The sequence below is a fragment of the Vulpes lagopus genome, chromosome 1 (genome assembly GCF_018345385.1).
Source record: "Vulpes lagopus strain Blue_001 chromosome 1, ASM1834538v1, whole genome shotgun sequence".
Lineage (NCBI taxonomy): Eukaryota > Metazoa > Chordata > Mammalia > Carnivora > Canidae > Vulpes > Vulpes lagopus.
In genome coordinates, this window is record NC_054824.1 from 73,440,361 (window position 1) to 73,510,796 (window position 70,436).

A 70,436-nucleotide genomic window follows, 5' to 3' on the forward strand; every position below is an offset into this window, starting at 1 on the left:
AAGCAGCCTCCACTCCCAGCACGAAGCCCACACGGGCTCAGTCTCACACTCCTGAGATCACATCTTGAGCCAAAATTAAGAATTGGGCGCTTCGCCTCCTGAGCCACGCAGGCATCCCTGCGATGGTACTTTTATATCCATGATCTCATTTGGTCTTCAGCAGACTTCTAAGATGGGTAGACACTACTACTCCCATCTTACAGATGAGAAAATGAGGACACAGAGAGAGGAACTGACTGAGAACCACGCTGTCAGTGGTATTAGTGATCACGTGGTCACTAACTTCCCTTTTTTAGATGGAAAACCACCTGGAGAGAAGAGACTGGTCTCTTAGTAATTGGAGCAGAACTGACGTGCCAAAGCCACTTTTTGGGCAATCGTTTTAAGGAAACTACCTAAAATCCAGAACATAATCTATGCAATCCAGGACCCAAGTTTGAATGTTTTTGGGGAAAGAAGAACATCTTCCCTCCACCCTTGGGGTCAGGCTTGGACCAGAGCCCTTCACATGTGGTCAAAAGACCATTTTGAACCCATAATTATTCCATTTAAAGCAACAGAAAAGACACAGAGCCTAAGAGATGGGGTTGTAAGTAGGAAGATGGGGCATTCCGTCCAGCCAGGGAGCGGGGCAGAGAGAACAGATACAGGTGGAGTCTCGGGATCCTCGGCCACGACGGGGAATTCTCAGTCCCTTCCCTGCACCTATACCTCTGTTTGCTGGGAGCCGTCCTAGGCTTTGGTGGGAGAGGTCCTTGGCTCTGCCCATGCCCACTGCCTTGCCCCATTGACTCCCTGGTGCCACCCTCTGCAGACCAGAGAGGCTTTCCCATCAGCCAGGACATGGTGCCAGGCACTGAAGAATAGGAGGCTTGCTCCAGGGCCCGGCCCTCCAGGAGCTTGTGACCTTGAGAGGGAGGGAAAGGCAGAGGGACACAGACCCGGCCACGATTTCCCATACTAGGTTCCTCCACCGAGTTCTCCAACACCATGGAAATGTGGAGACACAGGGGCTGGAGGAAGAGGATGATGCTGATGAGCCCAGAGTGAGGAGTGGGATTTGTGACGGGAAAGAAGGCACGTTAGGCTGTATGAAGGTCCGGGGGCACGGAGAGCAAGTGTTTTGGGGTGTGTGTGAGGATGGAGAGGTGGGTAGAGGGCAGGTCACGGAGAGCTTGTATATCCAACAATGTTTAACTTTCCACTGAAAACCATGGGTTTGCAGGACTTAGAGGATGGGCAGCATAGGGCCGCACAGGAGTGAGGAGGGTCTGCAGGCAGAGAGAGCAAGGAGGAGACTGTCCCTGTGGTCCAGGCAGGAGGTGAAGGCCTGGGTTGAAGGGGGGGGGGAAGCTGGTGATGGGGGAAGGACACATTCTAGAATGATCTAGGAGACAGTCAGGGAAGAGGAGGTGTCCAGAGTGCAGGAGTGCCCTGGGGCCTGCCCATACCGGCTGAGCAGACTGACAGTCCCCTCCCCACCTACACTCAGGGGTGCCAGGGTGGGAGCTTTGAACCGGCTATGGGAGAAGTGGTGACCCCACAGAAATCAAGAAAGACCGCAAATCAAGACCTTTCCTCCCCAGACCGCTGGTTGTCTCGCATTTCCCAACCCACCGTTGCCGAGACCCCTGCAGCTCCTGTGGCTGTGACTGGCTCAGAGTGGTGTCAGGGGCCTTGGAGATGGGCCTTGGCCAAGGGATAGGCTTGGGCAGGAGGAGGGTAAGGGAGGGCGCTTTCGGGGAACCCTACACTGTGAGCAAAGGCCCCCCTGTCTGGATACCTCAGGCGGAGGAGGGAGCTGAAGGGGTGCTCGGCGACCAGTTGTGGGCGACCGCCAGCCGAATCCTGGATTAGATCTTACGAGCTGACGGGCCGCATGCATCACTGAGATATTCCTGAAATACAGTGTATGATGCAGGTTTGTCACGAACTGGCTTATTAGCGCCTGACGTTCATCTTCACGGCACTCCCTGACTCCAGACGTAATGGCTCAGGAGTTACCCTTAGGGTGACTCAGAAGGGTGCCTGGGGGGCTCAGTTGGGCGTCTTCCCTCAGCTCAGGTCATGATCCCAGGGTCCTGGGATCAAGCCCCGCATCGGGCTCCCTGCTCAGCGGGGACCCTGCTCCTCCCCTGTCTCTGCTGCTCCCCCCCCCCAAGATCTTTCTCTCTCCCTCCCAAATAAATAAATAAAATCTTTAAGAACAACGACAAAAAAAAAGAATAACTTAGACATTTTCTAGATTATTATTTAGCAGGGGAGGAAATGGAGTCCAAGAGAGTATTTCAAAGACTTAAGCCCACGAGGACTCCAAGCACTTGGTTCTGCCCTTTGGCGGGTAGGGATTCGGGTGGAGGGGCCTCCTCGTCGGTAGGTGGAACTGTGCCTCCAGCCTGGTTTGCCGTACTGGCTCGTCATGAGGACCAAGCCATGGAGATCCGGGGTACGGGTGCTGGGGGTGGTGACTGTCCCTATGCCCCCTGTGGTTAAAGGAAAAAAGCAAGCAAGATAGAGAAGGGTAAAGCCCTGCTGAGTGAAGGCTGAGTGAAGGCTGCTCAGCAGGGCACAGGGACCGGGCCTCCCGGGGACGGGCGGGGCTGGGGGCAGCTGCGGGTGCTGGGGTGGGTCTCCGCTGCAGCGAGGCCGACTCCAAGCCCAGCTCCGCTGCCCACCAGTGGGCCGGGTACTGCATCCCTGCGTGCCGCGCGGCCTCCCGTCACCCGGGGAATGACCAAAAGTACCCATTTCGCAGGGCTGACGACGTGACCATTACGTGAGCTAACTCGGGTGAGGCCTGTAGGACAGTGGCTTCTGACATTAGTCACTGCTTGACATAGATACTGGCTCTGGCTACTTGGCCACAAAGTCTAGAAACGGAGATAATATCTCATCGTGCGCTGTCTCTAACATCCATCAGTATGGTTACGATACACGTGAGCCCATCGATTACCTGTTTGTCTGCGTTTCCCGACTTGCCGGTCAACCTGTGTCCCGCCCTTTGGTCCTGACTGTCCAGGCGGCCGCCCTGACCCGCTGGGGGACCCGGGACAAGATCCTAATCCCTCCGTGAAGAGGACAAGGCCTTCATTATACTTATTAATACGGGCCCCGCCTCCGGGCTTGCCCAGATGGGTTGTTAGTGCTGCTCTCAGGTGTGTTGCTCACCCACGCCGGCCTGTTATTACACAAGCACACGGCGTACGAGGGATGGCCCCGGCTATTAAGCTGGTTTCGCCAACCACAGTGACCAGGCACGTACTGGCATAAAGATACGCCTTCCCTCGGAGGAGGCTTGTTCCCAGACAGCACGCGGAAAGGGTTCTGAGCCACCTGGGAGGGGGCCGTGGGAAAGGAATGTTCCAGAGATGGAAGGTCCGGAGTCGCAGACATGTACCCCGTGTTAACAAGGTTGAACATACAAAACCCCGAGCCTGCAAACCGGAAGCTATGGTGGTGCTTGATGGATGCTATAAAACGGCTCTTGGCAAATAATTCATCCGTTTCTGTAAATACCCAGCTCTCTGGTTTGTTTAAATTTTTTTTTTTTTAATTTTAAGAATTTGAGTCGCATCGTTCTGGAGAACATCTATCACCTGGGAGGGCTTTCCTAGGACGGCTTAGCTCTTGAAACACTAAGCCGTGGGGTGTTACTGGATTTTACGTTAAAAAAGGTCTCCATGAGCTCAGGAAGCACTAGATTAAACACAATTAAGCAGGTTTCCTTCTTGCAGGACTTCTCAGAACCTTTAATATGGTAACAGGGCTTCTGAATTTCTATAAGGTGCTGAAATCTATAGTTTTTCCCCACATTTATTTGTCACCTTTTTAAAAAAAATTGTTATTTATGCATGAGAGACACACAGAGAGAGGCAGAGACACAGGCAGAGGGAGCAGCAGGCTCCGTGCAGGGAGCCCCACGTGGGACTCGATCCCGGGTCTCCAGGATCACACGCTGGGCCGAAGGCGGCGCTAACCGCTGAGCCACCCCGGCGTCCCGTACCCTGGGATAATCTACGTCAGGGCCGCTCACAGCGTGATCCAAGTGGGGTTTGTGGGCCGGTGCTATTTCCCAACCTGTGTTATGACCAGTCCCGTGTGAGGGAAGTTCAGAAACTGAGCATTTAGGAACTCCTGAGGAAATCGACACTACCGGGACATCGGGGGGTGTTTCATTCTTGGTAATTTACATTTCTTTAATTTACCCAGGTATTGATCTACAGCAGATTTTAACAACAACGACGAAAATAAAAGCAAACCTGACCTGATCCTCCAGCACAGACGTATGAGGAATAGTCGTTTATCAGATATTCCAACGGGGCTGCTGAGTACGTAGGCAGTAAACTGTACGACTCTCGGAAGCGCCACTCAGGGATGACAGGGATGGTTCCCTGCGGCCTGAGTTGCACAGTGCACAACCTGCCTAGCAGCCCTTTGATCCTGATACCCTTCCGACAAAGTCCATTTTGTCTTGCTTAAATTAGCGAGAGTCTTTTTATTGCTGTCGTTGTCGCCTTCAACCTAAGGAAATTTAAATAGCACACGTTCTGTCCCAGTGGCCTCCCTCCAGCGGTCACTGTGTATAAAGGGACCTGGTTCTTCAGTCTGACTTTCCCGCCATACGATTCACCCACTTTGCTGTCTCGGTGGGTCTTAGGGAAGGAAGCAGCTTAATACGTGCCGCTCTGGAGGATGCCAGGTGCTCTTCTCCGCCAAACCCTCCGGGATTCATTTTATTTTATTTTTTAAAAGATTTTATTTATTTATTCATGAGAGCCACAGAGAGAGGCAGAGACACAGGCAGAGGGAGAAGCAGGCCCCATGCAGGGAGCCCAACGTGGGACTCGATCCCGGCACCCGGGGTCACGCCATGAGCCGAAGGCGGCACTAACCGCTGAGCCACCCGGACTGCCCTAATATGTATTTTAAAATCATCTTCCATATATTATTTAGCCATTTAGTTTTTATTTTATATGAATTTTGTTATTGTAATCTATTAACATTATATCAGTTTTATTAAGTTTACAGTAGGATTCCAGTAAGATTACGTGAAAAATATGTGAAAATACCACGGATTGCTTATGGATGTGTACGCGCGGTAAAGGGCCAAGTCACGCATGTGAAGAACAAACACCAAGTCTGACCAGGGGTTTCCCTTGGGATCAGATGGAGGGAAGAGGGAAGGGGGTGTGCGACATGGAGGCTTCAAAGCTATTTGTGGGGTTTTGCTTTAAAAAAGTACATCTGCGTGTGGATGAGAACTAATCGCTGATTGTCAAATAAAGGTGTAAAACTAAAAAAAAAAAAAAAAGTACATCTGCAGGGTGCCCGGGGCTCGGGCTGACGCAGGGCCTGCCCGGGCCGGCCCCTGTGAGGGGCCGCTTGCCCTCCTCCGCCGCCGCGCCCCTGCCTGTGCTCCCTCTCGGTCAAATAAATAAATAAGATCTTTAAAAAAATTTAAAGAATAAATCTGAAGCAAATATGGAAGACGATGTTAGGGTCTGACAGAGCCTGGCGGCGGGTGCAAGTCACCCTGTTCTCTGCACTTCCCTGCATTTTGGGTGTATTTCATTAAAAAGAAGTGACGCACATAAAGCAGGGCACCAACGGGGCTGCCAGACGCGGGCGAGGTCACTGGGGAAGCCTGGCCGGGAGCGACGATCTCCCGAATTCCTAGAAGGCTGCGCATCGCCGGCCCCAGGGCCTCCCGGACCCTCTGAGCCGATGTCACCACGGTAAATTGGAGCAAATCGGAGGAGCCTGCGGTTCAGGCCGTGAGTGTGTGAGTCTGTTCAGCTTAATTAGGAGAAAAAAATGAATTGATTACACGTTAAGTGCTACCTGTTCCCTGCTCCTAACAGACACGGAACTAGCAAACTGGCTAAAAATGCAGCTTAAAATCTGAATGACACACAAGCGTGAAACCGGGCTTTGTCATCTCTCTGTCTTAGAAACGTGGAAAAGGCCGATCTAATCAGCCAGGTTGTTGTCTTGTGCCCTGGGCAGGTGCTCCCCTTCCTAGTCCCGGAGAGGGGTTGATGAGCCAACCAGATTTCCAGGGCGGCTGGGATGAAGCGTCTCCACTGCCTGGCCCCAGGCGACGAGACAACAGCCACAAGGAGTCCGCGGGGTGCACCGGCTTCAGCAGCGGCGCCCCGACTCCTGTTGCCCTGGGGCCCGGGGACAGGACCTGCCGGCGTGGGTGCAGATGTGGTCAGTCGGGACGCGGTCGCACTCGGGCGGGCGGCTCCAGGGCCGGGCGGTGTCCTCGCAGCAGGGTCCCGGGAAGGCACAGAGAGGGCGGGCAGGCGACGTGGGGCGGGGGTGCAGGGGTCCCCCCAGAGCCCCGGGCCGCAGGGCCCGCTCGCCCCTGCTCCAGACTCCAGCCTGTGAGACAACGCGTTTGTTGGTTTAAGCGCCCTGTCTCGGGTACACAGCAGCCCTACAAAGGCAGGAAGGGCACTTGGGGTGGACTTTGGGCTAACACTCATCCTACCTTTTTTTGAGACCTTCGGGTTGAGGAATTGATGTGGGTGGGGTGGGCGTCTCCTCTAGCATCGAGGGAGGGGACCCGAACAGAACAGGCGATGTCCACGAAGGCTTTTCCCCTGTTACCCGGTTGCCATATTAACTGATAACTCTAGACCAAAAAAATACCACATTTCTGCGGGAAAAACAAGGCCCTTCCTAGAGAACAGAGCTGATGGGATCCAACGGTATTGGGAGGCCTGCTTCGGACACCGACAGGTATTTACCGAGTGGCAAGGAAGGAGGGAGGAAGGGTCAGACGCGGTGTTTCACCTGCGCCCACGAGAAGCACCTGCGAGCTCTCAGCACCCAGAGGCCGGCATCTCACCCCACAGATTCCGATGTATGGAGTCTGGGGTGCTGCCGGGCATCAGGGTTTTTGAAAGGCTCCCTGGGTGATTCTCATGCGCCGTTAGGGTTGAGACGCACTAGTAGAAGTGCCTGCAGATTCTAGGTGTTCGGTTTACTGCATGATGACCGTAAATTGAGGAAAATTAGTAAAAGCATTAAAATATATATGAAAGGGAGAAAACAAATTAAACAAAAAGGTGACATCCAGGATGTGATCAAACTCTGTAGTAACGTCCCCAAATATTCAAACAATGCAACAGCTGTCTTGGAAAGAATGGCCCCAAAAGAGCAGCTCTGAGGTTAGTGGAGTGAGTTTGAACCATTTTGTCTGTTGGAGCCTCAGCATAACGGCTGGCATGAAGAAGCTTCAAGAAACAAAACAAAACAAAAAATAAAAAATAAAATAAATAAAAAAAAGAAGCTTCAAGAAACACTGGCCTTATTTATTTATTTAATAAATCTTATTTAATAAATCTTATTTATCTTATAAGGTATCTTATTTATTTATTTATTTATTTATTATTTATTATATTATTATTTTTAATTTTTTTCCATGAGGTCTCTTTAAGGAAAAGAGAAAGCCATGGTTCAGATTTCCCTTTGGTGCCTTCTTTTCTTCTCCAAAGAAATCTGGATCATCCTACTTATCCTCCAAAGCCTTCTTAATTCCTAAGAAGGCAAACCCAATTCCTTTTTTTTTTTAAACCCAATTCTTTAAATTGAAAAGTTAATCTCCATGTGTTCAAGATCCTGTATCCATTTTAAATGGGTTAACTGGTGATTCAGGAGAGGTGGATGCTCTTACGTGGTACGTGAGCCCTTTGTGAACATGGAGTAATCCATACCCGTAGCACACGGAGGTCCGCTTTAAGGGACTGTAAAGTTTCACACTTTAATTAATTATAGGGGGCTATTGTTGGATAGCTTTGTTTTTATTTTATTTTTTAAAGATTTTATTTATTTATTCATGAGAGACACAGAGAGAGAGAGGCAGAGACACAGGCAGAGGGAGAAGCAGGCTCCATGCAGGAGCCCAATGTGGGATTCGATCCCAGGTCTCCAGGATCACGGCCTGGGCAGAAGGCGGCGCTAAACCAGTGGGCCACTGGGGCTGCCCAAACTTTTATTAAAAAAAATTTTTTTTTACTTGAGTACAGTTCGCACACATTAGTTCCAGGTATAACATGGTGATTCAACTTTTCTATACATTATATTATTATGTTTGCCACAAAGGTAGCTACCGTCCGTCACCCTACAATGCTGACCCGATACCACTGGTTCTATTCCCTGTGCTGTGCCTTTCGTCCCTGTGATCTATTCGGTCTGTCCCTGGAAGCCTGGACCCCCCCTTCACCCATCTTCCCCTCCCTTCTGACAACCATCAGTTTGTCCTCTGTATTTATGGGTCTATTTCTGCTTTTTGTTTGCTTCCTTGTTTGTTTCTCCGGTTCCACATATGAGCACACGAGTGAAATCATATGTTTTTTGTTATTGCTTTAAAACTTTATTTATTTATTTGGCAGAGAGCAAGAGAGAGAGAGTGAGCAAAAGCAGAGGGAGAGGGAGAAGCAGGTTCCCCATTGAACAGGGAGCCTGATGTGGGGCTGGATCCCAGGACCCTGAGACCACAACCTGAGCCGAAGGCAGGTGCTTAACCGACTGAGCCACCCAGGCGCCCGTTAGACCCTTTTTTTGACAAACAAGTATTTCTGGGGTAGCCATTAGGCCCTATACTCACATAGAAAGGGCTGTTCTCTAATAAATTTAAGCATTTAAATTGACTAAGGTCTCCATAATCCTTCCCACCTAAGGTTAGAACCTTTTTTTGACAAACAAGTATTTCTGGGGTAGCCATTAGGCCCTATACTCACATAGAAAGGGCTGTTCCTGTTCTAAACAGCTAGCTACCTGCCCATGCTGGAAATTACGTGTGTGGTACAGAGCCTGGCGACTTTCAGCTCGGAGTCCCACCCGAGAGGTTCTCTAATAAATTTAAGCATTTAAATTGACTAAGGTCTGCATAGTCCTTCTCACCTAAGGCTGAGTGATTACTCTCCACTACCAGGTAAGCTTTTTTCATCCTTAGTAAAGGAGTTTGTTGTTTGTGGGGTGTTTAAGTACATAGCGCGAGAGGCCGCACTTGGGAACACCAGCCAGGGTCCAGCATCCACGTTCAGGCTCGTGCTGGGCACTCCCTTGGAAAGCTGCCCACGACCTTACCTGTCTACACTTACTTCCCGCCATTCAGCCGTGTGGCACGGACAGATTGGCCGTATTGTACGAAAGAAGAGTCAGGACGACCGTTCTTTTTTTTTTTTTTATGATTTTATTTATTTGAGCACTGGGTGTTATTCTATATGTTAGCAAATTTAACACCAATAAAAAATAAACTCATAAAAAACAAGTAATAAAAAAATTTATTTATATTTATTTATTCCTGAGAGACACAGGAAGAGGGAGAAGCAGGCTCCATGCAGGGAGCCCGATGTGGGACTCCATCCGGGGACCCCAGGATCACGCCCTGGGCTGAAGGCAGGCGCTAAACCGCTGAGCCACCCAGCGATCCCGAGGACGACCATTCCGACCGGGGGACCTGGAGGGTGGAGCTGCCATGTGGAGATGAGGGCGACGGGGCGAGGCGCAGGTCTGAGGGACTGAGCAGGAGCTACTACCCGGGGAAGACGTCCGTAGTCGTGGGATTTACGCGTCTGGACATCAGAGGAGGAACGTGGGCCGCAGATATAACTATGGGCGTCAGCAGCTTAGGGACGGAATTTAAAAGCGTGGAGATGAATGAGATCACCAGGATGAGTGTGGATAGAGAAGGGGGCCGAAGACTGAGCTTTGGCGTGACTTTGAGACAAAGAAGTCCAGGAAGGAGGAGGATCCGGCGGAGGTCGAGGAAGAGCAGGGTGTAAGGCAAGAGCAGAGCCAGCGGAGTGCCCTAGTAGCCAAGGCGGGAGAGCCTTGGGGGAGACAAGGCGGGGACTGGGCGCGGGCTACCGGGTGCGGCCTCGGAGGTCACTCTTTTGATGGAGTTGGGGGGTGAAGGCTCATCTGGGCGTGTTTCATAGGGAAGGGGAGGCTGGGAGGTGGAAGGGTCACGCACAGACTGTGTTTTGCCGCACAGAGAAAGAGGGGAAGTGGGAGCCGGAGGGGAAGTGGACGCTGAGTCCACCTTTTCTTTTTAAGATTGGGGAAATAATTGCACGTTCGTGTGCTAGCCTGGAAAACACACGTGCGTGCAGGGACGTGGCGGAAGGGGCCTTTGGAAGATCTCAGCTGCTTAAAGACCCTTCAGGGACTCCGCACGGTGCCCTAGGTTAGAGTCCATGAGGCTCGGCCTAGCGCACAAGGACTCAAACTCTCTGACCGCAGGGTTTAACCCTCGATCCCTCTTCTCAATCCCCCTCCCCCGTCTGCATCTACATACACGGTTTTCTCTGCCTGGGGGGCTCCTCAAGACCCGGATCGGGGGGCGCCTGGGTGGCCCAGTCGGTTGAGCATCTGCCTCCAGCTCAGGGCATGATCCTGGAGTCCCGGGATCGAGCCCCACGTTGGGCTCCCCGCCCCACAGGGCGCCTGTTTCTCCCTCTGCCGCTCCCCTTCTTGTACGCTCTCTCTCTCACTCTCAAATAACTAAATAAAATCGTCAAAAAACCGCCACCAATGGAAACGTCACCTCCTCCGTGTCTCTGGTTCCCGCATTCATCGGCCCAATCTACACGGTAGCCTCGCATCGCGTTGTAATTTTTTGTTCACTCACCTGTCTTCCCTCAAAGCTGTGAGCTCGTCGGTGCCAGACGCCTTGTCTCCTCGTTCATCGCATGCCCGGCTGCCTGAACCCACTTCTCTTCCCTGGACGGTGTGTCACACAGAGGAGGAAGTAAAAGTTGGGGACCTTGGGGACCAGCGATGATTCTGTGCACACTTTCACCTAGACTCTTCATTGAGCTACAGCATATGTGCGAGGGTGTGTGTGCGCGCAGGCCCCGCGTGCACGGCTGTATGTGTTTTCAAAGCAAACACAGCTGCGTCGGTCACGAGTGCCCCCCGGCGCCCCGGGCTCCCACTGCTGCCCTGCGGCTAATACCCAAGAGTAACTGGTCTCGCCTCTAACACCGCGGGCGACTTTGCCCAAGTTTGGACGTCGCGAAAATGGCCACACACAGTGGGTCCGCGCGCGTGTGCGGCTTCTGTCGCTTGCACCGCATTTCTGGGCCCCCTTCCCTTTGCTGGTGTGCAGGGGCGTGTGCTCGCCGCCTTTGCTGTGGAGCGTCCCATTGTGTGAAGAGCCCCCACTTGTTACCATCCCGCTGTGGCTCGGCATTTAGCTTCTTTTTGGCGTCTGTCTCTTAGAAATAGCCCGGTGACGCCTTCTTGCACACACAGGTGTACGCTTTGCTGCCGGATGTACGTCCGAGAGCCGGGTGCTGGGTCATATATTTAACTGCTACATATATATATATGGTTTTTCAATATTTTATTTATTTATTCATGAGAGACGCACAGAGAGGGGCAGAGAACCAGGCAGAGGGAGAAGCAGGCTCCCTATGGGGAGCCCGACGCGGGAGTCGATCCCAGGACTCCAGGATCACGCCCTGGGCCGAAGGCAGGCGCCCAACTGCTGAGCCACCCCGGCGTCCTGTGCTCCATATATTTTGATCTTGTTATTGTCACTCAACCAGCCCGGGAGCATCATTCTGGACCCTGACGCCATGCGCTCCAAGTCTCTGAGCTCTAAGGCTTCTGGGATTATCCGTCCGACCCCTTCACTTTCATAGTTGCGGCCTGACGCCAGGGCTGGGGACGCAACTTGTGCGAAGCCGCGTGGCCTGTGAGTGGGTTCGGGCCCCAGGGCTCATTCCGGCTCACGTCGGCCAATACCTCTTTGTAGTCACACGAGGGGACCGTCCTCTCCGGCCCGGGAGTGATCACAGGCCGCTCCAGTTGGCCTAGTGAGCACTCTTGTTCACTAAGCCCGCACAGCTGCTGCGCACACTGCGGCACACACGCGCTCCGGGCGTCACGTGCCCCCCTGATGTGTCACCTCTGGGCTTGCAGCCGTGCTTCACGGCGGCCGGTGCCAGCTGTGTGTTTCGGATGGGAGGAGCGTACCCCGCTCAGGGGCCCAGGGGTGATGGAGCTGGGTTCGACCTTGGCCTGTAACTGCCTGGCAGACGCAGGGGGGGCCCCTCATGCAGTTACCGCGGCTCTGGCTCAGGTCTGGCTCCGCTGGGGCCCTGAGCTCCTCCCAGGTATAGAGAGTCCATGTGACGCCATCGCAGGCCTCGCGACCGAAGGACGAAGGACGAAGGACGGGCCCTCGACCCGGCGCCCGCAACGCACCTGAGCTCTGAGTGCGGCTGCTCACAGGCAGCCCCTGATGGAAGTAACTTGGTAACTTGGTAAGTTACTTCGCACAAGTAAGCCCTGATGGAGAAACTTGGGTTGTACTGGAGATTTCTAGTGTTTTTTTTTTTTTTTAGATTTTGTTTATTGATTACAGAGAGAGAGCGAGAGAGCGAGCACAGTGGGAGGAGCAGAGAGAGAATCTCAAGCAGACTCCATGCCAAGGGCAGAGCCCAATCCTGAGACCTTGAGATCACGACCCGAGCCGAAATCAAGAGTCGGACGCTTAACCGGCTGCGCCACCGAGGCGCCCCTCTCCTGGGGTTTTCTGTCTCAAGGTGAGCTGTCACAGCAGCCAAGAACATCCAGTCTTTTAAAACTCCCTTTGATTCTTGCCAATACCAGAAATGTTAGAGGTAGGAAAATAAAAATCCATTGGTAGGAAAAATGCTGATTAAACCATTTTGCAAAGCCACATCCAAAGAGAATAAGCCTGGGAAAAAAAACACTAGATTTTTTTTTTTTTTTTGGTTTGTTGTGATTGTTCTGTGCTTCTTTTTTTCCTCTAAAAATCTCACTTTACCACAAGGGACATGAATATCAAGCAACTTGGTAATGGCGTAACCTCAGATGCCAACCGAGAGCCAGGACACTACTTGGCTGCATGACCGGGTGTGTGTTACTTAACCTGGCTGTATCTCGGTGTCCACGCGTGTCAAAGCTACTCGAACACTGCCAAGAACAATTCAGATTTGGGAGATGAATGTTGTCAGTGTTTGGTTTGTGTTCGGAGGGGACCAGCTGTCACAACATCTTGGATTATTGTCATCCCCATGGCAATTCTGTACAAATTTTGCAACAGAGATTTTCTTTTTTTTTTTTTTTAAGATTTTATTTATTTATGAGACACACAGAGAGAGGCAGAGACCCAGGCAGAGGGAGAAGCAGGCTCCATGCAGGGAGCCCAACACGGGACTCGATCCCGGGACCCTGGGATGATGCCCTGAGCCGGAGGCAGACGCTCAACCGCTGAGGCAGCCAGGCGTCCCCGCAACAGAGATTTTCAACTGCGAAGCTATTCTCTGTTTCCCCTAGTGTACCGTGGGGGTGTTAGGAATTTCAGTAACTGCTCTGATTAAAATCTCAATGGCTATCACTTTCATAGGAATGTCTAAATATCTTCACTCCGTTCAACAAGGGATGGAGAACAACATCACTTTGGGATGTATTTTAATTTTCTTTTGTGTTCATGCTTTCTATACAAGCTACCTGGAGCAAATTAATTAAGCCAGGAGAGCTTTTTATGAGCCTAATTAGATGGAACTCATCTTCAAATGCCTGAGGATCATCCAAGGAGGGGGCTGATCCTTTGAAGTATGAATTACGACAAGGCAGGAGCTGCGTTCGGTGGTTTGGTGGTTGCCCTCGAGTGTGCTCACAACCTGCGGCCGGGCCACGGAGCTGTGATCTTGTTCTCAAGCTTGTTCGATGTGCACCCGTGCAAGAAAGGTGCCCTTGCAGTGACGACGAGGCGGCTTCACGGGACGTGAAAAGCTCATTGTCCATATGGTACGTTGCTCTGCACCGTGCAGACGTCTCAGGTAGGGGTCCCTCCAAGGAGACGCGTTAAGCAAGAACACTGTGAGCATGTCAGGCTCCCGGATTCTGGCTCCCAACCTCGGGCATCAGCCCCAGCCCCATAGGTGAGGTCCCTTGCACTCTGCTGGGCTTCTTGGACAGTAGTTGCGACAAGCAGTCAATGCACATGCAGCCAATTCTTGACCAAGAGACTGATCCATGGGCACATGCAACATGTATGGGAAAGTGCCTAGTTCAAGGGCCTCCGAATTGTTTTTTTTTTTTTCCTGGGGGGGGGCTTCCGAATTGTTCAGAGAAAACGACTTGTCCAGAGAGTGGCTGCAATCAGGTTCCCATCCCATCCTCTTGAACTACTCTATTTTCTCATGTTGCACTTAAATGATGTTTAGGAAGAAAGTGCCCAGATAGGAGGCACGGGCTGGTACTGCGGAAGCGCAGCAGGAATAATTATTACTCTGTGTTCTGAGCATGAGAGGATTAGACATTCTAATTCTGGAGATCTAAGAACGGAAGTCAGAAGGAATGAAGTTTAAGTGGGGAAGGAACACATCCTATAGGGCAGAAAGCAGAGCCCAAGGCTCATGGGCCGAGACGTCCTCCTTTCTCCTCGACATGGCAGCAAGCGTTGTGAGCGGTCGATTTGAAAACCTTGCCTATGCTGGGCTGTCCGCCCGGAGACTGTGCATTAGGCCCTGGCACAGGCTACCAGGAGCTCTTGCCACTTCCCGGCTGTTTCAAGAGGAAATAGGAAGTTACCAGTTTAAGTGATGGAACCGAAAATTCAGCTACAGGTGATGAAGTGTGCCCTTGGCTCTGGTTGTGGAAGTCACTGTCAAGCACAAGTGTTCAGACAGCACATGGGGCGGGGGGCGGGGGGCGCGTTTCATCAGGGGTTTTCATGGTCACCTCCTCTTTGACCACCTGGCTGCTGTGCCCAGTGTCTGTCTCGAGCTGGGACGCGGCCTCCCCAAGACCCACGCGCTCGGAGGCTCAGCCCAGGGGGGCCCGGAGAGACCAGATGGCCCGGAGCCCTTGATATCGCTCCAGGGACTCGGGATCCCAAACGGGAGGACACTTGCCTCAGGTCACAGCGCTGATGGGAAGGTGGTGAGGCCAAAGCGCAGGTCTCCGACCTCCGGACAGCACTCCCACGCTCTTGCCGTTTTGCAGTGGGGCCTTCTAACCCCCCCGGCTGCCTAGAAAATGAAACCCATTCACTTAATTTGTTAAATCATTCACATTCGTTTATTGCCAGGCTCCTGTTAGATACTGGGAGATGGGATATGAGGGCAAACGGAGGCTATCATGGGCCTGGAGACCTGATCTAGTCTGGGTCACAGAAAAGCAGGGCAGGGGAAGGAGACGGAGGGGAATGGTGCCAGACGGGGGTGGGGGCGGAAGGGTCCCAACAGAGGGAGTAGCTGGGTGAAGGCCCTGAGACAGCGAGGAGTTTGACGCACTTGAGAGCTGGAGGAGAGCCGGTGTGGCGGGAGCGCAGGGTGCTGGGCCGGAGCGCAGGGTGCTGGGCTGGAGGGCAGGGTGCTGGGCCAGAGCTTAGGGTGCTGGGCCGGAGCTTAGGGTGCTGGGCCGGAGGGCAGGGTGCTGGGCTGGAGCTTAGGGTGCTGGGCCGGAGCTTAGGGTGCTGGGCCAGAGTGCAGGGTGCTGGGGAGGCCGCGTCCCAGCTCGAGGATCCACCTGCGGGAGCGCAGGAAGACTGCGGCCTTGGTGAAGGGTGATGAAGGGCAGGGAGTGCGGATCTCCAGCAGGCATCGGCCAGGAGCAGATCTAATGAAAGATCAAATAGGATAAACTCAGAGAGGGAGACAAACCCCAGAGACTCTTAACTCTAGGGAACGGCCTGAGGGTAGCTGGAGGGCGAGGGTGGGGGGTTGGTGTGTAACTGGGTGATGGGGACTGGGGAGAGCACGTGATGAGATGGCTCGGGGTGCTATGCGCTACCGATGGTTGCTATTTTCCGCCCTGGAATTAATAATATACTATATGTTGACTAACTTGAATTTAGATAAAACCAAATAATAATAATGTTAATAATGATGATGATAATAGTAATGATAATAGGTCTGTCTGTCCACTGTGGATGTGAGGCTTCCCAGGTTATTGGGCTCTGGAAGAGCCAACCAGCAGCTCGGGCCAGGGCAGGGGTGGGGTGCAGAGGAGCCTTCAGAGAATCTCGGGACGCCCCCTCTCTGTCCCTGCTGGCCTGACAGTCCCGCCCCCGCAGAAGCAGCTGGCGCGGTGGCCCGGCCCGGGACCTCGGGAGCCACGACCGCAAGGTGTGCAGAAGCTGCGCCTCCTGCCTCTACTACTCAAGGACGCCCCGGGGCCTCGACCCTCCTGCACCATCACCACGTATGTCACCTGTGGCTCCCAAGGTCTTTTCCAAAGACGCTCCAGCCAGGAGGGGAGGGACAGATGGCTTGGCCTGCCATTAAGCGACTTGGACGTGTCTGGTCTGACCATGATTGCAAACCTTGAGGCAACCCGGTGGATGCAAGGTTACTCGTGGCGGGTGTTCCACCTCCGTGGACAGGACTCAAGGACACGACTGGCGTAGGGAAATGGTCACGGTTCCTCCTGCTGCTGCCACCTTGGAGCAGCTCGGAATAGAAGTTGTTACTGCCCATTCCAGTCTTTAAGATAATTCTGCTTTTTCTATTTTTATTTTTATTTATTTTTAAAGATTTTATTGATTTATTCCTGAGAGACACAGAGACACACACACAGAGAGAGGCGGAGACACGGGCAGAGGGAGACGCAGGCTCCAAGCAGGAAGCCCGACGCGGGACTTGATCCCGGGACCCCGGGGTCACGCCCTGGGCTGAAGGCAGACGCCCAACTGCTGAGCCACTCGGGTGCCCCTAATATAATTTTCCTAATCAATTAGCAGGTGTTTATACGTGTTTCCTATAATAATACCAGAACTGGGAGCTATTGAGCCTCCAGTGCCTGCCGGGACGGCTCTAAGCTCTTCACGTGCAACTATGGGCAACTTCACAGATGATGAGACTGACGTTCAGAGAGGTACCCCGGCCGCGGAGCCAGTGCTCCAACCCACCGCAGCCTGCTGCCTTTCTAGTATCTTCTCTGTGTGCCCAGCAATTCGTGGGATGCTGTGGAGACAAATGCATCATCGGGCATTTTCCAAATAGTATTTATCCGACTTGGGAAGCTTGTAGCATTAGCAAGGCTGAGGTTTTCCCTTGTGTTCTCTCCTGCTGCCTCTGATCTCCCCCATTGGCTCCAGCTGTCGCCGTCTCTTGCAACAGCCCCCATTGCTCCTTGGAACTCCCTACTTTTCCCCAACACATCTCTCCCCGGGTTCCACCTTATACGTGGGAGAGGGAGAGCGAGCGAGCAAGCTAGCGCCTCCGATCTCAGCCGGTGGGGGTGTCGTGGCCTGAAGGGAAAGGGTGGGGAAGGCCCAGGATGGGATGGCCCCGATGGCCCCGTTGGGTTGGCCTCAGGAGGGGGCACCCTTCCAGGTTTGGGCTGTGCTATGCTCGGGAAACGAGGTAAATGGGGGAGGCAGGGGGACGTCCGCCCTGTCTGGTGCCCATCACGGGGCGCAGATTCCCTGCCCGGAGCACGGCCCTTGGTTGGACGCAAGGACACGGGTGGGGAAGGCGCAGGCCGTGCCTACAGCAATCCAGAGGGAGCGCATGCAAAGCGGGCGTGCGTGTGCGTGTGCGGGGTGCTGCCCACGTCCTGCTCTAACTCGGAGCCCCCGCACTGAGCTGTCGCTCCAAGCCAGTGGCGTTGGCTCCGGGACGGGCTTCCCGTGTTTTCGATTTGGGGCAGCGATCACCTTGGTGCGGGGGGCCCACCCCTCAGCAGTGCACCCGTCCACCTGCCGCCGCGGGAATACGGAGCCGGGCGGCTCTGGCTCCAGGGGCCTCTGTGCTCCAAGTGAGGGGCAGGGGACCCGTGTGACGGAGTTGGGGGCTTCCAGGCGTTTCCTCCTCCAACTCCAGGATCCGTGGGTGAAGGGTGGAAGGGACGGGCAGACGGCAGACAGAATCCGACGGAGAGTCTGGGAACCCCGAGTGTCCCCTCCTGACTGTCCACGGGTCCTGCCGGCAGGGGGACGAGGCTGGTTCCCCGGTTGCCTCGATGCAGGCAGGGCCCTGCGGACACCAGGTGGGACAGGTTCCTGGACACGGGGCCCGGCCGTTCCCGGAAGGCGCCACGTCCCGGTCTCGTTCACCTCTGGGCTCCGCAGCTGCTGCAGAGCCTGCCCGCACCGTGTTATGGCCTCCAAGGCCCACGCCTTCGGTCCCGTCCACTCCCCGGCGCTCCGGACGTGCGCTCCCGGCGGCCTCCCTGTCCCCGTGACGCTACCGGCCCATTCCTACCTTGCACCCTCTGCAGCCTCGGCTTGGGACTCTTCCCCCAGATCTGTACACGCCGGCCTCCTGTCGTCGTCGGGGTCCCAGCTGCAGCGTCGTTACCTTCCTGGCAGTCCCAGCCGGGGACCCCCTTCCTCCTCGCCCCAACGGCCTGGCCGCTCCCTATCCCGGGACTCTGCCCCGCTCTCCTGCCCACCTGCCGTCCTGCCCCGATCTATCGGAGGTTTATTCCGTCTCTCCCTCCGGACTACGTGCCTGATGCAAGCAGGGACGTGGCCCTCGCTCGCCGTTCCTTTCCCGGGGTCCACGTCGGGCTCAGGCTGCGTGGAAGGTACGTGTTTGACAAGCGTTTGCCAAATCCACCGATGAGCCAGGCAGCCGAACGGGCAGTGCTGCGGTGCAAACCAGGGGGCCTGGGCGATGGGCAACACTTGCTTTGGGGCCCTTGCACCCGACACGGGGGCCACGGTCCTGCAATAGCCCCCTGACCTCCTTGAGCCTCAGTTTTCTCATCATTAAAATGGGGACACCACCACCTTCCCCCCGTGCCTCCCCGCACTGAGGTGAATAAGGGTGCGCGGCTCCTCCAAGGCCCGAAGCCCGCTCCTGCCGCTGTGCCCAGGGGGCCTGGGTCTCCAGCTGGAACGCAGGGCAGCCGCCCGGCGTGGTCACCTCCCTGGCGTTTCCCATCAGGCGGCCGCTGTTCCCGAGCCCTATTAGATGCCCCGAGCTCCTGGGGCTGAGCTCTGCACGGGGCAGGGCCTGGCCCCTGATTTAATTGGAGCGCAGTTAGCGAGACGTGGTGGCCGGCCCTTGGTTAGGGGAAAGTCTCATGAGCTGAAATGGAGCAAAGCTGAAAAAAAAAATCCATTAATCGTAATCGTATTCGCACTTCCACTGTCAGCCGCGCCGGTTGTTGGTTTAGGATCGGCTGCCTTTAATTCACCGTAGTCGTTATTTCTGTCGGGGAGAGAGAAAGAACCTGAATGTCATAAGAATGTATGTGCGACGATCGCCGTGGGAGGGGACCCGTGGCCACGCTTGGCAGACGCTTTTCAGAACAAGCGATTCTCAGCATGTTAGAATTTCTACGAATTCTTTTTTTTTCTCATTAATAAAACAAGATATGGATGTTTTTATTTATTTATTTATTTATTTATTTATTTATTTATTTATTTTAAAAATTTATTTATTTCTTATTGGTGTTCAATTTGCCAACATATGAATTTCTACTAATTCTCTTTTTTTCTCATTAATAAAACAAGATACAGATGTTTTTATTTTATTTATTTATTTTTAAATTTTATTTATTTCTTTTTGGTGTTCAATTCACCAACATATGAATTTCTGCTAATTCTCTTTTTTCTCATTAATGAAACAAGATATGGATGTTTATACTTCATTTATTTATTTTTTTAAAAAATTTATTTTTTATTGGTGTTCAATTCACCAACATATGAATTTCTACTAATTCTCTTTTTTTCTCATTAATAAAGCAAGATACGGATGTTTTTATTTTATTTATTTATTTATTTATTTATTTATTTATTTATTTATTTATAAAATTTATTTCTTATTGGTGTTCAATTTGCCAACATACGAATTTCTACTAATTCTAAGAAAGAAGCAGCCCTTACTCTAGAGCAGTAAAGAAGACCCGGGAACTATGGTCGCCAAGACCCTTTTTTTGTTGTTTTTTTTTTTTTGACCCTTTGTTTTTGGTCTAAGTGTTACTCAAACACACCAGGAGCCTGAATCCTTTGGGAGCTGGGACTTGAACAGTCCAGAGGCGGGCAGAACAGGGCTCAGGCTTTCTGGCTGGGACGCGAACGGTGTCTTCTGGGTGCGGGGAGGAGGCCGGGCTGCCTCGAGGAGGGTTTGCACTGAGCAGGAGCAGGTCTCCGGGAGCCGACAGCAGAGGCTTTGAGTGCCAAGGTGAGGAGCATTGTGGTAGATTATATTTTTCTTTTTTCCTTTTAGATTTTTTTTTTTTAGATTATATTTTTTAATGTTTGCCGCCGCGGCAGCATGTCCTTCTGGCATGCTCTCCTTAAAACGTGACCTTGATACGCATCCCGTGGGGCGGTGGGGTCCACATCCCCTCCCTCCGAGCCTGGACAAGGCTTTGCCGCTGCCTCGACGCCTGGAGCGTGCGGGATGGGAGGTCATGTGCATTCTGGGGCTAGCTCGTACAGATTCCATGCATTTCCATTTTTCTTTCTTGGGATACTTCCTCTTAGGGCCCAGTCACCATGCTCTGAAGAGGCCCAAAGTATCCTGAGGTGAGGGACCACACAAAGGAGCCCTTTTAAAAAAAATTTTATTATTTATTTATTTTTTACACGAAGGAGCCATTTACAGGTGTTCCAGCAACCACCCAACGGAAGGCCCCACTGCTGGCCAGCCTCAGCCATGACGTCCCTGTGAAGACTCCCCTGGATCCTCTGGCCGCCCGCTGCCGAGTCACCCCCGTCTTCACGTCTTCCCAGGTCAGTCCCCAGAGATCATCCCCAGCAATCATCTTTGCTCTTCCAGCCGTGATGTTGAGTTTTCTTGAATAAACGTGAGGCTGACCTCCCTCTATACAGATGGCGAGATCGGGGACTCAGCGAGACTGGTTGGTCCAAGGCCTGGGACAAGTAAGTGGCGCCTCCTGCACCCCAGCCGCCCGTGCAGCACCCTCTAATCCCCCCTCGTATTTGTCTCGGCCCCACCCCTGCCCTTCCCTGATAGCCAAGGAACCTGCTGGGGTCTCGATGTCTTGTTCAAAGTCTCTGGAGCAAGTAAGGGACGTTCAGTGACAGAGAACTCTTCTGCTGCCACCACCCTCCCAGGCACCCTGGGGCCTCCAGGGACCTGGGCTGTCTGGCTGAGCACCAACTAGACTGGCGTCCTAGGACCCACACGCCCGCAGCCCTGTCACAGCCCGTCCACACGACAAGCACGGAGCCTCGCCATTCTTGAAGGCCCATCCCGCTGGCCACCTCCGCCTGGTGTCCCCACCACTAACACCTGCTCTCCTCTTGGGCTCAGATACACTCTGTTCGTGACCCTACCCTAGTACGTTATACGAAGGTATTGGCACCGCTGTCTGTGGGGCCTCAGCCGGGCTGTGGCTAGGACACCGGCACGTCCCTCTTCATGTAGTTTCCCCACTTTAGCAATTTCAAATAAGTACATAATTCTATAATCTGAGCCAGAAATGTGCCTACAGTTTCCACCAATTGGTGGGAGGAAGCGTGTGTGCCCGAGGGGAGGGAGGCAGGGGGGGTTGTTCGTGTGCGTGGGAGCGAGGAGGGCGCGGGGAGAGTGACTGGATGACCTTTAATTTCCCTCCCAGCCCCGTGATGCTGGATTTTCTTCTGGAATGCTTCGTGGGACCCACCCGGGAAGCAGGCTTCCTGCCAATACATCTGCACAGAGAGGTGACCGTCGGGGCCAGGGCAGCGGGGAACGGCGCTATTAGGATCTCCAGCTGCGTGAGGTCCAGGCTGTGTGCAGGCCTGGCCATGGCCAGGGGAGCCAGGTGGGCCCAGAGCGGCCTTCAGAGGCTGAGCATACCTGCGCCGGATGTCCGAAGGCGGGGCCGACCCCAGCGTGGCCGCTCCCGGAGCCCCGCCTGTGCTGTTGTTGGTCGGGGCTGCAGCCGGGCACGAACGAGTCACCCCCACCGCCTTCTAGGAGTTCGCACATCACTTGGGAGCTTGTGTAACCTCTCTTGGCTCTACCTTCCTCGTCCGTAAGATTGAGCAAATGTGAAAACCTGCAGCACATGGGCGCAGGACCCCTCGTGCATCCTGGCTGAGACCAGGAGCCCCCCATCCCCCGTCCCCTGCAGACACAGGCTCCGCGCCTCCCCTCCTCCGTGCAGCCCAGCAGACCTTCCCGCCTCAGGAGCTCAGGAGCTCTTGGGGTCTTCACCACGCCCGGCTGGCAACACCGAAAGGACTAAGAACAAGTGAGCCTCCAGAATGAAGGGATTCAGAAGAACAACAACAAGAAGAAAAAGATTCAAATGCAGAACGTGATGGAGAGTTTGCAATGAGGGGAAAACATTTCTTACGAAATGTTTCTCTTCCGAGAAAGGGAGAGGAACGAATAGGATTCGATTCCCTTCTAAACTCTCTTTTTTTCTCCAGAAGCCCCAATCTCTTGCAGCTCCTTCTGGGGTAGCTTGTCCCCGGCTCCCGGGATGGGCGCTGGTCAGAGGGAGGTCTGGCGGTCGCATCGGAAGGGCCACAGGTTGGGGTCCCCATGCCGGAGACTTGCTCACCGGAGCTAAGTCGCCGTCGCTCGGGGCGGCAGGGCTCTTAGCCTCTGTGCCGTGGGGCGCAGCTGCGGGGGGCCCCCCGGACCCGGTCCCCTACCACTGCCCGGGCCCTGCATCTCCTCAACACCTTTCTCCAGAACGCCGCCTCCCGGGGTCGCTCCGGCCGACCCCTTTGCACAAACGCCCCCTCCGGGTGCCGCGTGTACCCAACGCAATACAAGTCGGCCACGGAGAATGAAGTCTTGCCGCCTGCACCGACGTGGATGCAGCTGGCGGGTGTCGTGCTGCGCGACGAGGCAGCGGTCAGTCGCGGAATTCAGGAAGCAAAGCAGCACCGTAGGCGCAGGGAGGGGAAAACAAACAGGGCAAATCGGAGAGGGAGACCCCCGCGGGAGGCTCTCGACTGGAGGATACAGGCTGAGGGTGGCTGCAGGGGGCGGGGGTGGAGGGAGGGGAAGGGATGGGCGACGGGGCGACCGTCGCGAGTGAGGGCGCCCCGTGTGCTCAGCGCCGGGGCTTATGTGCGACCCACGAGTCCCCGAGCTCTACCTCTGAAACTAATGACACGCTACACGTTAATGAACGGAATTTAAGGAAAATAAATGCAAAAAATGAAAATGCTTCTCCTTTTCTCTCAGCCAGCCCTCCCTTCCCGAGCGTCCCAAACACGGGGCCCAAAGGCACATGCGGGTGCTCAGTCACGTCCCCTCACCCCCAGCGGCCCCTTTGCAGTGTTGAATCCCAGGCCCCCTCGAAGCCCCGAAGGCCAGGCCCAGTGTCCTCTGAAGGCTCCCCCGGTGGTGGCTCGAATGTGCCTCCAAGGCCCAAACTTCCCCGTCGTCGTATTCAGACGCCAGTGATTGCCTCCCTTTATACAAATAAACTTGTGGCCCTGTCAACGCCGTCCTTGCCGGCCCCTCCCGGGCCTGCTTTGTTTTTCTTTCTTTCTTTTTTAATTTTTATTTATTTATTTTTTCTTTCTTTTCATTTGGAAATTTTGGACCTTTAGGCCCAGAGGACTGAGTTAACGATTTTCCTCAGTTCACGGACATTCCCCGACCTGGCCCCCGGGGGGCTTCTCTTTTTCATGGGTGAAAGGGGATTATTTCCATGCTCCAGTCCAAGACCCGCATTTTAATGCCTCGGGGTTAATCTTTTTAATTGAACGCTTTCTTGCAAAAAAGTGCGCTCTTTTGTACATATGAGCTCTCATCATATAAATGGCGAGTGGCTTGTTCTGTGCCGCTGGCCGGTTTCTGCGCCACGCAGACCCCTTCACGTGGGTCACCGGCTTCCTGCCGGGCTCCTCCCTGAGCTCACGGTGCCCCTCGGAGGGCGGTGGGGCATCTCCCAGCAGCGGGGACGCGTCCTTCCAGGCTCAGAAAGGCCGCGGGGTCCGCCCTCTCCTTCTGTTCCTGTGCTGGGAGCCCGACGCGGCCGCAGGTGCAGCAGCGCCCCGTTTCCCCGATTTCAGGACTCGTCCCTGCCCTGGCACAGAGGCCCTGGAGCCTGGGTCTGTGTGGGGGCATTCGCCAAACAGCCGCCTGCCCGCCGTGTCCCCTGGGTCCTGGCCTCACTACGGCCCCGCAGTGTCCTGAGCTCCCGGCCACTTGGGAAAACGAAGGAGCTCCCAGTTCTCGCAGGGCAGCGGCCACCAGCACGGCCGTGGGCACAGGTAACGGGGCACCCCGTGGCTGGGCCACCACCTGTCGCCGGGCCAGGTCGGGGGCTCTCCTCGCAGCGCCTGGAGCTGAGGGCCACCCGGCCGCCCCTCCTGCCACCGCTGGCCGCGGCGTCACCCGGTCACCCCGTCGGCCTTGCCGTCTAGCGGCCCCGGTTCTATGGCTGACGAAGCCAACCGTTGCACTGAGCTGGAGTGAACGGATTATCTTTGCTCTTTTTATGCAAATCACACCCAAAATGTTTCTGTTTTCGTTCTGGTAGTGAGGCGTCTGGGCAGGTTAGGCCCGGCCTGGGGGACGCTGAGGCCAGAGCGACATCGGCGGCTCAGGGTGGTGGCCCGTGGGCCCGGGGTCCACACCGCGTGCAGCAGCCCTTGCTCACGGGCTCGCGCTCGCCGTGACCCCCTGGGAAGGGCGGGGGCCCCGGGCACAGTCGCGCCGGCGGTGGCTGCGCGGAGCATGGCGTGCAGCCGAGGGCCCGGCCTGCGCTGTCCCGGGCCTGCGAGGGTCAGCTACGTGACAGGACAAATCACTTCGATGTTTGTGCTTCAGCTTCTGACTCCAGGAAAGAGGGGGCGAGAGCAATAGCTCGAGAGGCTTGAAGCAGTGACCGACTTCCGGGCCCTCACCCTGTAAAAGTAATCCAAGATGCACAAAGCAGCCTTATGCTCAAAAATGTTCGTGGCCTCATCATGTGGCTATGACATATTGTGCTTGAGAAGATATTTTAATAACGTGGGGAAATGCTTATAGTATGGTGCATAGAAACAGGAAGCAGTAGCGTAAAACAGCGTTTCAAAATCACGAGCATGATATCAACTGTGGAAAAAAGTGGTCAAAAAAGAAGCAAAGAAATTAAGATGACTGGGGTCGCTCAGGTGGTGGGCTTACGGATAATTTCTCGTTTATTCTTTCCTGCGCTTCCCAAGATGATCACAATCTATATATTTGTGACTTTTGTGAACAGGAAAAGAAATCCTTAAATCTTTAAGCGTCAGAAATGAAACGTTTAAAACCTAGCCTGCTTTATAGTCTTCTTTTTTTATAAGATTTTATTTATTTATTCATGAGAGACACAGACAGAGAGAGAGAGGCAGAGACCCAGGCAGAGGGAGAAGCAGGCTCCATGCAGGGAGCCCGATGTGGGACTCGAACCCAGCACCCGGGGTCACGCCCTGGGCTGAAGGTGGTGCTAAACCGCCGAGCCCCCCAGGGATCCCCTGCTTTGTATTCTTCTAGGCATTTCCTTCAACTTCTATTAGCAGATCTTGTAACAGCTCCAAGCATCAGGTATGGACTTGACTCCACTTACAGCTTAGGATGCTGGGGCAAAGGAGGTGGAGGGACTGTCCTGGGAGCGGAAGGGCCACAGGGGACTGAACTCCTGGCTTCAGTGACCGCGCTCCTGCCGTCCATGTGCCCTGCCGCTCGGAGCCACGGTGGCAAGACCAACCCGGGGTGGGGTGGGGTGAACCGGTAGGCACCCGGATGCCTGTGCCTTGGTGGCACCGAGCGCTGGCACTGCAGGGGGAGAGGGAGGGAGGCTGGGGTTCTCGGCCCTGTTTCCCTCCAGCTAAGGCGGAGTAAGGGCAGACCCAGGGAGCACCCCAGACGGGCTGCCTGGTGCCTGGATGACAACGGCTGGGGCCATGAGAAGAGGCTGGGGTCCGTGAGCTCGCAGGGGTGCAGGAGCTGAGCGGCGAGGGGGGGCAGTGGGGGAGGGGAAGAGGATCACAGGCCCCGACACGGCTAGTAGTCTCCACGTTACGCAGTGGCTCACTGAGAGGTGTGGTACTGTTTTCTTTCTTTTTCTATTTGTTTTATTTTATTTTATTAATTAATTAATTATTTTATTTATTTATATTTATTTTAATTAATTAATTTTTATATATTTATTTTACTTTATTTTATTTATTTATATTTATTTTATTTTATTTATATTTATTTATTTATATTTATTTATTTATTTATTATTTTATTATTTTATTTATTTATTTTATTTATTTATTTTATTTATTTTTTTTTGTGTGTGTGTGGCACTATTTTCTATTCTTGCAAGTTGCTTTAATGTTTAGCTGAAGAATTGAAGCTGGAGTCTCATAGCCGCTCCTGCACCCAACCGGTTGCGCTATGCTGCTTGGTTGACAAGTACGGGGAAAATCTGGTCTCACCCATATATGAGGCAGAAAAAAGGAAGGAGTCCTTTAATAGGTTTCTTAGATAATGCTGGGTGTTCTTTTATCATTGACATCTCAACTCAAGGAGTGGTGGTTTCTTAAAGTCTCCTTATAATGCGAGATCTGAAACCAGATAAATGAACTTTGTGTATTTTTTTTTAAAGATTTTTTTTTAAGGACCTTATTTATTTATTCATGACAGACACAGAGAGAAAGGGAGAGGCAGAGACACAGGCAGAGGGAGAAGCAGGCTCCATGCAGGGATCCCGATGTGGGACTCGATCCCGGGACTCCAGGATCACGCCCTGGGCCGGAGGCAGGCGCTAAACCGCTGAGCCACCCAGGGATCCCCAACTTTGTGTATTTTTGTTTAAAGATTTATTTATTCATTTTAGAGAGAGAAAGAGAGAGCGCGCACGAGCAGGAGGGGCAGAGGGAGAGGGAGACAGGACCTCAAGGGAGCTTGGAGCCCAACGCGGGGCTTGATCCCAGGACCCTGAGATCACGACCCGAGACAAAACCAAGTCAGATGCTCAACCGCCCGGGCCCCCCAAACACCTTGCACTTTTTGCATTCTTACATTAAAATCGATCCCTTTATCCTGCGCTGTGAATGCATCTTTTCCTAACACTGTACCTCCATCATTTGAAACGTACTGGTTGGCGGAGTTATGTGCGTTCTTTAAATAGCGACATATCCCCTTACCCAATATTTGAAAATCCTGCTTGTTGGTGTCGCCACTGGAATATCTTGGCCAAGCCATCAAATACTAGAAAGCTGCCTCTCTCTCTCTCTCTCTCTCTCTCTCTCTCTCTCTCTGTGTCTCTCATGAATAAATAAATAAAATCTTCTGTTCGAGGTCTCGCAAGGCTGCACTTGGAGTGTCAGCCGGGCCGTGTGCTCATCTGGAGGCTCGACTGGGGAAGAATCCACTTCCAAGCTCACTCTGGTTGGTGGAATTCATTTCCTTGTAGTTAGGGTGCTGGCGTCCCTGGCTTCCTGCTCTCAGCGGCGGGGAGGCTTCCTCAGCTCCCGAGGCTGGCGTGGCTTCTGTCCGTAGTCCAGGCTGCCTCTCGGGGGAGGAACTTCTGTCAGTTGGCTCCATGTCCTCTCCCTGAGGCGAGCCTCTCTGGGCTAATCGATGTCGATTCGTTGCTAGGCGAGCCCTTCGACATGGGGACTCGGACGGGCTGTGGGTTGCTTTGTCGTGCTGCCGCTCGTGCAACCGTGCATCCCCTGAGCCTGACGGGTCCGTGCTGGTCACTGTTGTTGACGATGCCGTGACGGTTGCAGAGGAGGGAGGCCCTTCAGCCAAGGAAAGGGAGGGAAGCCCAGCCCCGGGGACAGGGCTCTGCAGGGCAGAAGGGAGGAGGGGGTGAGGGTGGGGTAGGGGCACAGGAAGCATAGACGCTCTCTGGCTCCTTTTAAAAGAATTAAAAAATATTTATTTATTTGACAGAGCGGGGGGGAGAGAACAACCGGGGGCGGGGGGTAACAGCAGAGGGAGAGGGAGAAGCAGGCTCCCTGCTTGATGTGGGGCTCGATCCGGAACCCCGGGGTCATGACCTGAGCTGAAGGCAGACGCTTAACCCACCGAGCCACCCGGGCGCCCCTGCCCTTCAGCTTCTTTAGGGACCATGGTGACAAAAGCCTTCCCTCCCCTCCTGGGGCAGAGTGAGCATCTCGGCCACCCTGAAGCCATCTGCCAGTGTGCCCGCTGTCCTCTCCTTCCTCCCTTTCACCCCAAGACGGTGGTGTATCATCTGATTCCTCTTTTCCTCCTGGATTGGGCCCATGAGGCTTTTCTTACCCAGGTTCTGCTGACGAGGGGTCTTTTCCTCTCATGCATTCAAATTCTGTGGAGGTTTTGGTCTCTGAGATCATCTTTCCATTTTCCACTCCTGTTATAATTCTTTTCTTTCTGGTTTGAAGCTCCCATTGTGGAAGTTTACGTTCTTTGTCTGGCTAATTGTATCTTCTTCCATCACTTGGCAACCAGATTTCATCATGCGATGATCCTTCCCCCAAGATTTTCCGATAGGCGGAAAACCCTAGTTTAAAATAACAACCCTTCTCGTCCTAATTTAATCATGACCCACTCAGTGCACGATTTATTTTCATGAGCTGTGAGCTCAATTTTATTTACTTTGCCAGTCCAGCAACCAGAAGGGCAGGAGCATAATCCCGGCTTCTTAGAATGAATGAGAAATACTCAGGCCTTGTGAAACCGTTTCCTACCTGCTGCAGGGTTGGGCGGAGTTAGCACTACTCAATTACCGCTTGTGGTAGCTGTCCTAGTCCTCATTTTCTCCAAAGTTACATCATGTCACTTATATTTTTTAAAGATATTTATTTATTTATCTATTTATTTATCTATCTATTTATTTATTTATTTATTTATTTATTTACTGGAGAGAGAGCATGTGCATGTCACTTTTCTTTTTTAAAGATATTTATTTATTTATTTATTTTTTATGGGAGAGAGAGCATGTGCATGTCACTTATTTTTTTAAGATATTTATTTATTTATTTATTTAAGAGACAGAGCATGTGCATGTCACTTTTATTTTTTAAAGATATTTATTTATTTATTTATTTATTTATTTATTTATTTATGGGAGATAGAGCACGTGCAAGAGAACACAGGCGGGGGGCAGGGGTAGAGGGAGAGGGAGAAGCCAACTCCTCACCAAGCAGGGAGCCGGATGCAGGGCATGATCCCTGGAACCCTGGGATCATGACCTGAGCCGAAGATAGACTGACTGAACCACTCGGGCACCCCCATCAGGTCACTTTTCTCTTTGATTTGAACAAATGAAGAAGCACCTGCCCAAACTTGAAGTGCAGGGATCACTTTCGATCTGTCCTGTCCCTGTCCGGCATGTCATGCCCGTTCTGGCTTTAAAATATCTCCCTGGGGGGATCCCTGGGTGGTGCAGCGGTTTGGCGCCTGCCTTTGGCCCAGGGTGTGATCCTGGAGACCCGGGATCGAATCCCACATCGGGATCCCTGCATGGAGCCTGCTTCTCCCTCTGCCTGTGTCTCTGCCTCTCTCTCTCTCTCTCTCTCTCTCTCTGTCTATCATGAATAAATAAATAGATAAATAAATCTTTAAAAAATTAATTAAGTTTTAAAAATATCACCCTGGCCTACTCATACCCAGACGCCTCCCTTGTCTTCTCTGCTCCAAACCACTGCAACCATCTCCCTGTTCTCGCTCCCTCTGCTCTGGCCTCTTCCAGCTTGTTCCTCACAGAGCAGCCAGATGCTGAAAAGCCTGAAGCCCGTGACACCTCTACCCTGAGTAACACACACGGGTGACTTTCCAGTGTCATCAGAACGTGACCCAGGCCGTGTTCTGCTGCCTACGAGGCCTTGTACCACCTGCCTCCTCCTCCTTCTCTCTTCCATCTCCCGTCCCTCCTTCCTCCATGCTTGTGGCACACTGTCCTTTCCCTTCGGTTCCTCCCAACGCCAAGTTCTTCTCTGCTGTAGGTCGCTGCCGATGCTGTTCCCTCTGCCTGCATGGCCTTCCCCAAGCTCTTCCCAGGATCGAATCCTTCTCACCTTTTATTTTTTATTATTTATTTATTTATTTATTTATTTATTTATTTATTTATTTATTTTCTTCTCACCTTTTAGGTATCAGCTTAAATGTGACTTTCCCCAAGAGGACACCCAAGCCAAAGTGGGCCTTTCCGGTTACTCCATCTTGCATCTGTTGAGTTTATTTATTTTTATTTATTTTTATTTTGTTGTTGTTGTTGTGTTGAGTTTATTTTTATAGCATTTGCTGTTTTAGTCACCTAGAGTTTCTCCTTCCCTCTTCAGACTAAGAAGTTCCACGAGAACAATGACCATACAGGTTTGGCTGTACGGCCAGAGCCCTCGTCTCGGTAGAGGGCACATGGCAGACGTTAAAGTTCATTAAATAGACTTTTTAACAAAGGATGATGAATTCGTGAATGCAGGCAGCTTCCTTGAATCATTCCCGCCTGTGCCCTTTCAACCAAAATGAAGTGTGTCTTAAATACTGTACAGACTCCCTCCTTCCCTAACTTAATTTCCTCCATTCATACTTATTTGTTGGGAACTTTTCATGAGTCCACACTGTTTTCCCACCAGAGTATCTTTATCTGAAGGTTATCATCTCACATACTCAACTAACAAGCCAGAAAGAAGCAAAAAAAAAAAAAAAAAAATCCTCTGCAACAAACTCCCAATTGTGATATTCCGGCTCTTTGGGTTCCCATTCAGATCAGTTTTTAGCATTTTCCTATATTTCTAATAGGCGGGAACATCTGTTCTCCAAACCTGTCGCTAATTAGATGTTACTTCTTTTGTTGGTCGGAGAGGGTGCTGCGGAACTCCATTAAGTGACGGCTACCTTTTCTAACAGATCTCAAGAAAGGAATTTAAATCCAGCCTCAAATAGACATAGAAGTCTTATTTTTTTTATTTTTTCAAGATCTTATTTATTTATTCATGAGAGACACACACAGAGAGAGAGAGGGGCAGAGACACAGGCAGAGGGAGAAGCAGGCTCCATGCAGGGAGCCTGACGTGGGACTCGATCCCGGGTCTCCAGGGTCACGCCCTGGGCGGAAGGCAGGTGCTGAAGCGCTGAGCCACCCGGGCTGCCCAGAAGTCTTATTTTTAATGCATTCATTAATCATAGAGCGTCAGCCCTGTGAGCACCCATGGGTGCCCCTGCACACAAGCACGCGCGCATGCACACCCCCTACTTCCTGTAGCTCGCTCCCTCGCAGCCACCGTCCGACCCAACGTGCCTCCTTCCAGGGAAGGCTGCAGTACACTTTCCTTGCTGTCTCGCTAGGACCCTGACGGATGCCCAAGGGGGTCCATTTCTGGGGATCTTCTTTACAGGATCCAGAAACTCAGGGGGCCTGGGATTCCTTTAGCTCTTCTTGGATGGGTTGCCCCCAGAAGCTTAGAAGAGACCCTAGTAGCCTGCAGATGACCCCCTTCAGCACCAAGGGACTCTGTCCGGTATGCTTCATCCCGTCAGGACTCACACCTGCGTTCGCCCCTCCAAGGACCCTTGCACAAGTTCCAGGAGGCCAAACGTCAGTATTTGACCTTACGGAACTTGTAAGACGGAGGATTTGCTCTATTAGGTGATTCCTCCCTATTCACGCCTCCACGTGTAGGACCTTATGTGCCAGGCAGGCCATACGCTGGGAGTAGACATCAGCAGGCTGGTCGGTCGCAGCCCTCCGAGTCCCGCTACCGAGTTGTGGCCAAGCCTTGCCCTCTCCGCTGGACGCAGCCTACAGGTGGGTGCCCTTAGGGATCCTTGGCTCCGGCTCTGTCATGCTCTTATCCTTTGTTTACAATATGTTCCCTATCTCAAAAACACCTGGCCTGATGTGTAGATACCTTGCTACATTATTTGTTTTTTTTCTGGCTCAACTGGAACTGCCTGCCGGGCTCCTCCATTCTGCACCCCACATCCAAGGGACTCAGCCTGAGGCTTGTCCTCCAGGACACTATAGGGGTTCTTCAGGACGGGAGGCAGAGCACTGCTGTGACTCATTCTTCAGGGGTTGTCCTACAAACGTATCCTTGAGGGGAGTCTATCTATCCGTAGGCCGTACACGTATAAGATACACACGTAGCATTTGCACGTCTGCCCGGCCCTCCGTGTATGCACCTGGAACTCTCCTCCGTCTGTGGCAGCCTCATTACTGGTTTTCTCCACTAAAGATTCCCAGTGGGCGCTCTGGGGGCCGGACTGATGACGTGGGTATGCAAAACCCTGAGGGAGAGGGACAGGCCGAGAGAGGTGGCCGGAGCCCCGTCAGCCCGGCGGCTCACACACTCTCCTGTGCCAGGTTTCTCGGTGGACCAGTAGGTCTGTCTTCCTAATTAAAGGATTTTACATTTCACGGGCAAGAAATTATGGGGCTTCTCTCATCAACAGGCCCTTCCAGCAATTCACGGAGGCACTTTGACTCTTCCTCTTAACATCCGATTGGTTACACCTGCTTGTCTCCGCGCCCCCGCCTGGCCGCTCCGGGGCTCCCTGGCCAGCTTGCCCTGCTCCCCTCTGGTTCCCTCTAATTCAGTTTCCACACCTGCAGGCCCATCTGTTGAACCACAGATCTGATAGGTCGCCATTGCCCCTCCATGGCTTCCCTGGACCTCAGGATAAAAAAGTATCCAAGCCCCTTTAGCCCGGCCCGCGGAATCCTCCCAGCCCGACCCCGTGGACCTCTAGCTACATGCATGTTCCCGAGCACTCGTTCTCTTGCCGTGGTTTGCCAACTACTCGTATCTCACACTTGCTTTTGCTTCGGGTCCCTGAACATGCTGCACCAGTGCCTGGAGCTCACTGCCCTGCCCCCCTCCCCTTAATTCCTAGTCAATCTTGAGACCCTGCTCAGACACCACGTGAGGGTTCTGGGGCAGAGCATCAGTGCCTTTTCCCGCGACCAGCAACCACGTCCTTTCTGCAGCAGCCATTCCTCGAGCCCCTGGTTCCCCTCTGCTGGTCCATTGCCGGAGGGGATGCTAATTGCCTGCTTAATCTTTTGTTCCCCTTACTGGCATGTAAGACCTTTGAGACCCAGATGCCATCCTATTCATTTTGCATCCCCAGTTGCTAGCACAGTCCCCGGCTTAGAGCAGGGAAGACCTGCATAAGCGTTGAATTCATTCATTCATGAATAATTTCGCTGGGACAGAGAAATCTCAGGTCTTGATGTCTGGAGCGATCCTTCTGAAGCAGGTGACACAGTTAAGAGAAAACCTTGGCAGGAAGCCCCGAGTACCGAGTTCCTTATAAACTTGGGCAAGCCACATCTCTCCGTAGGGCACTTCAGTTTTCCCACATAGAAGACCCTGGAACCTAAATCTCAACCTTGTGTGGCCTATGGTGCTGCTGCCTCGAGCATGTTTTCTTCGAGAATTACTCTTATTTCTCTGTGTTACCTATAAGCGACGTCCACAGACCATCACGCCCAGGGGGATCCTCTTAGAATCCGTAGGTAGCAGTAAGGACAAAATTGGAAACAATTTTAGTCCCCAAAGCCCCATTGCCAACGCCTCTTGCCGACGTCCCCCGGGGATTGAGGGGCTCCCACCTGTATCACCTCCTAATGGGTGTCCGGAGGCTTTTCTGTGAAGACTCCACCATTTTTTGCTTGCAGAGCTCATAAGTTCGCTGAATTCCAAAGATTGGGGTAAAAGTGCAGCTTGAAGCTGGCCTGAAAAGAGCTGAAACGGGAGGCAGATTCCAAGAATGAGGATGACGTGTCCAGAAATCCAGGACGACCGTCTAGAGCCCAGGGCGTGGGGCTGCCGTGGAGGGCGAGGGGCGAAAGGCTCAACGTCATTGCAAGGGGGTCCACAAATCCACTTAGGAGTCCAGCGTCGTCTCTGACGAGTACTGCTGTGTGCTTGCAAATACCCGTGGTTCACAAGAGTCACGACCGCGACGACAGATAAACGTTCATTTCAAAGCAGCTGTAAATTCACACCAGGTGTCACGCGCTTTCCTTGCTCCGTGGTGCGACAAGGGACCCTGCTGTGCCACGATCCTCAGTGGCAGGAGGGCCAGCTCCGGGGTGACGACCCTGTGGCTGTCGCGGTGCTCCTAGCATCTCGGTGGAGACCCGCGTGTACTAGGTGCTCAATAGGTACTTATCAGGACTCAGGGATTTTTTTTTTTTTTTTACTTTAAAAAGGCTTATGTTTGGAAAAGGTTAGGAGCCATTGGCTATTCACAGTAGTTAATGAAACAGTCTTTTTTGTGGGTTACCCAGCTGTTTGCAACTTAAAAAAAAAATCACATAAATCATTGCCTTTGGTTTGCAGCAATTTGCAAATCATGCCCTGGCAGGGGGTGTGAAGTCCTTGCAGCCCAGGCTAGGAGGCTGTGGTGGTGGGCTGCAAGCAGCAAGTGGGGGCACCAGTCCTCAGCTGTATGCCCGGGGTGGGGGGGCAGCATCTCTTTTCTGCCCCTCTGGTGGCTGGAATGGCTCCGACGTGTGACATCTAGGTAAGATAAGGCCCTAAAATAAAGTCTAGTGTTTCATCACATCAGCTCTGTTATGGTTAGATATACAAAGACCGGGCGCCTGGGTGGCTCAGGTGGTTAAGCATCTGCCTTCGGCTCAGGCCATGGTCCCAGGGTCCTGACATTGAGTCCCGCATCGGGCTCCCTGCTCAGTGGGGCGTCTGCTTCTCCCTCTCCCGGTGCCCCTCCCCTCCCTGGGCTCTCTCTCTGTCTCTCTGACTTGCTCTCTCAAATAAATAAATAAAACATTAAAAAAAAAAAGAATCACAAAGATAGTACAGAGCTTCTTGCATTTTAAAAGTTAAAGGAGCTGGGAAGTTGCCTGGGAAATGCAGGCCAGAGGGTCTCTTCCTGTAATCTCTGCGGTTTCCCACTTTTCTGCCGTTATATAGAAATAATAAGGCAAAATGAAGGTTGATTTCTGTTAATTAATTAAAGTGTGGGGTATTTTGACTCAAGTGCAAGCTTAAGGACTTTTAAGCTTCATATTAAGCTTAAGATTAAGCTTTCATATTAAGATATGAAACCCAGTGCAAACTGCCATCCGAAGGATATCAATCAATCAATCAATAAGGCACATTGGTACAGCGGAATTGGGCGCAGTAGTTAAAATGACTCAGATTTCTGATGATTTAAGGCGAGTTAAAAGATAGTGTGTCTCGTGCAGGGTTTTCCCATTTACGTAAAACTGTTCTTGTTCTTACAAATGCAAGACTCACGGGGGATGAATGACGGCCACCAGGTGCCGAGCAGCGCGGCGCCGCGGGATCTCACGCCCCTGCTCCTCCTGCTTCGTGGTTCCGGGGACCCCACCCCGCAGACCCCAGAGGGGGTGAGGGAGGCCCGCGGGCCGCAGCCTCACTAGCTCCTCCTCGGCCGCTCCGAAGCCCGCTGGGCCCCCGCAGCTGCTTCCAGTCCCGGGGAGGCTCCCACCTGCCGGCCGTCGCCCGTGCATCCCACGGCCCTCCGGGAGCCCGAGAGGGCGGCCTGTGCAGAGCCTCACACGGCCCGGTGCCAGGGTTGGGGGCCGGGGCCCCGGTGCACCGCCAGCTGCGAGCAGGTGTAAACTCAGACTGATGCTGCTGCTTCGTAGAAGGGGCCAGGCAGGCGATGGCTCCACGGTGGTAGCGTCCGGGCGCTGGCAAGGCCGCAGAGGCCTCGGGGGTAGAGGCGGACCCAAAGGAGCCCTCGGTGCGCTGTCTGGGGCCTCGGGCTGTTAGAGGCCGCGACTGGCCCTGCCTCTGACCCAGAAGATGGGTGCCGCGCCCTTGGCCCAGCCCTTGCCCCAAAGCCCTCCCAGCACAGCTGCGATTGGACTCTCCAGGCGCCCGGGCTCTCATCAAACCTTCTCGCGGGCTCAGCATTCAGATGCTGCGGGGCGGGGGGTGCCCCGTGGCTGGAGCCCAGCTTCCCCCACTTTGTCTATTTTCACGCCCTGAAGCCCCAGACCAGCTGCCTGGAGCACCGGCAAGCTGCGCTGGAACAATGCTGCGTCCCGGGGGCCGCGGGCTCCAGCCGCCTCAGGACTGGGACCTACAAATACCTTCCCAGCGCTATTCTAAGGTCTCGCGTGGGCCACCGGCCTGGACACGGGGCTCTCGGGGGCAGGCGCGCAGAGGCCACCGCGTGCACCCCCGGCAGGCCTTGGGGACAGTCGAGGGTCCGGGCTTCGGCGCCCACGTCGTCCCCTGCCACAGGGCCGCTCCCGTCTGAAGTCCCCGGGGGTTCCCAGGTGGTCTCTGTCGCTGCCCCGAGCCGCATGGCGCCCCTGCCCAATGGCTCTCAGCCCCCAGGCCAGAGCTGAGGACGCAGAAGCCCTGTCTGTGCTCATACAAGGCCCTGGAGGCCACGGAGTACAAAACCGAGCCTCTAGCCCTGGGAAGGTGGGTGCCCCTGACACCCCGCAGGGGCTCAGCGCCCCCCTCGTAGCCTCCACCTGGGCCACTGCCCTCCATTCGTTCATTCATTCAACAAACATTTCCCAAGCACCTGCTCTGGCCGAGGCCCCACTGAGCTACGTCATCCCCGCCCTGGGGAGGCGGCAGTGACGGGACACGGCCCGCAGTGCGTGGTGGGCACAGGGTGCTGGGAGAGGCCACCAGAAGCTCCAGGAAGGGGTCCTCCCCGTGGGGGTCTGGAGGCCCAGCGGGAAAGGGAAACGGGCAGAGGCAGCAGGCTGGGCCAGGCTGGAGACACGGGACAGCAGGTCCACGAGGCCGGACCGTGGCAGGGACAGGGCAAGAGGCCCTTAGGGTCTCAGCAGGGAAGAGCACGATCCCTGGGCTCACCGTGCAGGGGCTGCGAGGGGGGCGGGGGGCAGGAGCCGGAGAGACAGGACATCACGAGGACGGAGTCTGGAAGGGGACAGTGGCTCTCTCCCCTTCACTCCCGCCCAAATCAACCAAGAGTTTTCAGGAGAAGGGTCTGGGCCCCATTCCCAGAAATCCCGGCTCAGAGCTGCTGCATGATGGAGCCCAGTTTCAGTAGGATATTGTAGGATCCCCCGCCTCCTTCCGATGCGTAGCCAGCGTGGGGACATGTGGCCGTGGGGGGTGACGGTGACCTGGGGATGGCTCAGGGCAGTGGCACATGGACAGACCCCAACGCGGGAGGCAGGGAGCCCGAGACGGGCCTGGGCTCGGGGGAGCAGGCCTCCAGGAGACGGCACCATCTCCAGAACGGGGGGGCAGGTGCTGAGCGGGGGTCCCTGCGGGCAGCCTGAGGGTGGGGGCATCCAGGGCCTGACCTCGGCCACAGCGGATGTGCGTGGGGGTTGCAGATGGGCCGGGGCTCACGGAGCAGGGGGCAGGGAGCTTGGGGCGCAGGCAGTGCGCTAGGGGCCAGAGGGGGACGGGCTGCTTGGGGTCGGGAGGCAAAGAGGATGCGCCGGCAGACGGCGGGGAGTTAATGGGGGTGCTCCCAGGAGGCCGAGACTGGGGTTCGGGGCCTGGGGGAGGCGAGCCTTGGGACAGGGGATGCTCTCCGACCTGGCCTCCCCCAGGAAGGTGCCCCAAAGGGGAAGGGACCCCCCCACCCCGCCCGACCTGGCCGGCCACCCCCACGTGCTCCTGCCCACTCCTTTCCCCAGAACGTTCCTTCCAAATACGAAGGACACGGAACGCCTCGAAAGCAGCGACTCAAAGTTTGCCCGAAACACTTGGTTGCAGCACGTGGTCTGTCCCTGCTGGACGCTCGAGGCGCGAACCCACACGTGCACAAACACGAAGCCTCGACGGGACGCGCTCATGAAGGCCACATGCGTACACGTCGCGGCCTGACCGGCCTGACCGTGGCGCTGGCCGCCGGGCGGACCCCGCGCTTCCCCAGGACCCGAGGAGCCAGCGTGCCGCCCCGTGACCCCACGTCCTGGGAAGGGCATCCCCGCTCCGGGCGCGCTTGGTCCCCTCGGAGGCCCTGCGGGCCGCGGTTAACGGGAAGGGCAAGGGCATTTGCCGGCACAGCACAGGGTCTCTGCTGCACCAGCCTCCGGTTGCCTTCGGGCCTCTAGGGAGGTGGCTCCAGGGTGTCTTTCCGCACTTGGCCCGTCAGTTTACGGCGTCGGTGCCTCCCGTGCAGCCTCCAGCCCGGACTTCCCAGCTCCCGGGGGCCGTGCGAGGGGGCCCGGCAAAGCAGGCCCTCCAGCAGCTTCCAGCTCCCAACACTAGCTCTTGTTTCTACTAACAAATGGCAGGGTATGTTTGCAAAAGAAAGAAAAAAAATATTTTTAATCCAAATTCAGTATATTTTATTTATTTAAATACATCCAGAATTCTCTAACACAGAAATTGCTTTCTTTAGGCCGAAAAGCTTCTTAAGTTCAAATAAAAAACGAACACCTGGATGACATGCTATCATGGGCTAAAACTTTTTTTTTTTTTTAGCCTTGTGTAAGGCCTTTGGTTGAGAAAAGAGACATTGTCGTCACTTCTGTGCATAAAGGACTGAGGGACGGAGCCACGCCGATGGCTTTGGCAGCCCCGCGCCCTCGCACGCCTGATGTATGATGGACTGGGAACTGCATCGGCGCGAGACTGGATTCCTTTTTTTTTTTCTTTTCTTTTTTTTGAGACTGGATTTCTTAGGAATTCTGGGCCTCCGGCTCCGACGCATTGGTTCCACTGAAGTCCTCTGAGGGCCCCTCCGGCCCCGCTGGGCTTGGCCAAAGATGCAGCCCCACACGGGCCGCTGCTCTCAATGTGGAGAGTTCGCAGGCTCCGGGCTACCATTTCTCTGCCTCCATGAGTTTCTCTGGCCCTGATTGCTTGTGTGATCACGTTGGTTTCTCTTTCATTCAAGCCTCACGAGTGGCAGCGGGAGGAAGAGGGATCCAGGAGCGGAGAGCGCCGAGGGGAGCCGGGGGTCTACGGGCGCTTACCCCTTGAGACCCTGGAGGGAGAGGAGGCGGCAGGTTTCAGGGCGCTGAAATGCTACCTTGGGAGGTGGTGAGCTCCCCGTGCCAGAGAGATGCAAGCAGAGGCCGTGCGACCGTTGGTCAGGCGTCTCCGCCCGGATTGCTGTCCGTTAGGCGTTTGTGCTCATTCCTGAAGGTCAGGGGCTGTGGGCCCCGCTGGCAAGCGGAAGCCTGGCCGGGCTCCTGGCCACCGGGCCACGCTGCCTGTTGAAGACAATCCTAAGTAAGAAGTAAATAATCACTCCCCCTAATTTAATCTGTTTGCAAGCCACATTTTATCTATTTATTTATTTTTTGGTAAGCCACATTTTATTTATTTATCGGTAAGCCACATTATTTATTTATTTGTAAGCCACATTTTATTGATTGATTGATTGATTGATCGATTGGTAAGCCACATTATTTATTTATTTATTCGTAAGCCACATTACTTATATTTATTTATTGATTGATTGGTAAGCCACATTTTATTTATTTATTTATTTATAAGCCACATTTTTGTTTATTTATTTATTTGTAAGCCACATTTTTTAAATTGGTGTTTAGCAACACGTAACTCCCCAGTCCCCGCCCGCAGAATTTTGGCTTCTCGACAGTCTCCTCTCTCAGCAAGGGCCACGTACATTAGATTGGGGATTACCCAACCTCGGAGACTTGTCGTACCTGGTAATTGCTCCTTTGATTCTGCTAATCCGTCCTCCCACCTTGTCCTAAAAATACGTTGTGGAGGAGATGGGGGCGTGCAGGTGCACGTGCAAATCAAGCAGATTAAAATGCATTTCGTGAGACCCTGGGTGGGGGTGGACAACAAAATAGTCGAGGGGGTCTTGGGCCAGGAATCTGGAAGTTCTGCAGGAGGCAGCGGGAGAGAAGCCCAGCCGCCGTGTCATGGGGCCGACTCCGACTCCGGTCGTGCTGCCCCTGAGGTCAGTCCTTCCGGGGATAGAACCAGGTGGGAATAGCCAGGCCCAGGGGAGAAGGGGGGCTTGGGGGAAACGATGGCTTTTCCCCGCACCGTGTGGGGAGGGGTGCGTAGCGGTAGCCCCGCGAGACGGATGTGCTTCAGCCCCAAAGGGAAGAGCACAGCTGAGGGCCGCCTTCGGCACAGGGGCTGAAGGATGAGCTGATTAAGTTTATGGGAAACTCCCCCTTGGGAATACTCAGGGCGTTTCCATCGCTCAAGGCCCTTAGACCGTAGCCCAGGTGCGCCCTTGGGTGGAAACCGAGGCAGGGGAGCCCTCGGACGCCGGGCGGGGGGAGCGACCGGGCTGCTGGCCGAAACCGGCGCTTTTTCACCACCTGAAAATGAATTAATTAATGGGTTATCTGGCTTGGTTCTCATTTGTTTTGCGGTTATTCCGTGTTGAAAAATTAAAGAGGAGGAGGAAGGGAAGGGAAGGGCAAGCAAACGATTAAGGAGACAATCAGCATAAGTGACGGTTTAGGCTTTTGGAAAAGCAGAGGGTTTGCTAGAGAAAAGTAGTATCCGTCAAGGTAGAGCTTGCTTCGCACCACTAAGCCCCAGGACGAGGAAAGAGGAGAAACGGCAAGAAGGAGAGGAGAAAAGGACAGAGAACATAGGAAGGAGGGAGGGGGGAGAAGACAGACTCATTACAAATGAATTAATGATGTATTTTTTCAATCATAAAAGTAGCTTAATTTTTGGGATATTTTTAGTGTGACCGCTGATATTTTTGGTTCTATGGTTTCCACGCTTGCACCGATATTCCCCAGAAACGACCAGGGCAGCCCCAGAGTCTTGAGCACGGGCCCCGGTGCTCCGAGCCTCACTCCTCCGACCGCCGAGTCGTAGAGGACCCAGCGTCCGTCCGTGACTGTATCGGCGGGGCCCTGAGGGAGAGCGGGAGGCCAAGAGCTCTGGGGCTGGACGCCGAGGACACTGCACCGCGGTCCGGGGTCAGCTGCGGGGAGGCCGGGGAGGCCGAGCCTCCGCCCAGCTAGGGAGCGACAGGTGGAGGAGGCGCGTGCCCGTGACACGTGCAAACCCTAGAGCGCAAGATTCACATCAAAGCAGAGCAGGAGGGGCGCCCGGGGTCATGGATGGAGCGGCGCATTGGGCCCAGGGCGTGACCCCGGGGTCCTGGGGTCGAGTCCTGGCTTAGGGTCCCCGCAGGGAGCCTGCTTCTCCCTCAGCCTGTGCCTCTGCCTCTCTCTCTTTTAAAATCTTAAAAAAATAAAAGGTTAAAAAACCAAACAAACCAGAGCGGGACCAGTGAGCCCCAATAGCCTCGCTGCCCGGTACGGACGCGGGCCTGACCCACGGCCAGTGCCCCCCACGCCCCCAGACAAGCACCTGCAGGAATGAACCAGAACGGAGCAGCTGTGCGGCACGTGCACCTGAATTTTGGAGCATCAGGGGCCACAAAGGAGAAATAATATGAAAGAGATTTTAACAAGTAAGTTTAAAGGGATGGGGGAGGTGAGGAAGGGGCTGCTGAGCGTGGCCACTGTGCTCAGGGTCACGCTGCGAGGAGGGACAGGCGGTAAGCTGCTGCGTGGGCCCGGAGATGTCGGGGGCACAGCCCGGGAGCCGGTGGGAGGGCCTCGGCGGGGCGGCCCTCTTTCTGGGGGGGTCGGGGACCTGAGGTCTCTCTAGCGGCTTCTATTAAAGGCAGCTGGGCGAGGCGGAGGCCGGCGGGGAAGAGGTGGGGGCGGGCTCAGCGCGAAGCAAGCCGTTGTTCTCCTGGGAGCGCGGGGAGCCAGTGACCTTTCCGGGGAGCCGGGGCACCAGGAGCCCACGGAGGCTGTGACTGCGCAGAGGCGGGGACGGGAAGGATCGAGGCCGCCCCAGGTGGACGGACCGACCGACCTTCCTGCCTGCGCCGTCATCGACACTGCCTCCAGGGCGCCGTGGGCAGGGGACAGCCGGCCATTCCCTGAAGGGCCCGCGTGCCGGCCCCCCAGGCCTGTCCTTGGCATCTGTGTGGAGGGCGTCCGCCCGGCTGGAGGGGCTCCGCGGTGGGTAGGACGGGGGCTGGCACCTGCTGGTCCCTGTGCACATCTCCCCGGAGCCCCGTCCCCCTCCCTGAGCCCACGGGCTCCCACCCTGTGGCCGGAGGAAGGTGCTCAGTGGGGCCATCGAGGGCCTGGGCGAGTGGGGGCGACAGCGAGAGCCAGAGGCCCCTGCTTTCTGCCGGGTTGGGGGGGTCCCTCGAGTCTTCCTGTTGGCCGAGGCTGGTGGGCCAGGAGCCAAAAGGTTTAGGGTTGGGGCCAGTTTTCCTTCTCTCCCGCTGGTGACTTTGGGGAGATATAATCTGCAAGATGCAGCAGCTTTGGAGGAGTCTGAACCTGGGTTTGGAGCCTGGCTCTGCCCCTTTCTCGACGTGTGACATCGAGCAACTTTTCAACCTACACTTCACGGGCTCTTGAAATGGGGAAAGGGGGGGCCTCACTCGGGGGCCTCCAGTGAGGAGAAGACGAGGCGTACAAGGCGCTTGGCGCGGCGGCTGGTGCCGAGCACACGCTCCATCGAGGGTCTGGTGGGGACGAGAGTGACGGTGTTGTCCGAGCTGGCAGGAGCATCAGCAGGTCGGTCCTTCGTCCGTAACCCAGTCCGCTCACCCGGAAATGGAAATAAGGCTCTGTCCTCTCCGCGTCTCCTGCATTTGTGGTTTGGAGGATCGAAGGACCGAGGCGGTCATTGCCCTCGCTCGGCGGGAGCTGTCAGCTGATGGCCCAGTCTGCGCCAGTCTGCGAGCGATGGGAAAAGTCGCAGCGTGAGGGTCTCAGGAACTGTTCCCGACGTTAAAAGATTGTCCTTCCGATGTTAATGGCTTCCCTGTTCCGGGTGCAAACATCCTTTCTTTTATGAAAGTGCGTTGTGAGCGGACGGCAGTGGTCCTTGACGGCCTGACTCGGCCAAGTGAAAGCTGTCGACCCTGTGTCGTCCCGCACGCTTGAAATCTAACTGGTCTGCGAGACCAAGTCTATAAGGAAACTATCAAGGGAGGATTTTTTTAAAAAATTTTATTTATTTGTGAGAGAGAGAAGAGAGAGAGAGAGAGAGAGAGAGAGAGGCAGAGACCCAGGCAGAGGGAGTTTGCAAGCCACATTTTATCTATTTATTTATTTTTTGGTAAGCCACATTTTATTTATTTATCGGTAAGCCACATTATTTATTTATTTGTAAGCCACATTTTATTGATTGATTGATTGATTGATCGATTGGTAAGCCACATTATTTATTTATTTATTCGTAAGCCACATTACTTATTTATTTATTGATTGATTGGTAAGCCACATTTTATTTATTTATTTATTTATAAGCCACATTTTTGTTTATTTATTTATTTGTAAGCCACATTTTTTAAATTGGTGTTTAGCAACACGTAACTCCCCAGTCCCCGCCCGCAGAATTTTGGCTTCTCGACAGTCTCCTCTCTCAGCAAGGGCCACGTACATTAGATTGGGGATTACCCAACCTCGGAGACTTGTCGTACCTGGTAATTGCTCCTTTGATTCTGCTAATCCGTCCTCCCACCTTGTCCTAAAAATACGTTGTGGAGGAGATGGGGGCGTGCAGGTGCACGTGCAAATCAAGCAGATTAAAATGCATTTCGTGAGACCCTGGGTGGGGGTGGACAACAAAATAGTCGAGGGGGTCTTGGGCCAGGAATCTGGAAGTTCTGCAGGAGGCAGCGGGAGAGAAGCCCAGCCGCCGTGTCATGGGGCCGACTCCGACTCCGGTCGTGCTGCCCCTGAGGTCAGTCCTTCCGGGGATAGAACCAGGTGGGAATAGCCAGGCCCAGGGGAGAAGGGGGGCTTGGGGGAAACGATGGCTTTTCCCCGCACCGTGTGGGGAGGGGTGCGTAGCGGTAGCCCCGCGAGACGGATGTGCTTCAGCCCCAAAGGGAAGAGCACAGCTGAGGGCCGCCTTCGGCACAGGGGCTGAAGGATGAGCTGATTAAGTTTATGGGAAACTCCCCCTTGGGAATACTCAGGGCGTTTCCATCGCTCAAGGCCCTTAGACCGTAGCCCAGGTGCGCCCTTGGGTGGAAACCGAGGCAGGGGAGCCCTCGGACGCCGGGCGGGGGGAGCGACCGGGCTGCTGGCCGAAACCGGCGCTTTTTCACCACCTGAAAATGAATTAATTAATGGGTTATCTGGCTTGGTTCTCATTTGTTTTGCGGTTATTCCGTGTTGAAAAATTAAAGAGGAGGAGGAAGGGAAGGGAAGGGCAAGCAAACGATTAAGGAGACAATCAGCATAAGTGACGGTTTAGGCTTTTGGAAAAGCAGAGGGTTTGCTAGAGAAAAGTAGTATCCGTCAAGGTAGAGCTTGCTTCGCACCACTAAGCCCCAGGACGAGGAAAGAGGAGAAACGGCAAGAAGGAGAGGAGAAAAGGACAGAGAACATAGGAAGGAGGGAGGGGGGAGAAGACAGACTCATTACAAATGAATTAATGATGTATTTTTTCAATCATAAAAGTAGCTTAATTTTTGGGATATTTTTAGTGTGACCGCTGATATTTTTGGTTCTATGGTTTCCACGCTTGCACCGATATTCCCCAGAAACGACCAGGGCAGCCCCAGAGTCTTGAGCACGGGCCCCGGTGCTCCGAGCCTCACTCCTCCGACCGCCGAGTCGTAGAGGACCCAGCGTCCGTCCGTGACTGTATCGGCGGGGCCCTGAGGGAGAGCGGGAGGCCAAGAGCTCTGGGGCTGGACGCCGAGGACACTGCACCGCGGTCCGGGGTCAGCTGCGGGGAGGCCGGGGAGGCCGAGCCTCCGCCCAGCTAGGGAGCGACAGGTGGAGGAGGCGCGTGCCCGTGACACGTGCAAACCCTAGAGCGCAAGATTCACATCAAAGCAGAGCAGGAGGGGCGCCCGGGGTCATGGATGGAGCGGCGCATTGGGCCCAGGGCGTGACCCCGGGGTCCTGGGGTCGAGTCCTGGCTTAGGGTCCCCGCAGGGAGCCTGCTTCTCCCTCAGCCTGTGCCTCTGCCTCTCTCTCTTTTAAAATCTTAAAAAAATAAAAGGTTAAAAAACCAAACAAACCAGAGCGGGACCAGTGAGCCCCAATAGCCTCGCTGCCCGGTACGGACGCGGGCCTGACCCACGGCCAGTGCCCCCCACGCCCCCAGACAAGCACCTGCAGGAATGAACCAGAACGGAGCAGCTGTGCGGCACGTGCACCTGAATTTTGGAGCATCAGGGGCCACAAAGGAGAAATAATATGAAAGAGATTTTAACAAGTAAGTTTAAAGGGATGGGGGAGGTGAGGAAGGGGCTGCTGAGCGTGGCCACTGTGCTCAGGGTCACGCTGCGAGGAGGGACAGGCGGTAAGCTGCTGCGTGGGCCCGGAGATGTCGGGGGCACAGCCCGGGAGCCGGTGGGAGGGCCTCGGCGGGGCGGCCCTCTTTCTGGGGGGTCGGGGACCTGAGGTCTCTCTAGCGGCTTCTATTAAAGGCAGCTGGGCGAGGCGGAGGCCGGCGGGGAAGAGGTGGGGGCGGGCTCAGCGCGAAGCAAGCCGTTGTTCTCCTGGGAGCGCGGGGAGCCAGTGACCTTTCCGGGGAGCCGGGGCACCAGGAGCCCACGGAGGCTGTGACTGCGCAGAGGCGGGGACGGGAAGGATCGAGGCCGCCCCAGGTGGACGGACCGACCGACCTTCCTGCCTGCGCCGTCATCGACACTGCCTCCAGGGCGCCGTGGGCAGGGGACAGCCGGCCATTCCCTGAAGGGCCCGCGTGCCGGCCCCCCAGGCCTGTCCTTGGCATCTGTGTGGAGGGCGTCCGCCCGGCTGGAGGGGCTCCGCGGTGGGTAGGACGGGGGCTGGCACCTGCTGGTCCCTGTGCACATCTCCCGGAGCCCCGTCCCCCTCCCTGAGCCCACGGGCTCCCCACCCTGTGGCCGGAGGAAGGTGCTCAGTGGGGCCATCGAGGGCCTGGGCGAGTGGGGGCGACAGCGAGAGCCAGAGGCCCCTGCTTTCTGCCGGGTTGGGGGGGTCCCTCGAGTCTTCCTGTTGGCCGAGGCTGGTGGGCCAGGAGCCAAAAGGTTTAGGGTTGGGGCCAGTTTTCCTTCTCTCCCGCTGGTGACTTTGGGGAGATATAATCTGCAAGATGCAGCAGCTTTGGAGGAGTCTGAACCTGGGTTTGGAGCCTGGCTCTGCCCCTTTCTCGACGTGTGACATCGAGCAACTTTTCAACCTACACTTCACGGGCTCTTGAAATGGGGAAAGGGGGGGCCTCACTCGGGGGCCTCCAGTGAGGAGAAGACGAGGCGTACAAGGCGCTTGGCGCGGCGGCTGGTGCCGAGCACACGCTCCATCGAGGGTCTGGTGGGGACGAGAGTGACGGTGTTGTCCGAGCTGGCAGGAGCATCAGCAGGTCGGTCCTTCGTCCGTAACCCAGTCCGCTCACCCGGAAATGGAAATAAGGCTCTGTCCTCTCCGCGTCTCCTGCATTTGTGGTTTGGAGGATCGAAGGACCGAGGCGGTCATTGCCCTCGCTCGGCGGGGAGCTGTCAGCTGATGGCCCAGTCTGCGCCAGTCTGCAGAGCGATGGGAAAAGTCGCAGCGTGAGGGTCTCAGGAACTGTTCCCGACGTTAAAAGATTGTCCTTCCGATGTTAATGGCTTCCCTGTTCCGGGTGCAAACATCCTTTCTTTTATGAAAGTGCGTTGCGAGCGGACGGCAGTGGTCCTTGATGGCCTGACTCGGCCAAGTGAAAGCTGTCGACCCTGTGTCGTCCCGCACGCTTGAAATCTAACTGGTCTGCGAGACCAAGTCTATAAGGAAACTATCAAGGGAGGATTTTTTTAAAAAAATTTTATTTATTTGTGAGAGAGAGAAAGAGAGAGAGAGAGAGAGAGAGAGAGGCAGAGACCCAGGCAGAGGGAGAAGCAGGCTCCACGCAGGGAGCCCGACGCGGGACTCGATCCCAGGACCCTGGCGTCACGCCCTGGGCTGCAGGCGGCGCTAACCGCTGAGCCACCCTGGCTGCCCCCAAGGGAGGATTTTGAAGGAGTTTGCCGATTGTAGGTGACAATACAGTGACGGCAGCACACGGCGAGTCCCTCTGGCGTGCCAGGCATTGCCAAGAACCATCCACAGGCGCCGTGCACCTCTCACCAGCCCGCTAGGCCGGGTGTGATTTACCTCCCGTTTGCAGACGGAGAACCCGAGACTCCGCATAAGCCGTGGGGCTTTCTGTTCCGGGGGGAAATACAGTTTGGAGTGTCTGTGTGACCCCTGCTAGAGACCACTGTGGAGGGGCCCTGATCAGCACCAAGACCTCTGCCCTATAAACAGTGACCGTACAAGGGCTGTTGGGCAAGTCGCCACTGAGCCTCCCTCTGCCTCTAGCGTTCAACCGAGAAATCAGGGTCACACTGAAGACAGTCAAGCCGAGCTGTCCTAGGAAATAAAATCAGCACAGAGAAGCCGCTCTCTGGGATTCCCTAGGATCCAGTGCCTTTTGATTATTTACGAAGTTGTGAGGCGTCCAGCCCGGGGGCGGACGGAGGGCCCCCAGGTACAGACGCTGTCACCGGCCTCTTTCTTGGCCCAGACACACCCAGTCCCCCGCCCCCTCCCAGCCAGCCCGGGCCCCCCCTCCTCTAGCCCCGCTGGCCTGGAGGTCAGCCATGGGCCCACCTGCGACGGGGGGTGATGCTCTCCGGCATGCAGGACGCTCCGCGTTGGGCATTTGTTCTTACCGACCCCACCCCCCCCAGCCCCGGGCTCCTCCGGGAGGAGGTTTTCTTGACTGTATTTCACAGATGAGGAAACTGAGGCTCATTAAAAGCAAGTGACTGGCCGCGGGGAGGCGTGTGGCACGACCACCCAGCCAGGGCCTCCCGTCTCGTCCCTGAAGTGAGACCAGCTAAAGCTGGAACAGCTCCTGTCCCCTCTGAGGGGGCCGTGCTCCCGGTCGCCGGGGGTTCCAGGCTCTGCTCCCGGCCTGTCTGGCCCCGGCGGCTTCCCGGAGGCTGTGCGGGCTGAGGCCGCGACCCGGCCGGGACCATGTCCCAACCCTGAGCCTCTCCTCGCTTCTTGGATTTGAAGCCAAGCAAATGCCTCATGCTTCATCATCTCCCTCCAGCCCCTTTCAGTTAATTCCCCCTCGTAGAAGACCATGTTAATCGAGGACAGAGTCCACGCACCATCATTCCGGTTTTGGTTACGGGGCTGAGCGTTCCTGGCCGGAGGATACGAGGGTTCCTGTTTCATCTCCTTTTCTACTATCAGTGATTTTATTTATTTTTTGCACAATGGCTTTTTTTTTTTTTAAGATTTTATTTATTCATGACAGACATACACACAGAGAGAAGCAGCGACACAGGCAGAGGGAGAAGCAGGCTCCAGGCAGGGAACCCGACGTGGGACTCGATCCCGGGTCTCCAGGATCACACCCCGGGCCCAAGGCAGGTGCTAAACCACTGAGCCACCCGGGGATCCCTTGTCAGTGATTTTATTTATTTATTTTTTTTTCTTTTTTTTTTAATTAATTAATTAATTTATTTATTTATGATAGGCACACAGTGAGAGAGAGAGGCAGAGACACAGGCAGAGGGAGAAGCAGGCTCCATGCACCGGGAGCCCGATGTGGGATTCGATCCCGGGTCTCCAGGATCGCGCCCTGGGCCAAAGGCAGGCGCCAAACTGCTGCGCCACCCAGGGATCCCTGTCAGTGATTTTAAAATGCACCAAAATGATACATGCACCCGATTAAAAATAGGAGCTTGACGACAGCAAAGCAATAGGCCAAGTGTGAGCCCCACCTCTGTCCACCTGAGCCCCATAACCGAGTGCCTCATTCCCATTTGGGCGGGGGGCGGGGGTCTTTCCCAAGAACTTCCTAGCCCTTACCTCCGTGCCTCCGGCTCCGCGTATGCGATCAGTGCTTCAATCATTAACTTTAGACGGGGTTTGTTGCCTCGGCAGACGGATATTCAGGTCACTGACCTCCCACCCCCCCAGCGACCCCTTCCAGGGTATCTACGGCACTGGCTTTACTGCTCTACTGGTAAATTCAACTAATATATTTGAGCTTCTATTTCTTATGCTGTCACTATGGGGACTATCTCCCCTCTTCTCGTCGTGACAGATAAGGATATTAAAACTTCCCTCCTCTCTCCGTCCCTTCCATCTGTCATCCCACATCAGCTGCCCTTTTATTTTTGCATTTTCGAGGGGGATCACATTAGCGTTGTGACCTGACATCATAAATACTTTCTCCACACCGTGTCTTGTGTATCCTGTGGCTCCAAGCCGGGATCGTGTTTTTTTTTTTTTTTTAATTGGGGCAGCCACCCTCAGCCTCCTGGTCGTTCATTTTTTTTTTTCTTTAATCTTGTTGTGGTGGTTGTTGTGTAGGTTGATTAATACCCTTGTTTGCCTCCCTCGCCCGCCCCTAGGACAGCTGTATTCCATGATCTCCATAGCTCGGTCATTAGGTCTCTTGACTGCCAACCCATCCTTGCTGTTCCTTTTTATTTATTTATTTTTTTTTAAGATTTTATTTATTTATTTGAGAGAGAGCAAGAGAGCGAGCATGAGTGAGGAGATGGGCAGAGGGAGAGAGAGAAGCAGACCTTCCACTGAGAGGGGAGCCTGGACCCAAGGTTAGGACCCAAGACCCTGAAGTCATGACCTGAGCTGATGTCAGACACTTAAGGACTGAGCCACCCAGGTGCCCCATCCTTGTTCCTTTTTTTTTTTTTAATTTTTTTAATGTAGCCATTCTATTTTTTTTTATTAAAGATTTTATTATTCATGAGAGACAGAGAGAGAGAGAAGCAGAGACACAGGCAGAGGGAGAAGCAGGCTCCATGCAGGGAGCCCGACGTGGGACTCGATCCTGGGTCTCCAGGGTGCTAAACTGCTGGGTCACCCGACCCGGGCTGCCCCTTACTGTTCCTTAAGATAATTTCCCTGCCTTCCCCCCCCTCCCCACCCCATCTTAAGTGCCAGCAGCTGGGTCTCTACTCCACCAAGACTCTATTGTCCCCTTTACTCCCAGGGAGCCCCGTTCTGCACCCGCATCTTCTGCCATCAGCCCTGGCCTGAGGGGAGCCTCGATGTCCCAGTGACGCTGACACCCCATCACCATTCCTATCCCCTTGGCAGATGGAGGAGCTCCCGGAGCCTCTAATGGCACATAGCTGGCTAGTGGGCTTTCTGGCTCCGTATCACCTGGGCCTCTCTAGCCCGGGGCTCCCTTCCTCTACTATGTGCCAAGCACTTTTGGGATTTCCACTTGACCCTTTTCTAGGCTTCTAAGATGCGACACACGATACTTTAGCCATTCCACAGGCCTGGAAGGTTCAAGGCATTTCATGGTTCTCAAGTGCGTTGGCCCAGGTGTCCCTATGCTGAGTCTCAGGTCCTTGTTCTTTCCCAAGCGTGACACCGGTGGCCTCGTAGGCTTGCTGAGGTCGGCAGTCCCACCTCTGGAGCTCAGCTACGCTCGAGACTAGGCCCTGAGCCTGCTGCTGAGCTGCACCTGCCCTCCAGATGCAGGAAACGAACGCGTTTTTCGCGCTAACGCTCGTACTTGCCCTAACGCATCCGTAGGATGGCGATTAGCCACCCTCAGCCTTTGCCGGCCTTGGGCCAACACAGTCATGGCGCTCGGGGGCGGCCGTCTGACTCCTGCTCCTTGTGACGATCCTTTGCCAGCTCCTCGATGCCCTGCGATGCTGCCCTGCTGACGCTGCCCGCCCACCAGCCCTGCATCCCATTTACCACCAGCGGGAGTCTCAGAGGGAATTTCACGGCGGCCCGGGGCTGCCCTACCCGCCCCCCCCACGCTCACCTGGGAGTCGGCATCGCGGGGGCACTGCCGTCCTAGTGGCTTCCCCAGGAAGCACTGCGAGATGGAGACTTGGGCGTGGGTGTGCGGGGAGGTCTCGGGTGGGGACCCCCGAGGGGCGAGGGAAGCTGAAGGGCCAACGACTGCAGCCAGGCCTCTGCCACCGCTGTGGAGAGCTCGAGGGCGGGCGCGGCCATGGCTTTGTCCCAGAGCGAGGCACGGGGCCAGGCCCGTCTTGGTAGGTGTTGTCCCTGAGGGGGTGGCACGGTCGTCTCCAGGCTGAGGGCAAGCCGGGGTCCTCGGCAGCGGCAACACGCGTTCCGGGGCCAGATGGGAGCAATTCGGGCGGCGGGCAGCGGCCCCCTGACGGCCCCAGGCAGCCTCAGCCGGTTGCCAGTTGGACCAGAGTCTTGCTGCCCTTTATCATATGCCACTGCCCTGCCCCGGCTCTCGAGGCACGAAGGCCACTGCGCAGGCCCCTACCCGGGGCCCCGGGGCAGCCAGCCACCTGTCTTCTTGCTGCTTGGGGCCATGTTTGGGGCCCCATGGTCCTGGGCCACTGGCTCAGGCAGGCTCGTTGCCAGATGCGTCCTCACCTTGGGTGGGTGAGGAAACGGAGAGAAGGGAGATAAGATTTTTTTTTTTTTAAAGATTTTATTTATTTATTCATGAGAGACACAGAGAGAGGAGGTAGAGACACAGGCAGAGGGAGAAGCAGGCTCCATGCAGGGAGCCTGATGGGGGACTCGATCCCAGGACCCTGGGGTCACGCCCTGGGCTGAAGGCAGCGCTAACCGCTGAGCCACCCGGGCTGACCTCATGTTTGTTTTTAAACAAAAATGGAAATCTGACAGTCACCTCCTGATGATGCGGTCGGGATGAGGACGGGGGAGAGCGAAGCCACCGTCGTGCATTCCCAGATGCGCCGAGGGCCCCGCCCAGGTGCCCCTGCTCGACGCTAACGACTGCCTGATGGAGGCCGGGGCGCGGCCCCTGCTTTCCAAAGTTCAGATGAAGGAAATGGACACAGAAAGGGGCTGCCGGCGTCCTGGGCAGAGGCTTCCCGTCCCTCTAGGCCCTTGCACGGCATCTGGCTGCAGCCGCTGCACACGACGAGGTTTGTGGAAAGACTGGAAGTGCCCGGGACCCGGAGCCAGTGTGCCTCGGGGCTCCTGATCAGCGTCCTCTCCGATGATCCGAGCTCCCTTTGCCCGAGTGACCAAAGATTCTGAAAACAATGAATACACAGATTTTGCCGACTTCAAAGCTCCCAGGCCAAACCGGGGGCGGGGGGCGGGGGGCAGGGGCGCAAACTGGTTTTCAGCGAAACCCAGCAGAGGCGTCCAGTGCCGCTCACCCCCGCCGGCCTCACCCGCCGTGGCCTAACGGGAGCTAATGGGTCCGAGCACGTGAAGGGACGGGAAGTCCCCTGCTCCGTGTCCTCCAGGCCAGGGGGACCGTGGGAGCCGGGGTGGTGCCGTCCAGCCTCACGTCCTTCCCCGGGACCCCTCCCAGGCCTTGTGTTGGGGTGGCCCATCCCTCAAATGAAGTGAGTTCAATCAGGGGATGAAGTTTGGGGCGCGGGGGCCACTGCAGGGGGGGCCCGCCCCATGCATCACCCTCTCCCGTGGGCGCACCTCGAGGACGGAGAGCCGCCGGCTGAGTCCCAGCTCCCTCGGTGCCTCCCCCGATACAGGATTCGGGTCCAACCGGCTAAAGGCTCTTGCCTTCGTGTTCCTTTAAAGTAAGGACACTGCTTGGAGTCTCCTCCTACAGTGAGACACCGGAGACTCCCCTCCTGAGGGTGGGCGGCCTTTCCTCCCCCACAGGCAGGGGGCGCGGCGTCGGGCGGGGACAGCAGCACCGCTCTGCTCCCGTGGAACAAGACAGACCCTGGACACTTGCCACCCGGCTTTCCCCTACATCTCAGAGCAGTCGCGTGGGCCTTAAAAAAGAAACCAGGGCTCCCACTCTAGGGGACACCGTACACTGTCCTGATCTGCCTTTTAATGACCCATTTTTGGGGGGTGGAGCGAGGAGAGCGAAATCTTTTCATGATATCAAACCATCAGTAGGGCCTTTGGGATACGAGGAGCCCCGACCCTCCATAAACTCTCTGGCAAGATCTCCGGATGGGCCTAATGCGAGCGGTGCCTCTCTCGGGCTCAGGAATTCTGGCCGCTGCTGCCTGTTCCCGTGCAAAAGTCATCCTGGGTTCATGGAAGGAGAGGCCCGGGGCGGGAGGTGAGCAGGGATGGGACAGGCCTCAGCGGCGGATGGCTCTGATTCTGCATCCTGGCGTCAGTTTTGAGCTAAAATCACATATTCTGGGATCCCTGGGTGGCGCAGCGGTTTGGTGCCTGCCTTTGGCCCGGGGCACGATCCTGGAGTCCCGGGATCAAGTCCCACGTCGGGCTCCCGGTGCATGGAGCCTGCTTCTCCCTCTGCCTGTGTCTCTGCCTCTCTCTCTCTCTGTGTGTGTGTGTGACTATCATAAGTAAATAAAAATAAAATAAAATAAAATCACATTCTTTTGGGGGCTCAGTGTTTTGTGCTTGTTTTTAAGTCTTACAATGGAGAAAATGTTCCTTCTTTTGCAGGATTCTTGTGCGGCCTGGAGATGGTGGCCACGGGCAGGTGGTGCTGGTGCGGGTGGTGTGGCAGGAGCAGCAGCTATTAGGGCCGCAGCCCTGGGCGGCTTGTGCTCATTTCCCCTCCGCTGCTGCATCTACAGATAAACAATAAGATCCAGACTGTTTGAGGAACTAAACAAAAAACAATTGCAGCAAAATGTTCTAATTGTCCCGCTGCACTGGAGGCCTCATCTCATTATCACAAATACGATCATTCAAATTCTGTGTAAGGAAATATTTCAGGTCTAAATGGTGACGCTCTCGCTCACTGTGGGCCAAGGAGGAAACCCACCCGTGGGGGTCCCTTGGGATTGGAGACGCAGCCGCCTTCTCGCATCCTTGTGACGGGACCATAGCTCAGATGCCCGGGACGCTGGGTGAGGGCAACGGATGGAATCACCTCAAATATTCAAAACCAACAAACTCAAATCACACGAACCTGATTTGTTTCCTGGACTCGGTGCAGCTAAGTCTGGACGAGCTCCCTCCAAGTCGTGACAGAATTGGACCCACTCCCTATCTGTCCCCGCCCCAAATAATGCAGAAGTCTGGCAGAACTGTCGCTCTCTTTCTGACGGCTTCGGCTCGCTCCTCATTTTGCCCTTTTCTCAGTTTCATGCATATTCAACCCAAACCTGGAGGCCTCCCCTTGTCCCAAGGGCCTGCCCCAGGACCGAGGGCTGTCGCCGGCCAGCAGGGTGCCCCGCTCCGCCTCTGCTGACCTGCACGAGCCTCATCCGGTGCCTTCGAGAGACTCGGAGGCCACGGCCAGGGCGGGAGCGCACGGCCCCAACACGCTCTATAGGGTCTGAGGCTGTTTCATCCCAACCCTCCCAACCGGGGGAAACAAGGGAGATTCCACTTGGGGCTTGAAGAAGGAACAGGATTTCCAGACTGCAAGTTGGGAAAGAGAACCCGGCCATTGAGGATGGAGCCTGTTGGCAAGGGGCAAAGATTCTTTGCGGACCGAGCAGACCCCTTAGCCGGAAAGGGAGAGAAGCAGGGTCGGGACGCATACAGGCCCCTGTATCTGGAATCCCTGCAACGACCACAGGCCAGGGGACCGCCGTCAGCAGAGCCCTGTCCTCACGGGCAGCCGACTCCCGTCTGTGGTTGACGCATTTAAATTCCCCGGCATAAGGGGTTCCGAGGGCCCAGGAGGCCCAGCACAGGCCTGAAGGCAGGTGGACGCTTGGTGCAAACACCCTGTTCGGGGTCAGTTCAGATTGTGTCGGTTTTGGCCTCGACTGGGCAGCCAGACCGAGGCGAGGAGGGGGCAGGGAGCTGGCTGTGCTGCTCGTGACATGACATGAGACCGCGGCTGCTCAATGGTGTGTGCATTGGCTAAGTGGCCCTGGAGAGGTGACGGATGTGTGTGCGTGTGAATATATCTTTTATGTGGCAAGAGAGCAGGGCTTCCTCCCAGCTGCCCCGGGCAGCCGCACGCTGCACCCCAACCCACAGGTGTGTGGCCGTTCGGGGCTGATTCACCTCCACCGAGGCTGTTGGGTGCCTCCCTCCATGGCAAGGCAATTTGCAGATAGTATTTTCACCCTGAGGATGGGACGCAGGCGGTAAGCCGAAAGCAATCCTGCCCAGCCCTCCAGGACGGCAGAGCCTGATGGCACCAGTCCACGCGAGGACTGCCGTGCCTGCCAGCCCGGGGCACGGTCATTATCAAGCAACTTGGGTTTCCGCGGGGCCTGCGCTGAGCGTGCTGGTGCTGCTCGCGTGGCCCACACCAGACCAGGGAGCCTGGGGTCCTAATGGGTCCTAATGGGTCCTAGATGGGGTCATCAGGGAAACCTGGCCCCCCAGGGCTGAGGTCTCATTTCCCGTTCGTTGGTACCCGTCTCATTTTTCTCTGTCTTCTCTTTCTTATTATGGCTTTGGTTCCCGACGTGCTCTTGCCAACGGCCCTCTCCTAATCCGTTGGCAAGCTCGTAATTAATGAGCATCTCTTTATGACGTAAGCGACACTGATGGACCACTTCAGAGACCTAGAGCGTCGACAGTCTGTCTGCGTGTTCCTTCTCCATCCCATCCTCCTCCCGGCCCCACTGAAGGCAAACGCTTGTCTATTATTACCTCAACTCCATCCCGAGGTTCCGGGATCGAGTCCCGCGTGGGGCTCCCTGTGTGGAGCCTGCTTCTCCCTCTGCCTGTGTCTCTGCCTCTCTCTCTCTCTCTCTCATGAATAAATAAATAAATACCTTAAATACCTAAAATAAAAACCTTAAAAGAAAAAAAGGCCTGGAGAATGGGACTATGGGGTGTGGGACATGCTGGCAAGGGGGCAGAGGTGGCCTGTAACTCCGGTCCCCTTGCAAGTGCCCGTATGGCGTCCGTCTACCCACACAGGCAGGCGTCAGCCTCTGTTTCTCAGTCAGTGTCTTCACATTCCCACATTTTGCGATCAAAATTCCACGCCTGGCGTTCCGTGTCTGTCAAGAGCGGGCCCCAGCCTCAGGTCTCCTGTGCACCCACGTTGGCGGTGTAGTTTAGCCAGCGGCGCTCGGCTCTTCTCTGAACATTCCTTGGGCTTCTCTCCTGGTCTGTGCACATCCTGCCTTCTCTCATCACCGCCCCCAAACCTTGTCTGTTCATCAAGACCCGAGCCCAAGTTTCTCTCTGCAGGCACACAGCCTAGGGATGACCCTGCTGCAAGCACGTTTGGTCCCCTTGTGTCTCGAGACCTGACATCCCCGGAGAGAGCATCCTTTTGGCTGAGCTCGCACCAAGCATCCTCACCTTTGGAAAAAACAGTCGTCATCTTCTCCTTCTGAGTTCTAAACCGACAGGGAATAGGGCGAGGAACAAGGCCCACGGAGACCAAAATATCCTCCGCGTTAGGGCTGAGTCTTTTGCTGGAGAACGTGATGTGAGCAAGCCCGCTTCGCGTACAGGACCCCAGGAGTAGAGACACTGCGAGGGCCGGGCCGGGGGCAGGGGTGGCCCTAGCTTCCTGCGCACGGCTCGTCCTGGGGGGAGGTGGGGAGAGGCGGGTGTGGCCCTCCGTGTCTGCTTTCTGGGAACCACATTAAATCCCTCGTACTTCCCCGGGGAGGAAAGACCAAGGAAGGACACATCCTACTGCTCTTTTGAGGCTTTGGCCAGAGGGCTGTCCTCAGCAGCCTCAGCAGGCCACCGGGGCAGGCAGGCCAAGTCCCCAAAGAGGGGGGACGGGAGCCGGGCAGAAAAGGACGGTGTGTTTACCGCGTCCACCGCGTCCACCTGTGTCCCCAACATGCCCTGTGCTGCGGCCTCCAGATCGCCTTTCAGAGTGCAGGTGCCCTGCAGGGAGCCCGACGCGGGCCTCGATCCCGGGACCCCGGGGTCACGCTCTGGGCTGCAGGTGGCACTAACCGCTGAGCCCCCGGGGCCTCCCATAAGGCAAAGTCTTAAAATAGTCAGAAACCAGCTTGGCCGGGTGGCGTCTGTCGCTCAAGAGGCCTGAGCAAAGCATATGCCTGTGGCTGATGGGGACAAATCAATCAAAGATGCAATGGAAACAAATTAAATACTGAGAGGGTGGGGGGGCCGGGCGGGATGGACTTCAGGGAGCCCCAACCCCGGGGGCCTGGGATTTCCTGACATGGGGTCACCCCCGCTGGACGGGGAGCACGGGCAAGCTCTTGGTATTCCTGAGTCTGAGGTTGCTCATGTGTCAGCACCACGCACGTGTGCACACGCACGCACACGCGCCACGAGGCCACGCCAGGCAGAGGGCTCCACTCGCGGCGCATCCCAGTCCCTTTCCTACTTTCCTCCTGTTCCTGGTTCTTTGTTCAAAATTCTCATTTTCAAAGGCTCATAAATTCGGTGTCATTTCGGAGTGCCCGGGGGGCTCTGTGGGTGAAGAGTCCGCCTTGGGCTCCGGTCCCGAGCCCGGGGTCCTGGAGGCAGCCCTGCCGCCGCCCTCCCGCTCATGCTCCGTCTCTCCTTCTCCGTCTCTCTCAAATAAGTAAAACCTTAAAAAAGATTCCACGTCTCCCGTCGGCGGTGAGCCCCTGTGGCTCTGGACCATAAAGGGACAGCCTTGCTTCCCCACGGGGTGTCCGGGCAGCCGGCCACCACAGGGGGGACCCGCCGGCCCGGGGGCTCAGTCCCCCGGGGGCAGTGGGCCTCGGGTCTCTGGCCTGTGCCTCCCAGTCCCAGGGCTGCAGGGTGGGGGGTGCACCGACCCCCACACGGTCCCTCCAGTCCCAGCTGTGTGTACTCTGCTGGCGACAAAGACCCCCCAGGCAGCCCCTGCCACCGTCCAGCGCCCCCGTGTTCCCGGCAAGTCCACGCAGCGCCCGCGGGGAGCACAGTTGCCCCCATGGGACAGGAGGGCCACCTGGGAAACTGCGTCTGCTTCCAGCCACTGGGTGCCCCGGAGACTCGGCTCATGTCACGGGCCCAGCGGCGTCCGGCCATCGGCCCCCAGCAGGTGCGCCCCATGGCACCCCTCCAGGCCCTGGCGGGTCATCTGTTTCCCTGCTGAGCGTTTATGGAACACCTTCTGCATACCGAGGCCGGCACGGGCGCCCGGGGGGTAGCAGGACACATGTGCACTCCTGCCAAGACCCCAGATTCAGTCAGGAGTCCCCCACTGCCCCCGAGGCCCCGGGCCAGGCCCGTCAGCCTTCATCTCTCTAGGTGAAGATGAGGGGGTTCAGAGGATGCTTGTAAACGGGCTTCCCCTGCTTCTGGAAGGCTGCAAGGGATTCCACGCATGATGGGAGGGAGGGGGCCCGCCTGACCCCCAGAGCCAACTCCCCACTGGACCCCAGTAGGCGCCATGCGTGTTCTCCTTCTGTCCCCCTTGCTTCCTGCACCTGCCGGGCGTCCCATCCCCCGGGCTGCTCCCCCTGACTTCTGTGGCCACCGGTTTGACGAGGTCGTTAGGTCCTCAAGGCTGTGAGTTCTAATTCGTTTCTCTGCGAATGTCTTTATTTGCCCACTGCAAGCAGTCAGGTGAGGTCAGCGGCAGGTCACGGGACAGCCCAGGAGGACCATCCGAACAAGGGGTCCTACCTCCTTCATCCTACGGCTGATGATGCTGAAGAGGGGACAGTGACCCACCCAGGGTGGCTGGGGAGCATGCTGGGTGCGGCTCGGACCAGACTCGCGTCTGCTATCGGCCAGACCGTGATTCTTTCAGGTGCTTTTGTATAATCATTTTATTCGTGTCTACATACAAACTGGTTTTGTTTATTTTATTATTATTATTTTTTAAAGATTTTATTTATTTATTCATGAGAGACATAGAGAGAGGGGCAGGGGCAGAGACCCAGGCAGAGGGAGAAGCAGGCCCCATGCAGGGAGCCCGACGTGGGACTCGATCCCGCATCTCCAGGATCAGGCCCTGGGCTCCAGGCGGCGCTAAACCATTGCGCCCCCCCCCCCCCTCCGCTGCCCTACAAACTGGCTTTAAAGAATTTTTTATTCAGTATATTTAGACTAAGAAAAAAGCCCCAACGAATCACCCATTTCTTGCGCCCCCACCACTGCCTCTTGCCACCATCATCTGTTCTTTGTATCTATGAACTTGATTTTTTTTTTTTTAAAGATCCTACATGGAAGAGAGATCGTGCTGTGTCTGGCTCCCTTTGACTTATTTCACTTGGCATAATGCTCCTAAGATCCATTCTTGTCGCAAATGGCAAGATCTCACTCTTTTTCGTGGCTGAGCAACGTCCTGGTATGTACGTACGTCTCCCGCGTCTTCCCTGTCCACTCACCTGTGGATGGGTTCTTGGCTGGTAATGGTAATCCTCACCATTACCTGTTATTCCTTCTTTTTGATTAAAAAAAAAAAAAAGACGTTCTAACAGGTCTGAGGCTGTTGTGGTTTATAGTTTTGATTTGTGGCTTTGATTTGAGTCTCCCTGTGATTAATGATGTTGGGCACCTCTTCATGTACCCGGTGGCCATCTGTGTATCTTCTTCGGAAAAATGTTTACTCAGATCTTCTGCCCATTTTCAATCAGATTGTTCATTTTTATGCCATTGAATTGTACAAGTTCTCTATGCACTTTGGGTAATGACCCTTTATCAGATATATGATTTGTAAACTATTTTGTCCTATTCGGTAGGTTGCTTGTTCATTTTGTTAAGGTTTTCTTTTCTGTGCAAAAACTTGGTAGTTTGACGTTTCTCACTTCTTTATTTTTGCTTTTGTTGCTTTTAATTTTGGTGTCAGATTTGAAAAAATCATCGCCAAGACCTATGTCAAGAAGTTTACTGCCTGTGTTTTCTTCTAGAAGTTTTACAGTCTTAGGTCTTACATTCAAGTCTTTATTCCCTTAGAGTTAGTTTTTGTGTATGGTGTAAGACGGTGGTCCACTTTCATTCCTCGGCATGCGGTTGCCCAGTTTTCCCAACATCATTTATTAAAGAGGCTGTTATAAAAAAAAAAAAAAGAGGCTGTTCTTTCCCCATTGTATATTCTTCACTCTTTTGCAATAAATCAATTGACCACATATGCATGGGTTTACTTCTGGGCTCTCTATTCCATTTCCTTGGTCTGTGTGTCTCTTTTTATGCCAAAACCATGCTGTTTTGATTACTGTCACTTTGTGATAGAGTCTGAAATCAGGGAGTGTGATGCTTCTAGCTTTGTTCCTTCTCAAGATTGCTTTGGCTGTTTGTGTGTGTGTGTGTGTGTGTGTGTGTGTGTGTGTGTGTGTGTGTATGTGGTTCCATACAAATTTTAGGATTGTTTGTTCAATTTCTGTGAAAAATACACTTGGAATTTTTTTTTTTTTTTTTTTTTTTTTTTTTTTTATTTATGATAGTCACAGAGAGAGAGAGAGAGAGAGGCAGAGACACAGGCGGAGGGAGAAGCAGGCTCCATGCACCGGGAGCCTGATGTGGGATTCGATCCCGGGTCTCCAGGATCGCGCCCTTGGCCAAAGGCAGGCGCCAAACCGCTGCGCCACCCAGGGATCCCTACACTTGGAATTTTGATAGAGATTGTATTGAATATGTGGATTGCTTTGGGTACTATGGACATTTTAACAATATTAATTCTTCCAGCCTACGAACACAAAATACCTTTCCATTCACTTGTGTCTTCTTCAATTATTTTATTAATGTCTTCTATTTTTTTTTAAGATTTATTTATTTATTTATTTATTTATGAATGATAGACATAAAGAGAGAGAGAGAGAGAGGCAGAGACACAGGAGGAGGGAGAAGCAGGCTCCATGCTGGAAGCCCGATGTGGGACTCGATCCCGGAACTCCAGGATCATGCCCTGGACCAAAGGCAGGTGCTAAACCACTGAGCCACCCAGGGATCCCCTGTCTTCTAGTTTTTAATATATAATCTTTCACCTCCTTGATTACATTTATTCCTAGGTATTTTATTCCTTTGTGATTCAATGGTAATTGGGATTGTTTTCTTAATTTCTCTGTTTGGTAGTTTACTATGAGTGTATAGAGATGCAACAGATTTTTTGTGTATTGATTCTTGTATCCTTCAACTTTACTAACTTTATTAGTTTAAATTTTTTTTTTAAATTTATGATAGTCACATAGAGAGAGAGAGAGAGAGAGAGAGAGGCAGAGACATAGGCGGAGGGAGAAGCAGGCTCCATGCACCGGGAGCCCGACGTGGGATTTGATCCCGGGGTCTCCAGGATCGCGCCCTGGGCCAAAGCCAGGTGCCAAACCGCTGTGCCACCCAGGGATCCCCAACTTTATTAGTTCTAATGTGTTTTTTATGGAGTTTTAAGGATTTTCTATATATAATACATGTCACATGCAAATAGTGATGGTTTTACATCTTTCTTTCCAATTTGGATGCCTTTTATTTCTTTTTCTCGCCTAATGGGTCTGGCTAGGACATTCAGCACTATGTTGAATTAAAGTGGTGATTGGACATCTTAATAACAAAGAGTTATCAAGTTTGTAGGTATGAGGCCCTGGATTAGGTACCAGACATAGAAAGATGAAAAAGGCCTTCAAAGAGTTTATAGTCTGACAGACCTGCAAACACATCATTCCAAGTGACATTCTAGGTGCTGCCAGGTATGAGGCTGCCCAGAGTGTCCCTGAAGCCCAGGTAATGGGGGACTGATCCTGGCTTAGGGAAGACGTCCGAGAAGAGGTAACAGTGAAACCCGCCAAAGGATGTGTCCTAGTTCATTGGGAAGGAGATACGGGGAAGCCCATCCCAGGGAGGAAAGGCTGCAAGGTAAAGCACGATCAGGAGTGCAGCAAAGGTTGACTTGGAGGCTCCGGGTGCTGGCAAGGAGAGAGAAGGGTAAATAGTGAATTAGGCGTTGGTGGGAACCAAGTGCTGGGCCGCGACCCATGTGCTGCACCCTGGGTAGGTGCTACTTGCCTCAAGAGTCTTCCAGCATGCACAGATTTCCCCTGGCAATTGTTCCTCTGTTGCATATGATTTTATGGCCCTTTTGGGTGGGTGTGGTTCTTCTATGTAGTCAACTCTGAGAAGCTGGGTGCCCCATTAGACTGTGAGCCTTGGCCTCTCGCACCTAGAGGACTGAGATGGCTGGGCCTGGCTCTGCTAGAACTCTAGCTCCTAAGAGGCAGGATGGGATGGATTGGGAGGACTGGGGCCTACAGACACGGTCCACCTACTGGACAGGGTGGGCCATATTGGAGGTTGGGGGGGTTCCTAGGAGAAGATGGCATAAGAAAGTGTGAATGGGTGTCCAGCCTCAGGAGATCAAGGGCAATTCATATGCAGACATCCAGGCCCTTACCAGGGGGTCTGGTGTAGGTGTGGTTCAGAGAACACAACTCTGACCAAAGACTCCAAAACCCAAATCTCTCCCCTAGAACTTGCCTCTGATCCTTAGACTCACAGCCTGACTGCCTTGAATGTCCCACAGATACCTTAAACCACCATATCCAGACTGAGCTCATCATCTTTCCTCCACATTCTGTGGTTCCTATGGACCTGCCTTAGAGAAGAACATCCGGTGGTCACCTTAGATCTTGCCCACATTTTATCATTTCTGCCTCTTAAATATCTCTCAATCCTTCCCTCATCTCCCCCTCCCCACCTCACTCTCCTGTGCAAATCTGCCATCACCTCTCAGGTCGATTCCCAGCCAGCAGATCCCCTGCCATCTGTTTGCACTGGAGTCAGCTTTCCAAAGTGCACTTCATGTGACTTAACCTATTGACTCCTCGGTGCCCACGGGATAAAGTCCAAATGCCTGAATAGGGCCAGCAGGACCCTCCAGGATCTGACTCCTACTGACCTCTGAACAGCAGAAGCCCAGGTGGCAGGCAACCTCCATGTCACCCTTGCGGTCTGCTGGCCGCCGGGGCCACACTGTGGATGTCATTATAAGCCCTGACAGTTGGATTTCCTTTTTGTCATGCAAGTACCTGACTTAAGCTTTGATTGCTGAGGCATCTACTTCAGAGACAGCATCTCCAATAAGCACATGGCCAGCCTTACAATTAAATACAGCAAGTGCCACCTCCCTCCCGCCCGCCCCCACCACAGTTTCTTTGTTTAAAGATCCTTTGGTTGATGTAGATAACTGACCATTTGGTCATATTTTTCTTTTTCTTCCTGTGCTTTAAGTCCTGCTTTTTATATTGTTGTTTTTTTCCCCCTGCTTTTATGTTTTAAATTCATTAATAAAGACCAAAACTGCAAAACCCTAATTCTAATGAAAGCAGAACCCCAGACCCCTACACCCTCTAACTACTCTTAACTTCATTGTGTGGCCCCAGCCATGCTGTACCCTCCAGAATTTGTGAGTAATAAACTTTGTCTCACAAGGTTTCCTGATGGTTACTGCTGAGGGTGTCATAATCAGAAGGGCCAGTCCAGCTACAACATTTGTTCCAAAAGGGTAACCCAAGCTCAGGTAAGTGCCTCTAGGCATTTCCAGCTGGTAGCAACACAATCGGTAGCCTGAGGCTGGGGCAAAACCCTCTAACTCTGACCTCTGGCCCCTGGGCTTCCAGCTTAGGGCACCTGCCTCCAGGGAGACTGAATGCTCTGTTCTCCAGGCAGTCTTTAGGCCCTAGAGGGAGCAGAATGCTAGCACTCAGGTCAGACCAGTAGTGTCCAGGAGGAGAAAGTTTCATTCAGGCCACGCTGAAGGGTAAATGCTTGGCTGGCCTCTGCTTGACCAGCACAGCGGCATGTTAAGAGGAAGCCATATATCCTGAGTCCCTGGAATTAGCTCAGCATCCCCAGAAGGGAACACCTTGATTGATGAAAGGGAGAGACTAAATAAAAACCCACAAACTCTATATCTTTCTCAGGCTACCCGATGTCTGGGAAATGTCCGCTATTCTCATGACTTCAACTAGCAATAGGTATTTATTGTACCGCCTACCACTGCTTGAAATAGCCATTCTGCTTCATCTCTACACTCTAGCCTTTTCTTATCACATCTGAGTGTATATAAAAGATAAGACAAGTGTGCTTATAAGCCATGTTAAGAAATTTAATCCATGGGGAGAAAATCTCCTGTTAAATACAAATTGAATATTATGAGCGTACAATTCTTTATCCATCAGAGTTCTGGGTTGCAAGCAACAGAAATGGACTCCAGAAACAGAAAATGAGTTCATTCAAAGGGTATCAGAATTGCCTTGACACCTGGAGAAGCAAGAAAAAAAAGGAGTAGGGAGGAAGAGAAGGGGCAAGAAGAGAAGAAGGAGGAGAAGAAGGAAGAAGAGGAGGAGGTAGGGCAGGAGGAGGAAGAGGAGGAGGAAGAAGGAGGAGGGGGAAGAGGAAGTAGAGGAGAAGGAGGAAGAAAAAGAGGAGGAGGAGAGGAAGAAGAAGACGAGGAGGAAGAGGAGAGGAGCTGGGAAAAGGGAGAAGAGGAGGAGAAAGGGGAAGAGCAAGGGCTGGACGGGGGAAGAAAAGCAGCCAGAATCACACCATAACCGTGCTACTAAAGCAGCTGGGCCAAGGGACTGCTACGGCCCGACAGAGCGGGTGTTGCCTCCAGTGTCCCCTGGCACAGGGCATTGCGTGAGGCACACTTGATGGGGCCACCTTTAAAGCCACCAGAACGAATTTTTCCCCTGCCCCCAGCCCAGCTCCTTTAAGTCACCTGAAAAGGATGCATCCAACCTGTTGCTTCAGGCACCTAAGGGCCACGACCTGCAGTCATTCCTGATTTTTTCTTTTCCCCTCCAGCTCTCATACCCCACATCTGATCCCAAACTGATTCCACTTTACTTTCCAAAATTTGTCCTCTCTCTCTCTGCTTGTCCTTAGTTCAAACCTTCACCGCCTCTTGTCTAGAGTATCCTCCCAGACCCTCTCTGTGCTGCCACCAGACCCCCGTGCCTAAAACAGAGATGTGACTTCTGCTTCTAGCTGTGGCAGACTGGCTCGTATCAGACTAATCTTTCTGCCAGAATTAACTGGGAATTAGATAAAATGTATTGTTTTTAAAAAATCCATTTGAAGTTAATTGGAGAGCTACCGAGACCCAAAATGTGAAGGGTCAAGATTTTGGAAAGAAGGAAAGTACAAAGGGGTAAGCCCGGCACATAGACCTCCTTGAGGCATTTGCCCATTTGTAAGTAGCAGTTCGGAGTTTGAGAAGCTGAGCAGAGAATTCAACGACCTCACGGGGCCAGAAAGACCAAAGTTGGAGTAGAGGATCTATGAGACCAAAGGAGCCTGTGGCCGGGCTGCTGATCAGAAATGATAGTTTCCTCTCTGGAAGAAAATAATATCCTCCAGAGCATCAGATAATCTCTATTCCTACAGTGTCTGTTTTCTGCAATGATGGAAATATCCTATAATGTGCAGTGGCCAGTACAGTGGCTGTTAGCCATATTGGGCTATCGAACATGTAAAACGTGGCTAGTGCAACCGAGGAACGCAATTTTTCAGTTTATTTAATTTTAATTTTAATTTTAATAGCTGCATGGGGCTAGTAGCTATTGTTTTGGATGGTGCAGCCCTAAACAACATCTGACTTTCAATAGAAAATTGCCACGGGGACCGGGATGCGGGACCAAATGACTGAAAACCAAGAGAACAAAAATAGACATAAGCAGATCCAAAGCATATCCAGATATCGGAGTTGTCAGACATGGTCTTTAAATCAGAGAGACCATGACTCCCTATATTTACTAAGATAAGGTTTGGCTTGATGTTATAAAGCTCCCCAAGTGACATTTATTTAAATAACATAAAAGCTTCACTTCCATAAAAGAGAAGATGACACACAGGGTTCGTGACTCCTCTTTCTATGCTGTCATTATTGGTCTGGCTTTCTTTTCTTTTTTTTTTTTTTTTTAAAGATTTTTATTACTTATTCATGAGAGACACACAGAGAGAGAGAGGCAGAGACACAGGCAGAGGGAGAAGCAGGCTCCACGCAGGGAGCCCGATGCAGGACTTGATCCCAGGACCCCGGGATCACGACCTAAGCAAAGGCAGACGCTCAACCACTGAGCCCTCCAGGTGCTCCTTGGTCTGACTTTTGTTGTCAAGGTGACTTCATAGTCCAAAAGGGCTGCTGGAACTCCAACTCTCATGTCCCAGTTGTGAACCAAGAAAAAGAGGAAATGTGAAAGGGAGAATCAGGGCTCATCCAGCTGGCTCATCTGCTTTTAAACAGCCTTCCTAGAAGTTCCACACAATGCTCTGTTTCTACCTCTTTGTCAAAACTTATTCATATGGCCGCCCCTGATTACATGGGAGGCTGAGGAATACAGCCTTTGGTTTTGGAAATTCATAGTTCCAGCTAAACAGCAGGATTCTGTAAAAAGGAAGGAAGGAGATAATAAGTAATCACAGTAGACAACCACCCATCTGTGTTACGCGTTCCTATTTAAAGACCGTCAACAACAGCATAGAGCTCTTCCCCGTTGGGCCCCTTCTCGTTCCAGCTCTGTCTCTGTCCTTTCTCCTGATGTCCTACACTGTACCCCCTAGTCGCCGACCACTTCCAGAACAGAGGCAAGCCTCCAAGCCTTTGCTCGGGCTCAGTCCTTGGCCTGGGTGCCCTTTCCCTGACACGTCTGGCTATTTTCAAAGCTTGATTCAAAGGTCATCTCTTTCGCGTAAACTTCTCCAGGGCTCCTAGTCAGGGTCCAAGTCTCCATCCTGGCTCCCTTAGCTCCACGTGCAGAGCTGCATTATTACATTTGCATTGAGCTATAATGACCAGCTTTTAGGTCATCTCTCTTTCTAAATTATGAGCTTCTCTAAATCAGAAACAACTGCTTCTTTGTCTTTATTCCTCTAGAGTTTACTAGTTCTGTTATGTGGTAGGCGCTGTGTCAAGTGTGGGTGAACGGAGACGTAAGAGAGTAAGAGGTAAACTTAGGCCGTTACAAGTGTCCAGCGCGTTCCCTCCCGAGTGTGTGTGGCCGTCACTCTGGGCACCACGGCCTTTATGCAAAACGGAGGTGATTTTGCCAGTTACGCCGGAGTTGTGTGTACGGCACGTCGCATGAAATAAATATGCTGATCTGATCTGGGACAGTATTTTATATATATATATATATATATATATATATATATATATATATATATATTAAAATTTTTTTATTGGCGTTCAATTTGCCAACATATAGCATAACACCCGGTGCTCATCCCGCCAAGTGCCCCCTCAGTGCCCGTCACCCAGTTACCCCCAACCCCCGCCCCCCTCCCTTTCCACCACCCCTTGTTCATTTCCCAGAGTTAGGGGTCTCTCATGTTTTCTCATCCTACTGATATTTTCACTCATTTTTTTCTCCTTTCCCTTTATTCCCTTTCACTAATTTTTATATTCCTCAAATGAATGAGACCATATAATGTTTGTCCTTCTCCGATTGAGTGACTTCACTCAGCATAATACCTTCCAGGTCCATCCATGTCGAAGCAAATGGTGGGTATTTGTCGTTCCTAATGGCTGAGGAATATCCCACTGAATCCATAGACCACAGCTTCTCTGTCCATCATCTGTCGATGGACACCGAGGCTCCTTCCACAGTGTGGCTATTGTGGACATGGCTGCTGTGAACATCGGGGTGCAGGTGTCCCGGCGTTTCCCTGCATCTGAATCTTTGGGGTAAATCCCCAACAGTGCAATTGCTGGGTCGTAGGGCAGATCTATTTTTAACTCTTCAGGAACCTCCACAGTTTTCCAGAGTGGCTGCCCCAGTTCACATTCCCACCAACAGTGTAGGAGGGTTCCCTTTCTCCACATCCTCTCCAACATTTGTGGTTTCCTGCCTTGTTAATTTTCCCCATTCTCACTGGTGTGAGGTGGTATCTCATTGTGGTTTTGATTTGTATTTCCCTGATGGCAAGTGATGCAGAGTATTTTCTCATGTGCATGTTGGCCATGTCCATGTCTTCCTCTGTGAGATTTCTCTTCATGTCTTTTGCCCATTTCATGATTGGATTGTTTGTTTCTTTGGTGTTGAGTTTAATAAGTTCTTTATAGATCTTGGAAACTAGCCCTTTATCTGATAGGTCATTTGCAAATATCCTCTCCCATCTGTAGGTTGTCTTTTAGTTTTGTTGACTGTTTCCTTTGCTGTGCAAAAGCTTCTTATCTTGATTAAGTCCCAATAGTTCATTTTTGCTTTTGTTTCCCTTGCCTTCATGGATGCATCTTGCAAGAAGTTGCTGTGGCCAAGTTCAAGAAGGGTGTTGCCTGTGTTCTCCTCTAGGATTTTGATGGAATCTTGTCTCACATTTAGATCTTTCATCCATTTTGAGTTTATCTTCATGTGTGGTGTAAGAGGATGGTCCAGTTTCATTCTTCTGCATGTGGATGTCCAATGTTCCCAGCACCATCTATTGAGGAGACTGTCTTTCTTCCAGTGGATAGTCTTTCCTCCTTTATCGAATATTAGTTGACCATAGAGTTCAGGGTCCACTTCTGGGTTCTCTATTCTGTTCCATTGATCTATGTGTCTGTTTTTGTGCCAGTACCACACTGTCTTGATGACCACAGCTTTGTAGTACAACATGAAATCTGGCATTGTGATGCCCCCAGCTATGGTTTTCTTTTTTAATATTCCCCTGGCTATTCGGGGTCTTTTCTGATTCCACACAAATCTTAAGATGATTTGTTCCAACTCTCTGAAGAAAGTCCATGGTATTTTGATAGGGATTGCATTAAACGTGTACATTGCCCTGGGTAACCTTGACATTTTCACAATATTAATTCTGCCAATCCATGAGCATGGAATATTTTTCCATCTCTTTGTGTCTTCCTCCTCCATTTCTTTCAGAAGTGTTCTGTAGTGTTTAGGGTATAGATCCTTTACCTCTTTGGTTAGGTGTATTCCTGGGTATCTTATGCTTTTCGGTATATATTATATGAGATGATGGCATAAAATCAACTTAAAAGCAACACAATTATAAGTAGCAGAACAAGGAATTACATTTAATTCATCAGGGTAAATCAAGCATCACCTTTGTGCTCAGCAGCGTGAAAGATACTGTGTGAAATCCCTACCACGCTCGCTTCACACAATTATGCACCAAAAAAAAAAAAAAGGAGTTTACAGTTACTGCCTTCCAGGAGTGTGAGACCCTGGAAAAAGAGGTCACAGAGCCCCAGAAGAAAAGGTTAAAATGAGTGCCATAATAAATGGTATAAAATGGTATCTGTTACTATAAATATTTAAAGAAAGAAGGGAAAGATAGAGGCAGGAGTGGTAAGGAAAGACTTTGGGAGACAGTGAAGCCTTTGAGCTGGTCTTTGGTTGGCACAGTGGTGATCAGAGCATGAAATACGGGCCCTGGGTGTGAGGAGAAATGATTTTGGGTGGATACGAACACAAGGCTGCACAGCATTAAATTGCATAGCAAGAAGATTTTGCCCTTTTCCACTCTCTTTGCTTTTTTTAGTTTACATCAATAAGAGAGTCTCCACTGGTGCATTTGTAGCAGACGGTAACATTCCTTTTAGTAAATAAATATAGGATAAATCTCAAGCCTAGACTTTGGCAGGCAACCATATTTAACTAAAATTTAATGACACTTATTTGTTACTGCATCGTTTGTTCTGGTATCTTTTATTTATGGCAAGTGATTTTGGTTTTTGTTTATCCCACGTTTTCACTTTCAAAGTAAATTAATGTATAAAGTAACAGCCAACTTAAAGGAAGCTAGTGAATAACTAATCATGCATGTGGTGTGTGGATATAGGGGAAAATGGTAAATGTAGGCTTAAAGCATTGGCCTTTGGGAATCGTAAGGACAGGGGCGTGAAGAAAAGCCTTCCCAGCTGTGACGGGAGCTGTGCGGGTCGAGGATTTGAGGTGAACAGGACAGGATCCAGATAGGGATGGGGAGGCGGGGGGCAGGCGGGGGGCTCTTGGGAGGCCGGAGTGTGGAGGACGTTCCCCGCAGGCTGTGTCTCTTCCTGGGAGCAGAGGCTTGTGCTTCTCAGCATGTGCCGGTGCCATCCTGTGCCTCACTTGGGGGCTGCATCAGCAAATGCTCCGTGGACAGACAGGCTTGTGCACATGGAGGGCGGGCTCCGTGGAGGCGCCTGGCTGGAGTAGGAGAGAAGAGAACCAGAGCCCGTGCTGGGGGGCAGCACTTTTCGATACTTCGCCTCAGAACTGGAGCTGCCACAGCGGTCAGAGCCATAGTGCTTGCGCCCGGCTGCCCATGGGGGCACATCACAGGGGTGCAGGGGCCACGTGTCTGACCTGCCGCCCACACCTGGCCCAGCCGGATCCAGTGGTGTTGGCCACACGTCTGCAAGCAGTGACCTGGTCCTCCACCGCTGCCCTTATTTCCTGTCCTCACATCTGCCCTCTAATGTGATGTGGATGGATCCCTCCTTTTTCTATCTCTTGTTCTGGGGACAGGACATCTAACACAGCCCCCAACGCCCCACAGACAAGAAAGCAAGAAGGCGGGGAGGGCAGGGAGGGAGACTGTGTTCTGAACAGGCAATCGATGTGACATTTCAAGCCCTGCTGTGTCTCTGGCTGATCTGACCCGAGTACCAAGTGACGCGACGCAGGGTGGAGGCTCCACTTCTCAGCATCCGATGCTATCAATCTAGACCCTGCTGGCAGCACTGACTACTTCCCTTGAAAAACATTTTAAAAAGAAAAGGTCAGAACCATTTGTTTCTCTGTGTGAATGAATTCACAGAGTCCTGGCAGCTTGTCCCCAGAAGACTCAACACAAACCCAGATGACTCCTCTAAAACTTCCAGAACAAGCTTTCTGGGCAAAGTGAGACTTTCTAAGGCAAATCTCCTAGATCTGAAGTTCCCGACTGGCCTGCATCTAGTAACAGCAGACCACGGTGTGACCTCGAGGAGGCCTAGG

At 53.6% G+C, this 70,436-nt stretch overlaps 1 protein-coding gene across 1 annotated transcript; it reads right to left on the reverse strand.

Moving 5' to 3' along the window:
* Positions 1-24,474: 24,474 nt before the first annotated feature.
* Positions 24,475-36,128, reverse strand: LOC121486922 (basic salivary proline-rich protein 3-like). Its single transcript, XM_041748370.1, has 5 exons — positions 35,911-36,128; positions 35,371-35,567; positions 27,272-27,589; positions 25,603-25,670; positions 24,475-24,597 (listed from the first exon to the last, which is right to left on the reverse strand). The coding sequence occupies exons 1-5, from the start codon at positions 36,126-36,128 to the stop codon at positions 24,475-24,477; spliced, it is 924 nt and encodes a 307-aa protein (XP_041604304.1).
* Between the last annotated feature and the right edge of the window lie 34,308 nt (positions 36,129-70,436).

What these genes read in the sequence shown, in the direction of transcription:
- LOC121486922 (XM_041748370.1), bottom strand. Translation starts at nt 36,128, where the DNA reads ATGCGGCTCGGGGCAGCGACAGAGACCACCTGGGAACCCCCGGGGACT. An exon ending in CAACCCTGGCACCGGGCCGT is followed by an intron (nt 27,590 to 35,370) that starts GTGAGGCTCTGC and finishes CGTCAACAACAG; the next exon opens with TGACCAGCACGGACCCGTCA. An exon ending in AATGAATTCCACCAACCAGA is followed by an intron (nt 25,671 to 27,271) that starts GTGAGCTTGGAA and finishes CTCCCCCTGCAG; the next exon opens with TGCCAGCGCTCGGTGCCACC.